General features: G+C 37.0%; 4 protein-coding genes across 10 annotated transcripts; all 4 read left to right on the top strand.

The window, feature by feature from the left end:
* The first annotated feature begins 1,002 nt into the window (after positions 1-1,002).
* On the top strand, positions 1,003-13,339 carry dbr (debra). Of its 5 annotated transcripts, none has more exons than XM_014240319.3 (7): positions 1,003-1,317; positions 2,811-3,174; positions 8,928-9,059; positions 9,131-12,021; positions 12,089-12,472; positions 12,543-12,659; positions 12,726-13,339. In XM_014240319.3, exons 2-7 carry the CDS (start codon positions 3,031-3,033, stop codon positions 12,730-12,732), a joined length of 3,675 nt encoding a protein of 1,224 aa, XP_014095794.2. In that variant the 5' UTR covers positions 1,003-1,317; positions 2,811-3,030; the 3' UTR covers positions 12,733-13,339. The 5 variants fall into 5 exon arrangements, with proteins under 5 accessions (XP_014095794.2, XP_036225219.2, XP_036225220.2 ...); XM_036369326.2 differs by having other exon boundaries at positions 1,003-1,321; XM_036369327.2 differs by having other exon boundaries at positions 1,003-1,325.
* A 543-nt stretch (positions 13,340-13,882) lies between these two features.
* Positions 13,883-27,206, top strand: LOC106621445 (galectin-4). 3 transcript variants are annotated; one of them, XM_014240322.3, is made up of 3 exons: positions 13,883-14,602; positions 25,063-25,178; positions 25,252-27,206. In XM_014240322.3, exons 1-3 carry the CDS (start codon positions 14,543-14,545, stop codon positions 26,261-26,263), a joined length of 1,188 nt encoding a protein of 395 aa, XP_014095797.1. In that variant the 5' UTR covers positions 13,883-14,542; the 3' UTR covers positions 26,264-27,206. The 3 variants fall into 3 exon arrangements, with proteins under 3 accessions (XP_014095797.1, XP_069963368.1, XP_014095796.1); XM_070107267.1 differs by lacking the exon at positions 13,883-14,602 and adding an exon at positions 15,035-15,893; XM_014240321.3 differs by lacking the exon at positions 13,883-14,602 and adding an exon at positions 18,143-19,833.
* A 1,328-nt stretch (positions 27,207-28,534) lies between these two features.
* LOC106621442 (galectin-4) lies at positions 28,535-30,562 on the top strand. The gene is made up of 3 exons (XM_014240318.3): positions 28,535-28,678; positions 28,736-28,854; positions 28,919-30,562. The coding sequence occupies exons 1-3, from the start codon at positions 28,637-28,639 to the stop codon at positions 29,970-29,972; spliced, it is 1,215 nt and encodes a 404-aa protein (XP_014095793.2). The 5' UTR covers positions 28,535-28,636; the 3' UTR covers positions 29,973-30,562.
* A 21,862-nt stretch (positions 30,563-52,424) lies between these two features.
* Positions 52,425-56,144, top strand: odd (odd skipped). Its single transcript, XM_036369337.2, has 2 exons — positions 52,425-53,678; positions 54,013-56,144. The coding sequence occupies exons 1-2, from the start codon at positions 53,609-53,611 to the stop codon at positions 55,221-55,223; spliced, it is 1,281 nt and encodes a 426-aa protein (XP_036225230.1). The 5' UTR covers positions 52,425-53,608; the 3' UTR covers positions 55,224-56,144.
* The last annotated feature ends 4,804 nt before the right edge of the window (positions 56,145-60,948 follow it).

Below are 60,948 nucleotides of genomic sequence, written 5' to 3'. Positions count from 1 at the left end.
CATGCCTTTTTAGTATTTTTCAATTGTCTCAATAAATGGTTGTTAACAAGTTAATTAAATAGCGTAATTTTGAGCAAAAATATTCATAGTTGAAGTAAATATATAAACAATAACAAGCAATTTTGTTAAGATAATAATTTATAAATTTTAACTTACTTCATAATCGTTACACTCTACCCTTTTATAATTTTCATCAAATAGAGTGCGATTAACACAATTTTTTAAAACTTATTTGCTTTAATTTTTCCGTTTATTAAAAGTTTATGATATTTTTACTGCAAAATCGCTGTACTTTATAGATTAGTGCGTTATACTATCATTATGCTTACACTGCTTAACTTCAACTAAATTTTATTGCCGATTTTGAAACTATCTTACTGATTGAGTTGCACTCTTATTTTTTACAAACGACGAAAAGCGTGAGATTAATAAGATGCGTATAAGAAATGTCAGAGTATATCTATATGAATATCTACATATATACATACAAAAAAAAATTATTTTTTTAATAACAAATTGTGAAACATAACTCAAAAATATTTATCCAGTTGCAGCAAATAAAAAATTACTTATATATTTGCACTTAGTGAACCTCTTAATATTATTTTTTCTAATCTAAAGGTTTAAAAAATATTCAAACCTTTATGTACTTATTCAGCCGTAATTGTATTCAATAAATCTTGTTTAAATATAAAGGATCTCATAATATCAAAATTATTCCATTGTTTCGCTCAATTCGACACACTGTGCGGCGTCAGCCTGCTGAATTATGCGCCAGTGTGCGTGCGGCGAGTTGCCCGCCTGCAAGTGTAGTGGTAACAATAGTCGCGCCTCGCTTGCATACACAACTGCTTCGTACATACAGATGTGCCGTTGTGTGTGCACGCCGTGTGATTGTATGCGGGCATGTAAAAATCGTGAGTGCCGCTGTGTGCGTGTAAAATGCTGAAATCGAAACGAGCGTGTGTGTTGCGCTCGTTGCTTTCGAGTTCAGTTCTCGTTTGTACTTGGTCGCGCGCGCGAGTGTGTGTTTTAGTCAGAGGAAAACTTTTACAGGAAAATCAAATCGTGAAGTGCAAATATTTTTCTTGTAAATATGAATTGTGCGCAGTCAGCGTACTAATACCGTTACGCAGATTAGCAGGCACAGCATAAATCAAAACACAGGAATACGAATCGAACTGTCGCATGCCAAAACAAAGTGAAAGTTAAAGAGACAACAATAAAACCACTAGTGGCGCTAAATCAAGAAGCCCACTGCCGCTGGTGCTGGTGCCGTTGTTTGGCTCGCTGCATTGTTCGGCAGCGCATACAAGTGTATGTATGTATGTACATGTGTTCGTGTGTTTGTGGTTATGGTGCGTTTAATGGCAACAGCTGCCGCTAGATGGCGCTCGCGGCTGCTGTGTGCTTTAATAGGCGCGAGCGAAGTCGCTGACGTCGGTTGGTCGCCGCAACGGTGTGCGTGTTAATCGGAATGCGTTTTTCGTTATTTTCTACACTCGCGTGTTTTGATAAAATATAATAGCTCTTCTAGTGCCGATTTTCTGCGTGTTGTGTAGCGAAATATCAGCAGAACAAGTGTTTGTTGCTATTGCTTTTCTCTACGGCGCTATGTGTGCTCCGTAGCGCTTGGCGCATAGTATTTGCAATTGAGTTACTTCTAGACTCAGCTGTGCTTAGCGCTCCCGTCGCACCGCAATGATTCCACAAATGCATGCATAGGAGATGTACGCGACGGCGCTGACGTCTGTAAGACAGCGCATATCCAACGGGACAATCTCACAGCTCGCCGCCTTCGTTAATTCTAATAAAAAACAAAGCTCGCGTCCATTTCAATTAAATAGGCATAAATCAGAAAACAAAAATACATTGTGAAAAAATTGTGAGCATAACAACAACAAGAGTGCCTTAAGCAACAACGGCACATCAAGTGTAATGCCAACAACAAACAAACGCATAGCAAAATGTAGTACAAAACAAGGCAAAGCGAGGAGAAGCGCGTTCGCCTTCTACCGAAACGAAGTTGACGTCGCCGACAGCGCTGCTTCTGCTTCGCTCGTGCTATGCTTTTGTTGTCTCTTTTTGTTGCTGTAAATTATTTTTTACTACAACCTCGCAAAAGCTATGCTGCAATATCTGTTGCCTCTGCCTTTTCGTTGGTAGCGTCAGCTTTGTTGTTGCTATTTTTTTTTTTGTATATTTTATTTGTGAGTTTCGCGTTGTTGTTTTTTGTTAGCCGAGAAGTGTTGGTCGGTGTAAGCGCAAACTGGTGCGTGTGTGTATGTATTCTGTAATTGGCGGCTGATTAGAAAAAGAAAATAAAAAATGTGCGGTATTTGAAATTCAGTGGTGACACAGTGGCTCTTAACATGCAAATGTTTTTAATTTAAGAAAAACTTGCATTAAATTATATTTCTATTATTTGTTAAGCGCAAAATTCGCCAATCATATTAAGAATTGATACTTACTTAGTCTGTATGCAAGCATATGTATGACCATAAATCAAATTATAGACTCAAAACCTTAGGAAAAGGTCAAAATTTAAAACCGCTTGTGTTTTTTTTTTATCAAAAGTAACAGGAACCAATAAATGATTTGATAAATTTTGTTCTTTTATAAAAATAATTTGACCCACCATTTGCCCAAACAACAATGTTTACTCTGGCAAAAGTAATAACAAAAAAAAACTTCAGTGAAGTCTGTCAAAGGCATGAAATTATTTGATTTATTTTTTGGTTTACCGAAAAATTCAAAAGTCTAATAATTCTAAAAAAAAATTAATAATTTTATATTTTATATGTATGTAGAAAAATGTGTAAGTTTTACTGCAAAAAGATTGCATAAAAGCTTGAAGGCTACAGGACGCAGAAAATTAGCAGTTAAAAAATAGCAAGCGTTTAGTCAATAAAAAGTGGAACTAAAAATTTTAGCGAACTAAAAAGTGTCAGTTAAAAATTTCAAAATAAAGGATTTTACAAATCAAGTGTTTAAAATAAAAATCATTAAGTTTAAAACAGAACCAAGGCAATGGAGAACCCATCGTCCACATTCGAGTATTTATGTCGTGTCTGTGCCGCCAACACGAAAGGCAAAAACTCTGTGGCCGAATGTGTTTATATACTGAAGACGCCAGCATTAAAGGATAAAATTGAGAGATTCTTGTATTTGACGGTAAGATTGGCATTTTTTTACATATCATACATACATATCTACTTGCAAACATATTGACATATAAATAAATACTTAAACAAATAAATATAAGAATAATTCTTTATAAATTGTGTTATGTAAACATGGATCGCGGAAAGTGTGGAAAAAAACGTAAATGATGCACTCGTGTTTCTGTGTTGGGTTTCTATACATACATATGTATGTATGTGTGCGCAGAGAGGAAGAAATGTTTGTGTGTGTATTGATGAGTGCTCTTCTGTTGCACTTTTTTGTTGGGAGTTGTGTGTAGTGGAATTTTGAGAATGTATGCATGTTTAATTTTTCCTTCCAATTAGAACGATCTCAGTTATGATAGTATTGGTCGATGTGAGGTCAGGATAATGGATCAATAATTGTGAAAAATAGCAAAACTACTGAACACCAATAAAATATTAAAACCAGAAAAATGTTAAAATCGGCTGCACCAAAACTCAAATAAATACTCTACACAAGTGCATTTCTTATAGCAACTACATACATGTGCATAAATTAGGGTGTGTTGAAAAACCAAATGTTTTTTTTTCGCTTGGTACTCTTAAAAATTGTTTTGCAGATACCTCTAAGAGAGCCTCTCCAAGTATGAGCTCTAAATTGCAATGTGAAGTTCCCCCACCTTACAGTTATCTATTTTTTTTTCTTATTATCGGATAGAATGATTCATATCTCGCTTTCAACTACTTGAAAAAATATCTCACACAAAAAATGTTGGAGAAAATTAAATGCTCTACAGAATATTCTCCTACGATTTTTTCGTAAACCTAACTATTTAAAAGATATAAACGGTTGAAGTTTGATTATTTTAAAGCAAAATTTTTTCTTATACTTTTTGTAAATCAACGAAAGAAAAATCATTTTAACTCATCGTTTCCGAATACCAAACCGAAAAAAACATTTTTTTTTTGACTCACCTTAATGTATGTATATGTACTATAACTAAATATGGAAAGGGAAAACGTTTTTCTAGTTCATTCTAGCCACGTTGTTTGATGTAATCCACCTCCAAAACGAATAAAGTTCAGGAAAAAATCTCTTATATGAAGTACTTTATCTTGATTTTGGTCGGTCAGTAAGACAGCTTTAGCATATAGTGGTTCAATTCAAACAATATATTTAGAAATTGTAGCCTTGCCTTGGAAAATAATCAGTGCTAAATTTCGTGAAAATATATTGTCAACTAAGAAAGTTTGCCATACAATGACTTGAATTTGATTGACCAGTTTGTATGGCAGCTATATCCTATAGTGGCCCGATATAGGTGGTTCCGAAAATTAACAGCTTCTTTTGAAAAATTTCAGATTGATATCTTAAAAACTGAAGGATAAGTTCACGTTCAGACAGACGGTCGTACGGTCGTGGCTAAATCGACTGAGCTAAAAAGTTTGGAGAATACGGCTTGAGTTCTAATAGAAAAGAGAAAGTCTAGGCTTACCATCTTATTTTACAGCCTGAACTTATTATTTAAACAAAATTTACTGTTGATGGCATGTTATAGCTGTCTTTTTTTGGCAACTCTTTAACAATAATGCATGAGCTGTCAACATCTTCCCCCCGCACTCAAAACTTGTTGATTTCTACCGAATACACCTAACGCGTAAATACGTGATTAATCGTATTAAAATTAGGTGGGAGATAGCGCATAGTATAATTTCATAGTCGGTCCTTAAAAACTACTCCATAACGCAGTGTAACGGTATACCAAGGTATGAAAAATTGGGTACGAAAGTGATCAGGGTCAGCACTTGAGCTTGTTTCAAAGATATTTGGCTGGCTACAATTCGCATTCAAATAAAATCAAATTGGCCATGATTTAGTAAGGACACAAAGAACACAATCAAAGTGTTTCAGTGAGCAGAAAGCGCGGCAATTAATGCCAATTTTTTTTGCATTTGTGTTAGTGAAATTTATGGTGTGAAATAAATTAAAGGAACGAGTAGATAACAAAAAGAGAATTTTACAGCAAGTAGACTCATGTGATTAACGCAGAAAAGCGACGCGAAAAGCATTACCCAAGAAAATGCTGATAAAAATAAAATCAACAACAATAACAAAAATATTACAATCAGCTGAAATAACTTGTGTGATATACACATTCTTAGATTCTCATTTATTTACACACACACACACACACACTCAGACGCCTGCAGAGGCTATGCAGCTACTGTAGTGTGTGTAAATCTCGTTTGACGGCACCTACACACACGCACTTAAAACTTGTAACGAAAAATTCAAAAGTAAATAAAAATCAATTCGTGCTACTGGCACGAGTCGCCAAATTGTGTGGGTTCCAAGCTTAAAATGAAAGCAGGGGAGAAAAGCAATAAAGCTAAAAAAAAAGTACAGCACTTAAAATGTTGGAGCCAGAACTTCGCAACACTTCTTTATTTTTTTTTTTATTAAAAAAAAATATTTACGGTTAGCTTACTGTCACTAAAAATTCTTATAAGTTTCGAAAACAGACTGCAGCACGCATACATCAAAACATAGTTAGTCATTCACACAAACATACAAACACATGTGTGACAATCGAATAGAGAAGCAAAAAGCGTGAATTCAGTGGAAAAGGCAATAAAACTACACGCACACACACGCATACGTTAATGTTATTTATATACTTACATACGTATGTGTATATGTAAGTATGTAAATATACTGGTGTATTGTTATTGTTGGAAAAATTCCATGCCTGAAGCTGGTTAACGTTGTGTATACTCGTTCTGAGGCCATAGAACAAAGTATTTGTATTTAATTTACTGCAAAGCTTTCAAAAGGTAAAGTTGTGCCTGTGGTAGTGCATGCCTTGGCATACATACACACATACAAATGCACCGTGTCGCTCGCGTTGTCCGTGTGTGGAAACGATCATAAGCCAAGTTGAGTTATAGGGATATTCAAATACATACATATGTAAAATATAAAACTTTTCTTTGGATTTGAACAGGTGATTTTTCCAATTTTTAAAGCTAACGTAGGCTTCCTTCGTAGGTACTTGTATTGGTGTTTTTTTTTTGCTCATTTCATGCTTTGCTTTCGTGCTCAAATACTGAGTTTGCCTATCTTTCGGCGCAATATTTCCAATCCATAAATGCAATTCCTGTTCGAAATGTTTTATAAAGAAAATCTAAAAATGTTAAGAGGTACACCTAGTGTGACAACCTAAAAAACGACGATGTTTTGGAGCTAATATCCATATATAATTAAACATATTTTAAAAATACACAGTAAAATTTTTGAAGACATTTTTTTATATTTTTCGAGTTACACGCAATCTCCGACGGCGCCAAAAGAATAATGAAACCTAAAAAAATAATTTTGTCTAGAAGATATTCTGCGTACAAAAACTTCCCTTCGAAAAAAAAAAAAAATTTACAAAATGGTGACGTTTAAAAGTTAATTATTAACCAAAATTTTAGTGCTCTTAAAATTCAACTTTTGATCAGCTGAAAAAACTGGTAGCTCATTGTATAGAAAATTATACAGATCATGCAGACACAATTTAATAGTGATCGGATCATTTGTCGCTAAGTTCACTGAGTAATTACGCAAGAAAATTCGAAAAATAATGTTTAGAAAAAATGCCTTTAAAGAACTGTAACTTAAAAACTATTTGAGTTCTCTATCAAACGCTAGGTGAGCTCCTTAAGGATTTTTAAAAAGTTTGCAGTATTGCAGAATTTTTTTTAAATAGGTTGCCAACTCTTCGATAATATTAAAATAAACGAACTATTTCGATACTCGTATCAAATTGAAATTATTTGCTGAATTGGGTTGCCACCCGTTTTAAAGTTTTTGAGAGAGACTATTATCATAATGAAGAATTTCGCTGTAGTAAAATTCGTCTATAAAACTCTACTTATTGTTATTTTACTTAATTGCTCTAAAAAAAACAAGTTCAGCAGAACCATTAGACGGTAAGTTTAGAAACCGAAGTAGCAGTTTGGGTTCAAGCTTTACCGAACTGATTTTATTCAATTGGAGACCGAACATTATAAGTGAAATTTAAATTACGAACGAAACTATGGGTCTAACCACTTAAGGGTATATATAAACTAACTTCTCAGTATATACATACTTCAGGCTTCGTTATGCCAACACATGTTATTATATGCTCCGTTTTGATCTGTATTTCTGGTTTTAGGCGTTAAAGTACAAGTGTTTGTTGCGGAAATTGCATAGAAACCACAAAAGCGAAATAATAGATTAAATGAAGGGTAAAAATACGTAAGAAAATGGTTACAATTGTTCTGCGATGGACTAGTCCTGTGAAGTGCCCCATTATGCATATGCTTGTGTTCTTAAGTGTATATATAATTACCTGATAGCATAGCATATGTACATATGTATGTATCTCTATGTGGTTCTCCTCATATGAATTTGTCCGTATACTATTGATCAATACATTCTCAATGAAAACAGGTTAGCAGCGTTCAAATGTTGCACAGTATATTTATTGTTGTTCGCTCCTTATATGCTTCTAAGTAGCTAGAGGCGCTGAAAATTGGCATTCTCTAACAAAGTTGCGCTTTTGCAATGTCAATGTCAACTTTTTTTTTATTTTTATTTTACAAAATTCACGCGTTCAGTTCGAGTCTGTAATTTTCAAATTTACGACCGGCTGTTATGTGAGAGCGTGATGAGTGAACACTTCGTACAGCGCACTAATACATATTTACATACTTGTAAGAGAGCTATATACATATATACTTGTACATATGCACACACATAGTTCTTACATAAGAAATACGTAGCAGAATCTCAAATAAAAAGAAGAAAAACTTTAAATTAGGCTGCACCGAACCTATGATGCCCTTCACAAATAAGAAAGTTTTTCATACAAGTACTAGATTTTTTGATCAGTATGGCAGTTATGGTGTGTATGGCAGCTATATGCTATAGTAGTCTGATATCGGCGGTTCCGACAAATGAGCAGCTGCTTGGCGGCAAACAAACGTGAACGAAATTTCAGAGCGATAACTTCAAAACTGCTAGTTCGCGTATATACAGACAGATAGAAGGACATGGCTAAATGGAACTAGCACGTCATATTGTTCATTTGTATATACATTTTATAGATCTCCGGCGCTTGCGTCTTGGTGTTACAAATTTCGTATAAGGTATAAAAAGAAGAAAAGCAGTAAGCTGTTAGAGTAAGCAAAGTTCGGGTGGAACTCAAAATTTAGTATTGCGCTTTTTTAAAAATATCTCTATTATCGACCGGTTAAAGGAAAATAATTCAAAAATCGACTTAAGGAGTCAGCGAAGCTCTAGATTTTATTTATCTAATTTTACTTTATTTAATTTATGTCATTCTCGATATTCAAAGTATAAAGGTGGGCATAAATAGGAGACAGAAAGTTTATATTCAGTCTGATTGGCTATAAAGAGATAAGAGATCAATTTCAAATATTTTTTGGAGAGATTTCTGAACTCGTGTATATTACGTTAATTATCATGGAATCATAGAAGTAACATGGGAGGTGGGAGCGATTATTTCTCGATGTTTGCATTTTTGCATTTAATTTTGAGGTGCTGAAAGATAATGGCTGTTTGAGATGGCGATAAATATAAATGAAGTTGCTTATGACATGAAGATATTGACTAAACCTGTAATTTTATTTAACCTTGGATTATACAGACATTCCCGAGCGAGCTTTGATTTAAAAAAACTTTTTCATTAATAAAGTCCAAAAGCTAATCATCTATATTTTAATTTCCAGATTTCAGAAGAGGATATACTACCAAAGGTGTTATGCAAGGCTTGTTTCCGCCAAGTGGAAGCCACTGCATCGCTGTCAAAAATCGCCAAACACACACAAAAGGTTTTCCGTGATTTCATCTTCAATACAAAGGTGTGTTGCTACCAAATAATAATTTAAAATACATCACACTCACACTAATTACGGGCATTTTATACTTTTAGTCGTGTTTGCAAGCTGAAAGCAGTGAAAGCAGCAACCCCACTACTAAAACTCCCCCAACCAAGTCGCCAAAAGAATGTGCGTCTATCACTCAAGTACCGGAGAAGCCGAAACCAAAGGAGCGAGAGAAGCCGGTTGTACAGAGTGCTGAATCCACGCCACCAGCATCACTGCCAGCATCGTCGACATGTGCCCACAAAGACGAGGTCGTACTAAATGTCTCTGTTAACGATCCGTTGACCCGCGAGACCCAGCACAAGATGATAACAGCATCGCGTCGTCAGAATTCGCTGGATACGCGCTTCACACCGAAATCTATTGCACAACGTGGCTTTGCCAGTACGCCGAAGCATACAGAAGTTGCAGCTTCCACCAAGAAGCCAACAACATCGGGTGTCATAAATTTCTTTCCCAATAGACAACAGCAGGTAACGACAGTTACAAGCGGTGGTTACGTAATTGGTTGTGTACCTGAAACCGTGCCAACAAACAAAACTACAGCCGATCCGCCTAAGCAGAACGCTAATACATTACAACAGAAGCGTAAAAATCTTAAAAATGCATTAAACAACATCAAAGCCGTTAATGCTGGCCAAGTTTCCTTACTCAAGGTCTCACAAAAGCTTGGTCAAAATGCTCAGGGTAACCAACCACAATCGAAAGCTGTCGAGCCGCCAACTTTGTTGGTTGAAGATGATGTACAGGCAGAGCCGCTTCCAGAGAAGATGATAATTGCCGCAACAAAACAACAAAAACATCAAGTACAAGTTTCTCCTCAGTCCACTCCACATAACGAGCCAACAACCGAGCAACAAATGCAATCGGAACCGACGGATTTGTCACAGTCGGCCAGACCCAGTATTCCCGATGACATCTTGCTCGGTAAAGTAATCAAAGATGGAGATCTGCTCAAACTCATATTGAAAGCACTGAAATGGCCGGTGAATAAACACACAATGGAGGCGCAATTGGAACGTTTACGTAACTCACGTTTTGCCACCATAATGGCTGATCCGAATCTGCTGCAAGACGCCGATCTTACACAAATAATGGGACCCTATTTGGGTCCGGTTTTGCAGGCGGCACAAATGTTGCAACAGCAACAGCAACAAGTAGCAGCAGCAGCTGCGGCGGCTGCAGCAGTCACCAAAGAAACGGAGTTGCAAGTGGCTGGCATAACAACAGCGTTGCCGTACAAACTGCCGGCAGAGACTTCAGTGCAGTTGGTGCCAGCTAGCCCAGAAGAAGATGCGGAAGTAACAGACGTCACACCGAAGGCGAGCGCTTCGAATCAATCATTGAAGCGAGACGCAGAGAATGATAACATAAAATTAGCACCTCCCAAAAAGGTGCGAAAAGTGTCGGCACGTGGACGCAGCGCGTCGATATTTAACAACGATGAATACGCTGCTTTGAATTCTACACTCACTTCGCAATATCTAAATTCCAAGTCGACACCCGACATTCACGTCGATCTCGATCCAGCGGCATTATTTACACATTTGAGCATGCTAAGCGGTCTCAGTGCCACCAGCTCGAATGACGCCTTGCTGGCACTGCTACAACGGCAACGCGCCGCTCTCAGCCGCATGCAACAGCCCCAGTCACAACCACAGCCCAGACGTCAGCGTAGCAACTCGATTATCACAGTGCCCGCTAGCGGAAGTGATTTTGTTTTCGATACAGATGATATTATATTGATGGAACCAGATGATTGCACTGAAAGCACAACAACAAACTCGCAAAATAATGGCGATGCAAACGCGGGTAGTTCCTCGAGTCTATCACAAAACGAGTCCATCACCTTCCCAGTACCACAACAGGTATCCAAACCAATGATAACACGTCCAATCATTAAGCGTCGCAAAACCGTTATACAAGCTTCACCAGCGCGTTTGAATCTTGCCATAAATACTAAGGAAGTAACACCTGTCACCTCAACACCAGCTGAGAGCGTAGCCTGCACTGCCACAACAACAAAATTGGTGGCGGCCTCTTCCAATATATTACAATCCACAACAGCGCCGCCAAGGAAACCCTCCAAAACACAATCCCTCGACAGCCTCAACACAATTGCCACCCAATACCCATCCAACATCATCTCAATTGGTACACAAGTACCATCAAACACAACGAATGTGAGCGAAGCCGCGCCAACCGCAATTGTAACTAAAGCAACGGAGACTATGTTGACAGTTACGGCAGCTGCGGCTACCAGTGTGTCCTCGCTAGTGGGCAACAATACGACTACCAACACTGTTACAACGAATGCTAGCGCAGCCGGCAGGACGACTACGCGTAACAGTAACGCAGTTAAAAGACAAAGCTCGAGCAAATCTGCGCTTGGCCAACAGTTACTCGAAGCGATCGGACTGCAGAAAGTCGCAACGGAGAATAAAGATGTTGCTGTTGTGTCAGCAACCACACCAGCGCCGCGTGGTTCAATACAGCAAATACGCAGCGCCTTGAAAAAATCTTTGCAGAAAGCACAGGAGCAACAGCAGCAGCGCAGCAAAAAAGCTCCGTCCTCGGTCATCATTGACGATAATTCTGAAGAGACGGTAAATGTTGTGAAGGAAGTAGTGGTTCAACCACGCGCAAAATCAGCGTCCAACACAGCAGCCGGTCCGCTAGATGTGGAGGAGGAGATTAATAAAATCACATTGGTGTTGCAGAGCAAAGCGAAAGAAGATAAGAAAATCGAAGAGACAGACAAACGATTGACCGCGGCGGCGCCAAGCAGAATTCCTGGTATAAGACGAAAACTACTGCCGCCCACACGCAATCGCAAGTCGACAGTTACACTTGTGGCCGATGAAATAGTTGATCTCATCGACGATGAAGAAAATCAGGATGCTGCTGAGGGGAAAAGTGTCGCCAAAAAGGATTTACAGTGAGTAAAATTAAGAGAAACAAATATATATGTAGTTAATAAAATATATTTTTCTTTGCCTTTACAGCTGCTCCAATGCGGAACAGGAAGAAACTGATGTCTACCTAACAGCCACAAGCTTAGCCTCGTTACAGGGCGTTCACAAAGCTGACATTAAAGATGCAAAGAGTACTTCACCAACGCGTAGACGTGGAAGAAGATTAAAAGACGAAATTGAGTTAGAGGACGATGAAGATGATGACGATGACGATAAGCCGTTGAAGCCCAAAACGGAAAAGAATGCCGGCGACAGGCATGAAGGTGAAACGCGAAACAGTACGCCGGCACCACGTCAACGCAGTCGACCACCACCGGCTAATGGGCGCAAAGCGCCGAGTGAGCGTGACTTCGAAAAGGAAAGCGACGATACGGCGAGCGTCAAGAATGACAACGAAAGCACCACCAGCACAATGTAAGTTAAATTTAAGAATAACTTTTGCCACTCTAAATTACTTACGAATAAATAACTATTATATATTTAGTGTCAGCACACGACCTTCACGCATCAGCAAAACGATGTCTAAATACTACAAGGGTCCAGATAAATCGCCCGGAACAACGCGACGATCTGCAGTTTCGACGCGCAGCAGTAGAGCGAGGTGAGAAACTAGAATTTTACTTAATTTTTTTTTTACATTTTTAAATCTTTTTCTTAAATTTTTCAGAAACTAAGTCATCCCACAACTCGTTTTTTGTGTGCAACACAAATGGAAGAACAGGTTCTCTTATCAGCAGCAGTGAATTATTCTTATATTAAGCTGAATTTCACGCTAAGCGCTGAATAATCATAATCTCTTTATGTTACGTTATGTTTTGCGTATATTATTCTTGTGTTTAAAAACTTGTATATTATTTTAATATTTTCTTTTCTTGTGTGTGTACATAATATATACTTTATATATACATATATATATATATTTTATAGTTAATAAAAGTAAATAAATTCGTAGTGAAATATTCAAAATATGTTCACATTTAAAATTTACTGAATTAAAAATCCAGAGTGTGACCTAGCATTTATTTGGCAGTACTTTTAGTTAATTTTTTATTAAAAAATATTTAGCACATAACTTAGTTTTGAAATAAATATATATTTTAGTTTGTTTCGTTTAATTATTATAAAATTATTTAAACTTTTACACAATTATTACTGAATTAATTACACCTAAAATATATTTAAATTACACACATATACATACATATGTATATATGTATTATATTATTTCGTTTACTTGTAAAAATAATGAAGTTTACGCTACAAATACAATGAATTGCTGAATTTTTAAATTGTTTCATTAAAAATCGAAATTACTTCTAAAAATTAAAAAAAAAACAACAAGAAAATTTTTTTTTTTTAATTAAAAAAAAAATTAATTAATAGTATAAAATTTTAAACGTATTTATGAAAGTAAGCAGTATGTGCTCCTGTGTATGTACTCGTATATGACTGTAAGTATTTACCTCTACACAAAAGTTGGTATATACTAGCTTATCAGCGCACATTTATCGGTATTTCCCAACCACGCATGTCACGCAACAACCAAACAACAATTTTACCATGAATTATATAAAAAAACACCAAAAACACTGCGTGAGCAAGTGAAATTAGCCAAAAATATTCAATCACGCCCAAAAAAATAATAAATGAACACAAAAACATTTTTCTTAAATGACGCTTCCGCCATACATCTAAGTATGTGCATAAATACAATTGAATACAACATATGTATGTATGCCTGTCTGTATGTAGTAGGTTTATTGCAAATTAATATGTAAGAAATTGTTCATGAATTTTTCAAGCAAAAGAGACCATCCAAATAGTCTGCAAGAATGAATCGTCGCGAAAAGACGTCCAAAGTAAATCGGTCGCAACATATTCCAATATGTATACAAGTATATTAAAATATTTGTAACAGCATTAGTGCATGTGTAAGGGCTAAGCTTTTTAGCACCTTTGGCTTATAAATTAAATCTTAACTGCAGGCAGTAAACCGCTATATAAACATTAAAGCAAAAAAAAAATATATAATAAATATTTTTCGCCACATTCGCCTTTGCAGTTGCGAATTTATTAGCGCATGCAAACGAAGAAAAAAAACAAAAATGACTGCTATATTACTTACCTTTTCCACAACTCCGTAACATAAGTGCCGTAAATTTAAAAGTTCGCATCGGTGCAACGATCAACCACAAAATTGTAACAACAAAGTGCGATAGTGTGGGTTACGATCACCTCGCGTTCGCACATAGCAAATAATTATATACATACATATATTTGAATTAGTCATTAGTGTTATTTTGATATCGGTTTGTTTTTGCAGAGATAACCAAAGTGACGTTTTCGCTATTAAAAAAAAATAAAAATAAATAAATCGTGTTAGCGGAGAAAGGAAAAAACTAAAAAAAGAGTACAAGTTTATGCGAGAGTTTGATAAAAGCCATTTGTGCTAACAACAATAATAAATCACGAACGAAGCTGAAAATGCCCTGCTATAAGAAATGTAAATCGAGCAGTGGCTCAGATGCCGATGATGAGAACATGGTGAGTACGAAGTGGGTAAAAATTATATGCAATATTCAGCTAAAAATGAAATTAGATAGACTATTTTATATGTACATATGTACATATGTTTTATCAGTAACGTAAATTTGTGTGAAAAAATATTTGTTGCATATTAAAATATTTGTCATCAAATATTAGTTTCTTACGATTCTTAAGGCTAAAAGCGAACAATTTGTATGGACTGCATCATAAATAAATAATATTTCATAATCTAGTACTAGTTGTTATTTTATGTCCTAAAATTATTATCAAGAAAGTGTCTTTTATTACATAGCCATTTCTAAAAATTGATAAGTACATACTACATTTGTATGTATGCATGTACGTCCGAATATTTAAAATATGATAGTGCAATAGCACAGATAACATATTATCGATAATAAACCATAGCACGTTGGGAGGAGACGTCTTTGAATTGACCAAAGCAGGGTAAACAAATTCGACTAATATTAATTTTAGTCAGTCGCACAAGTTCAAGCTGAACATAACGCAAAACCACACATACATATACACATACACGCGTATAGCAGTGCAAACACCTCATCACCCCCATTGGCGCTCATACGTGTAACTTAGAGATTGACAACAGAGGGTCCAACTTTTGCTCAACGTAAAGCAAAAACAAAACAGAATCTGATAAACAACGTGTAAGCAAAAATAAAGATGTTGAGCAGAGGTGAGCTAAGCGAAAATTAATGAACGGGCTGCTCGGCATGAGAGCGAGGAGACTGAGGATTGAGTAGGAACAGTGAGCAAGAGCTAAAAAACAAAAACGACAGTTTAAAGCACAACTTCCATTATGGCCGCACTGGCATTTTGTGTGTGCAGTGCACTAGAGCAGTTCTGTGAATTCGCGGATGCATTTGTGCGTTACGGTTTAAGTGCAAGTAGAAGTTTCCAGTATCTGCGTGCCAAGCGTAATCAAGTTGAATTTCGACGAAATTGTCGCGCTATCTGGCTGCAAGAGTTAGCCAACAGACACGCATTATCAGTGCGAGTTGTGTACGAGATATTACGTCGTGTGCGTATACCGTTGACTAGTGCCAATTACGTAGATCATACAATCGAATTAGTTAAAAAAGAAATGCATCGACGGGGCATCGATTTTGCCGCTATCGAGGCATCTGCCGAAGCTTATGAGGCCATTGATACTTTTGCGGTGCAACGCCGGTCCTTAGCAGGGCAAGATTCGATGGATGGCGGACACCGGGACTATGAGATGGTGGATAATTTTGATGACATTGAAGTGCTCAGTGGTGATGAAATAGATGTATGTACATTATATTTATGAATTTCTTAGTATAATCAAATGCAGCCAGGTTAAAAAAAAACAGTTATCTCATCAGCAAGCTTGTTTACGTACTTTGAATTACGTAGTTGTACCCGAATTACTCATTTTTAGGTGATTTTCAAATACCCCTCCCCTCTAGCATTAATAAACTTTCAGTTTTTTGACACCCATATGATTTTTACATTTTTTGTTTTTGTTTGTTCTACGTTTTTCTCTAGTGGTGTGACAAACGTCATATTATCGATTTCTCTTTTGTTGTTTTTCTTCGTAATGGTGTTGCCATATAAAACAAACAAATTTAAATTCAGAGAGAGCGAGTCGTAAATTTTTATTTTGAATTAATAATTGAAACTGCAATAAAATCAACGAGTTAAAGGAAAATAAGTATTATATTAGAATTTCTTACCTGTGTACAATACTGTAAACATTTTGCCATATTTTTTATAAAATATATATTTTCAATATTTTTTTTTTGTGTTTTATGCAATGCATATACTAATGCACTTAACATACTTTTAGGAGAGTATTGCAAGAAACCAACAATAGAGAATAACTGTAGTTCCTTTTGTTAACGGATTCGTGTATACAGAGAACATACCAGCATGAGAAGCCGTTAGCCGTTCAATCGAGCATCATACAGAATTCGATTTGCGCCTTCTCAGTATTTTATATTCGCAGGTGTATACTGTCAATTAGTTATTTTTCAACGGCAATAGAAAACACAGTTCTGATAACACTGGTATACTTCCGTTTATACTGTATATAAGTATGTATTTTTATAAATCCTTCGAAAAAAGGAAAGATAGACACAAACCCTGACCTTTGACACTTGTTGATTAAGTGCCACCCATTTACCATAACACTCTAGTTTTGTTGTTGCTTTCACTTCAAGTGATTGCAAAAGGAAAGAAGACGCAGCAGGCTGATAAGCAGAAGACGCCAACAGGGTCACAACATGACTTTGTGAGTAGACCGCGCAAAACAAAGTGAAGTCTGAAAAGCTTTGTTATCAGCAAGTACAACAACAGTTTACACATGAATTCTACACAGTCATGCCAGCAAACACACCTGCAAACACACCTCGAATGTACAGTGAGCGCTGTAAAGCAATAGCTCGCTGAGAGCGTCCAGAATAAATTAGACCACACATATACATACATATGTATGTAGTTATCTCAGATATATTTAAAAACATTTTGTTTAATACATACAAGCAGAGAATGTTAATGAACATTCTCTGATACAAGTGTGTGCGCTCAATAGCTCTATAAGGCATGAGAAAATTAGAAATTAGAATCAAAACAATAGCGAGTACATGCACTCATTAGCATATGCAATAGTTTTAAAGCTACATCGGGTATTCGAAAACAAATTAGTTATAATATAATATAAAATACAAATATAAAATATAATATAATACAATATAAAAAACAATTTAGTAAGTAATGGTTAACAGAAAAATCGTAATTTAAAAAATTTTTGGTGATTGAAAAAAATTAACTTTTACAAGTAAGTTCTTCGTGAAATATTCAATTTTGTTGGAAAGTCTACAAAAATAGTCAACAAAATTTTCATCATCGCCATGTATGATATTCATATAGCTGGCTAGCGTTTTCAATTGTTACTTCTTTTGGTACTTCTTTGTATTCATTACTCGAGAAAAGTTAACCTGAGCAGAAAACGCTAATGTGATCAACAACTTGAAGTTTTTCGATAATTAATAGCCTTAAAAACTTTTGCATGACTGATGTACTACTATGGATACACGCTTCTTTGTCTTAAACACACTTGGTAGTCTGACACTAGAAATGAAAAATCTCTGCATTTCGACTGTAGAAGAAGTCCTAAACAGCTGTTTTGGTTCCAATGTTCAAATGGCTTACACAAATCTTGATGATGCTTAAAGTAGGGTATCATGATATCTGTATGACTCGTATTTCAAATGTCTCACTGCACTGGTAGGGGTTGTTCCACTTACCTAGCACTCCACTTGCGCGTGTGTGTATGTATGTGTAATTGCAAATAACAACGTCGCTTGCTCGAAGTAAGAGATCTGAATAAGTGAAGCTTTTCATGCTGCCTAACAGCTTTTAGTCTCATTGCTACGGTGCTACACCTTTGTGCTTATTATTGGCGCTGCACATATACATACATACATACAAACATACAAACATTCAATTGAACAGCCGCTCCACATGGGAGCTTCTCAATGTTCAACCAAACGATTATCTTCAGTCAAGTCGCGTATTTGTACGGCAAAACATGTCGTAAAAGCATGGAAAGCATGAAATCAACAACAATAACAACAATAAAACTGGCGAAAAACACAACAAGAACTTTGTCGACAATTAGACGAATTTTATAGTAGCAAACCATTAAAAAATATTTACGCGTATTAGTGAATTTTAGAAAACTCACAATAGAATTTTGTAATGCGAAACGATTTGCGAATAAAAGCGCATTTGTAAAACAAAAATAAACGCTGAGGCGTCGCATGCCAACCAACAAAATGGCAATCGATTTTTTTCGATGCTGACAATTTCGTAGCCAAACTTGTTAGAACTCGGTGGAAGGTGAACGCGAAACTCAACGCAACTCATAGAAAATGCGGCTCGAGCACGCGGCGAGGCTGTGATTCAATGAAAAAAGGCTTTTAAGTCGTAGCTAAATTTTTCAAACTTTTGCAGCACGTAGTTAGAAATTTTCGTATTAAATCTTTACATATATTATATATACATATGCATGTTTGTATGTGTACAGTGTTTTAAATTGAAACCACGCCTTCTCACTAAATATTACAAAGTAAATCAAATATTGCCAAAGAGAGTGAAATGAAATCAATAAAAAAACGCAAATTTATTTATAGCGTTTGCGCGAAACAGCTGTAGAACAGTAACAACAACAATATTGTTGCTTCAATTTGTTGATTTTAACAAGTGGAAGATAAACAAAACCGAGTGAATGACTAACGCAAACGTTCGATAACTTTATTAACGCGCTATAAAGTATATACGCAGCACAGCGTTTGCAGCAACAACAACAACTGATAAAATAAGCAAAACGAAAAACAAAAAAAAAAAACAAACATTAATGCCAAGATCAAGCAAGGCAGCCAGTCCAATAGGTTAGAATAACATTGCAAAGCAGAAAGTGAAGAAATTTATTGTTGTACGTGAGAGTCGCTTGAAAGCCGGCAAATCACGATGTTGTGATTCATGCAACGCCAAGCGCTTGTGAATTTTCAGAATATTTGGCAAGTTGTGATTGTCGAGCGCATTGAAATCGCTTTAGCTTGAAAAGAAAAGTTGTTAAATGATATTTAGAGCAACGTAGCAAAACCTTGAAGGGAAAGTACCACATGACCCCAAAGTGATGACACACTAAGAACAACAAAGCATATACATACATATGTACATTGCGTGATATTTAGTAGCAAAGTTTATTTAACATTTATTGACGCATGATACAAAATAAAAAAAAAATATAAAAATAAAATCAGCACTCCATAAACACAAACAGTGTTACCAAAAGCGCATAAATAAATATATCGGGTTGGTATCGTCTTCAAACTGCTCACACAAGCCACTTGGTTGCGTTTGAAAATCAAAATAATATAAAAATTACGGTTATACTCACACTCCCAACTGAATGTCAGCACACGTGCATAAATATCAATATTTAGAAAGTCCTTCACCTCGATGATTTTATGCAGCTGTTCTGCTTTTAAGTTCCTAAGCCTAAGTAAATTAGTGTTTTAGCTTCCACAACTAACCAAAAATAATCGTTTACACACAAAAGCAAAAACAAAAAAACAAAAAAAAAAATTATAATTTTAGTAAACTGTAAAATGTGCTTTCGCGGCATCTTCGATTGCCTTTTCGGCTGTTGTAAGTCGAACGACACACATGGTTTAAATGAGGTAAGCCGCAAATATGAGTATACGCTATACTTTATTAGTGTCAGCAACAACAAGTGCTGCTGCAAACTCTGTTGTTCAACCACATGCTTATTATCTATAATGTTTTGATTGCATGCTGATGAGTAGAGAGAAAGTATTATAATTGCAGACACTTATTTTTGTCTCAACAGCCGGCAAAAGAGTTGCACGTAATTAAAACTTTTCAACTAACTGCATTTATAGTAATAATTAGGTTCCATGTCACAGATTTTTATAATAGTAACCGACATATAGGTTAGGTTGATTGTGTTAGTCCGCAAAAAAGTCAGGTATGCGAAAGGAGAACAACAGCATCGAGGCAAGCTGACTTACCCTAATTGCGGTTGATTTAAGCTGCTGCTGTAATCAAAAGTCAGGTATAGCTATATAAACATTAGCAGAGCTCAAAGGCTGCGATTACAGTTATTGCAATGCAATTAACAAATCAATTTTGTTGCTGAGTTCGCTAGTAACTAAACGATTTTAGGTTCAGTACTCCACTCTTATAGAAATATGCTCATCTAGTGAAATAGCCTTTAATTTCATGGTAAAATATTATTATTTTATAAAAAATAGCTTTGTATAGATTTCAGAATACATCGTTGGTGCTCTTTAATTATTGCAAGATCTATTAGTTATATATAATTTTTAACTCTACAGTATATGTTACACTGCCTCATGAACACCGGCCATTCTCTCTTATTGTTTTCTGACAAAATTGCTGCAGTTCAGTATACGCCCTGGCAGCCCAATGTACAACTTATCTGTGTACATAGTGCGCCATGTAGCGCTAGATTTCATTCAGCAGCATTTTCATACTTTGTTTTATTATCCTACCTTGCAAAGCGTTCTTATTAATATTCTTCACACTGTTCACAGCACATAAATAAAAGAGTACGTGTGCGCTGTCAGTCGAGCTGCGTTATGCCGAAATGACGGCATTAGCGGTTAATAATAAAATGAATGCAAAATATAATACTGAAATTAAATAAATATACACATACATATGAATTAAATGATATTTCTCGCAATGACATTGCGCTGGGTTAATAAGAGTTGTAGGTATATATGTAAATGTTGTTGGTTTTGAAGCAATTGTGTTTGAATGCTAATTTGCAAAAGCAAACATGTACATACAAAAGTGTGTGAATTTGATATGCAATTCTTAAGTTATTTTATTGTATATTGACTGTTATATATTATATATTTATATACTAAGTTGACTCATTCCTGTTTAATTGCTTTTACCTCTATTTCCATGACTCGGTATTGACCCCATTTAGTTTAATTCCGCCATACAATTAAGAAAATTTAATTATTTATGATTTTTTTTTTTTTGCTTCGCTCGAAGACGAAAATATCATTTAAAATATTGTAGTAAAAAGCGAAAATTAAAAATTTCATTAATTAATTATGACTTTAAACAAACGAAATATTTATTTAAAATACTGTCGAAGTGTAGAATTCTCGCATAATTGCACGAAAACTTATATTCAAGTTCTATTAAACGTCGGCTAGTATGCAAACTATGCATATTAGCGTGTGTACTATAAATATATTTTGACGCTATAAGATTTCATAACAGGGTGTTATGCGCCGTAAGGCTGTAGCTCAGGCAACATTTGTCGATATTTTTACCTCTTACACTTTCTGAGTTAGCGGTTATTCAGCGACGATTCAGAGTTCAAAGTTTGTTGGCATGTTAGATGCAAAACTTGCAGCTGTTGAACAGCATTTACTCCGGAATTGGCAATGCTTAGCATGGAGAGCTTAAGATTTTATTAAATACAAGTGTTTCTCAATCAATAATATTGTGATAAATTGACAATGTGACAGTAAATTGCCAATATATCTCAAAACTCTCCGCGGTGTCACTTATATTCTGTTATGAAAAATACTCTTCCATATTCAACATAACCTATCTTTTTTTTAATTTTTTTTTCTCAAAGCCACTCCATTATTTTGACCAAATTCGCAGTCAGTTCATACAAATATTGTCGAAACACCATTTTATTTAAGCACCTTGTATAGAAAAGTAATGTACACAAATTAACGATTTAAATACATATGTACATATGTATAAATAATATTTTCGTATAAGTCTTGTTAATATTATAATTTGATTGACAAATTGAACAATTTGTATGCTAATCACACGAACATGCATATACATATGTACATCCATATCTGTATTTCTATATATACATATGTACAAGTATATAACGTGATAATGAGCCTTTGTATCAAGACGCAGTATTTTTGTAATCACATTTTGACCGCACCCAAAAGCTTTATTGTGTTTTTATACCCTAAAGAGGGTATATTAAGTTTGCCATGAAGTTTGTAACACCCAGAAGGAAACGTCGGAGACCCTATAAAATATAATATTATATTATATACGTCTGTATATATGCGAACTAGTCTCTCAGTTTTTGAGATATCGGTCTTAAACTTAGCATATAACCTTTTCTCACCAAGAAACTGCTTATTTGTATGAATGGCCGATATCGGACGACTATAGCATATAGCTGTCATACAAACTGAACAATCGGAATCAAGTTCTTGTATGGAAAACTTTTTTATTTGACGAGATATCTTCATGAAATTTAGAACGAATTATTATCTAAAGCAATAATCGAATCACCGAAGAAATTGTTCAGATCGAAACACTATAGCATATAGCTGTCATACAAATCGAAATCTAGTTCTTCGAAAGCATTTTTTGTATTTGTGAAGGGTATTATAGCTTCGGTGCAACCGAGGTTAACATTTTTTCTTGTTCCACCAGAATTTTGATGACGATAAAATTTTCTTTAATTAAATAATGTTATTTTGATAATAATCCTGTATGTGTTTACATTTATGTGTATTGCTATACATTCAAAAGAACACATTTCTAATCAATATTTGAGGCACTAAATAATTCCACAATTATATATAATAATCATTTGTCATTTTCCACAACGTTTCAATCTATATGTATTCATATATAAATACATACATTCATACATGTATACACCTTTTTGTATTTTGTTTTTGCACCGGCTGTCTATTAACAAAAGTTCAATTAGTTAACATTAGCGTGTTAGTAAAATTTCCCAAAACACATATTTATACATGGAATGCCCGCAGACGCTTCATTAAATTACAGTTGTTGTTATTATGAATATATTTAGATGTTTACATACATACATACACCCAAATAAAGGTATGCCATTGTGTGGTGTTAGTATTTATTATAAAAAGTTGCAAAACATTGACACAAAGAGTACAAAAACAATTGAATGTACATAGTACATACATATTTACACAGATTCGTACACATTTATGTATATATAACACAAAGTAATTGACACACCAAATTGGGTGTCTACAGGGTCAGACCGAAATTTTTGTACGCTGATGAATTGTTTTTGACTTCGTTCATTATTCACGTACTGTCGGCGAGTGCCGAAATCTGTCACTTGAGTTTTTTAATAAATCGAATATATTTCATTTACTTATTATGAAAACAAGAAAAAATATTAACTTCGGCTGCACCGAAGCTATAACACCCTTCACATGTGCATTGTTGTTTAGCATAAAAAGATGTAGAAAGATCTTTATTCTGTTTTGGATCTTTCAGTTTGTATGGCAACTACATGCTATAGTTGTGCGATGTGTACAATTTCTTCAGAAATTATAGCGATGCCTTGGATAATAATGTCTGCGAAATTTCTTAAAGTTAACGCGTCAAATGCAGAAGACTTGATTCCGATTGTTCAGTTTATATGACAGCTATATGCTATAGTTGTCTGATATCGTCGATTCCGACAAATGAGCAGCTTATTGGTGAGAAAGAGATGTGTACAAAATTTCAGACTAATATCTAAAAAACTAGTGAGGGCTAGTTCACGTCTCCAACGTTTTCTTTTGGCTGTTACAAACATCGGGGCCAACTTAATAGGGTATAACACAAAATTTATATTTTATACAAACATACCTAAAAAGTGAAAAAAGTTGGAATTATTGATCGGTTTCCATGTTAAAGTATCTACCCTTTTTGATATATATAATGGCGTTTTCCATTTCGTTTAGAATGAAAGTAGGTTTTGAGAAATTTCATGTGGCTTCAAAACCTTTTAGGAAGTAATATGAAAAATGTATTAATATCTGGTCGGAATATATAGAAGCATAAATAACTATCAGTTACAAAAGTGTACCGACTGCCCGAACTGAAGTTTCTTCCAAAGTAAAAGCAGTGTAACTTTTTGAGGAATTTTATTTCTCTTCACTTCTCTTTAATCGTTGCTTAGGTTGTATCAGCCTGTTGTTCTTAGTATAGAAAATATTGATTAGACATTAAGAGTAACTTTTCTGAGCGTTAAATATGACAAAGATCTACTCGGTTGACAAAATATTACTCTTTTCATTTCTATCTCTAATCATAACTTCCAAATCAACCCGAGATTCTAAGCGAAAGTTAAGTTTAACAGTCGAATTAAATTGATAAGTATACCAGCGTAATTAATTTAGGGAAGTTTTGTAATTTGAGAAGTGGGAAGAAAAAAATGTCAGCATCACTAGCATGAATAGACACGTTCACGAATGCAAATTGCTAACAAATTTACCATAATATGAAACGGTTTTAGTGGGAAATGAGCCTAGCGTTCTTTTTTATATAGGCTGTTCTTTCTACAACTACCAAAACAGTCGGGTTGCTTCTCTTCAAAATTCTCGATTTCTTATTAGTTAAAGAAGATCTAGCAGATCTAGCTGGGCATGTTCTGTAGCTGAGCAATCTCAACCTGAACTTCATTAATCTGGAATACCTCTGTACAGCGATAGATTGGCTGTTTTGTTAGCTATTGCGCCTGTAGCCTAGAGTTGAAATCAGCGCTTGTAAAAACAAAAATGATATCAACTAAATTATAAAAAAAATATTCAGCTTGAGCATTCTGTAGCCAGAATTTCTCGAATTCCCCATGTAGAATACAAAAATCAATACAAATTTATTGGCGAATGTCAAAAAAAAAGAAAATAAAATAATTTCTTTTAACTTAGAAAACTAAACAATTGATTGTTTTACTTCTGTTAGTCGTTATGTTTCGTCTGATTCTAAATTATCGAAATGCATGTTGACAATTGATTTTAAACTTAAAAACATATTAATTATACTTAATTAAAGTCTTCGACGCGGATTCACATATTTATTATTTTATTCAATTGCAGAGCTCCTTTTACGACTATGTGGAACCATTGCCCGTATACCAGAACGAAAAGATCGGCACCCTCAAGGAGGGCATCAGCTTCACAGTGACCGGTAGCATTTTGCTTAATTGCGAGCGGTAAGTACTTACCACAAGCGCTAACAGCAATCAGTCAACCTACATTCATACCCACATATGTATGTCATTACAGATTTTCCATAAATTTCGTTATTGAGAACTCAACACGTGACGTCGCGCTGCACATCAATCCACGGCTGCCGCAAAACTACATCGTGCGCAACACGAAAGCGAAAGGCGTATGGGGCAAGGAAGAGGTCTCATCAGCACTGCCATTCTCACTGCATCGCGGCAGCAAATTCGCCATACAGATCTTCATAACCGATAGCGATTATCTGATCTCAGTGAATGGCATACATTTCGCCAAGTATGCGCATCGCTTGCCCTACACATCGGTGTCGACGATAGAGGTGAAAGGCGATGTGGAGAATGTGAGCATGGAGCGCGGTGAGGTGGAGTGCTATCCGGAGCATATACCCGGCTTTAACCCCAAAGAAATACGCACAGCGCTGGACATTTTCGATGAACAGCCCAATGGCGATAAGACGGCGCTTATGCCGTACGACGAGGTGGACAGTTCGAATTTGGATTGGGCACCGCTGGGCATAAAGAGTTCGATTGCCTTAATGAAAAACATTGCTTGTGGCATACCACTGCCTTACTATGGTCTGCTGCCGGCTGACTCGCTCAAAGTGGGACGCTGTCTGCAGATAGTGGGGCGCGTGAAATTGCTGCCGCAGTCGTTCTACATCAACCTACAGAAGGGCCAAAACTATTGGCCACATCCGATTATCGCATTTCACTTTAACCCGCGCTTCTCGAAACAGAGCGGCACCATAGGCAAGGCGATTGTGTGTCGAAATGCTTGGTACAATGGCGCTTGGGCGGATGAGGAACGCTCCGAATTGGACACGGACTTTCGGCCGGGCAAAACTTTTCGTTTGGCTATCGTGTGCGCGGAGAATGCATTCGAGGTGTACTTGAATGAGAAGCTCATAACCGACTTCACATACCGCATCAAACCGGATGTGGTGGATACGGTATATATACAGGGTGATATTAAATTGCGCAGTGTTGTGCTGCTCACTAACTTGTCGCCAAAGGGCACGAGACGCATTTACACAAATCCGCTATTCAGATATTAATAATAAACAGTGCTGTGTATGGTTGAGAAAAAAGGGTATTAAAGTGAAAGTGACTGTGTTTAATAAGGTTGCGTACGCATACAATTTAAAATGAGAACTCTGAATTGCTTTTAAGCAACGCAGTGCGGTTTGCGGTAACTCATAGGCCCTGAGCACCTAAATGGGAAAGGTGTAGAGCATGTGTCGTCGGAGCAGAACCGAAGAAGCCATATTTGATATGGATGTGCGAATAGATTTTTTAATGTTTAAGTTTTGTTTTTTTTTTTAGCTTTTTGCAATTGTATATTTGTATAATCTCTCTGTAAAGTTCTTTTTACTATTGTTTAGTAGTTTAGTTAACAGACAAATCCGAAACACCTACACTAAATCAAAGATTAGTATATAGTATATTGTATAAAATAATGAAACTTTGCTAAGACACAAATTGTTGCAAGTTTTTTCGTGTTTGATATTACTGTTATTTGAATCTTGAATAAAAGACATTAACAATATTTTTTTTTAAATATTCCCAAATCTAACTCATGTCAAAATTAATTTTCTGAGACAATAATTAACTTAGTCAATGTATTAGGCGAATGGCCAGTCAATGAAGGCGTCGTTTAGTATAGAGCCCTTACATATGTATGTATGTATGTATGTATATACTCAAATTCAATAATGTATTTTTGAAATTTTCGTGCTTCAAACATAAAGTTACCTTAATGGACTTGTGATGTTTTACTCTAACTGAAATCTAAAATAAGAAAAAAGAATAAATTTTAAAAATTACAAACCGATTGAAAACCTTATATGCTCTACATATACCTATATATATATATATATCTGTTGTATTTCTAATTGTTAGTCCTCAATATTTATGCTATTTACCAATTTATATACACTATGTACTAATAAATGAACTGCATTTGCTTGAGATGCGCTGAAATATGGAAAATTGTAAAAATTTACGTATTATTTTCTTTGTAAAAATTAATGCTTTAAATGAGGAAAATAAAAAAAATACTCTAACGAATATTTAAAAGGAATAATATCGTTTTTAATCATTTATGCATTATATATTTTCATATCATATATGAATGTATATGCTTAAGACGCACAGTGTTCCATTAACTTTTCACATTACATAAATAATCACACATTTTATAACACACTGTTGAAACAAATTATGAAAATAACGGAAACGATAACAGAGTGTACAAACTGAATCAAAAATGTAATGGTTTGTGTCTCTGCTAAATGAAAACATAAATACCTTAGAGTTGTCACTATTTAATCACACTCGTGCTAGCAGCGCAAAAGCAATGAAACGTGATTTCCCTCTAGGAAAATTGGTTTCCTACGAAAACAGTTATGAATTCGTTGGGATTACCTATTTTAAGACCTCAGATAGATATTTATACAAGACAAATATTTAATATACATAGATGAACTTAAAGTTCTCAATTTTTTCAAAGGCAGGAAAGTGAACATCTAAGAGATACATAAAAATGCGACAAACAGCGCTAAGTAGGTGGGAGTTTGCGTTTTCTTTAGGTTTTCATTGTGGCAACGCCGATATTCCCGCGAATTGTGGTTGTTTCGTGTCCGAATTACTAACAGGCGACGTTCTCTCTATAATCATACAAACGAAGGATGTGTGGTTGTACAGAGCTTCTTCACGGATGGTTACAGACGCAATAGGAAGATTGCGGGCAGAGTCTACTGGACTCGTTGACAGCTTTAGACTTCAGTATCGATTTTTAAAACAGACATGGCTGCCAAGAAAGTGGATCCACTGCTTCTATATGCACCACTTTCAAGAAAACAGCTATAGCTATCGAAATGTATTCGATATTCAAGTGGGTGCCAGACCATTGCGTGATCCCAAGTTCCTTAAAGTCTGAGGTGAATCGATCTAAGGATATTCTTTCGTTAAGTAGAATACGTAGGTTTACTGCTGGGGTTTTCTGAAAGATGACAAGAAGAAAATCTCTCATTACTTCTTTTTTTACCGTTCTCCTTTTGCAAGACAATGCAAATATTATTTGGCGGTATTAGTCAACTTAATAGAATTGTAACGGATACAGCTGGTCTCGTCAATGGTCGTTGTTCTCTCGCTGGAGTGTTCGTACGAGGATTTGGAAAACTGTTCTTGTCATTCACGCCTAAGGTATTGAATATTAAATTTGGTTTCAAGTTCACCTGTTTGGTGTTCAAACAAATTACAATATTAGGCATATTCAAAACTAATCTTTAAATGTCAATATTTTTTGACATTAATTCATATTAATAATAAAAATCGATTTTCAATGCCTTTCGTGAAACTTAACATTTTGCAATGGCACTGGAAGTTCTATCGACTCTCTCATCGCTCGCCTGTCAGTTGTTGTTACAATGGGAAATACTTATACTTTTACGAAACGATCGACTCTTGAAGTAAAATATTTTTATTTACACATATAAAATAACTGAACATCTTTTTAATCTTAGTAGAACGAATTCGATTATGTTGTAGACGACTTAGAGCCGGTGTATCGAACGCATGAGCTTGGAATACTCAAAGAGGGTATTTGCTTTAGAGTTACTGGTAAAATACTGTTAACTTGTGAACGGTAGGTGTCGAAGCAGTTCCATTTCTTTGTGAGAAAAGCGTTATAATTTCTTTAACGATTGCAGTTTCTTCATCAATTTTCTAGTGGATAATGCCGCCGGTGACGTGGCGTTGCACCTTAATGCGCGTCTACCGCAGAATTATATCGTGCGTAACAGTCGGATCAACAAGCGTTGGCAAGTTGAGCAGAACACCTCAGCAATACCATTCACACTGCGACGTGGCACCAGATTCCTCATGCAATTTCTCATCACCGAAACCGCCTTTCTCATATCGGTGAACGGTTTCCATTTCTCCTCATACCTACATTGCATACCATATCACTTGATTAGCTCTGTGGTGGTGATAGGTGAGGTCACAGATGTCTCAGTGACGCAAACAGAGGTCGCCACGTATCCCGATCGCATCGATACAATACGACCTGTGGAAGTAACAGTCAAAAGTGGCCTCGGCTCGCTGCCTTCGACTAGATCTGGTTATGCTCAGCTGACCAGAAGAGATATAGGTTGGCGATTCACCATGGTATTGAAAGACTTGCGTTGGCAGGCTGAAATTACGGCACCCTATGTGGGTAGCTTACCGAAGAATATTATGAAGCCGGGTCATTTTCTCAAAATCGAGGGACGTGTCAAGTTATTACCAATGTCATTTTATATAAACTTACAAAATGGCGTTTATTTTTGGCCACATCCAATCATCGCTTTCCATTTCGCTTCGTGCTTTATTAAAAAACAAGAAAACATATCTAAAGCGCAAATTGTACGCTGCGCTTGGTACGATGGTGCATGGTCAACAGAAGAACGCTCGGATATAGATACAGAATTCCTACCGGGTAAAATATTTCGTTTGGCTATTGTGTGCATGGAAAACGTTTACGAGGTGTATTTAAATGGCAAGTTTCTGCTCGAATTCAGGTATCACATGCGACCAGAAGTGGTGGATACGGTGTACATATGTGGTGATGTTAAGCTGAGCTGGGTGTCACTACATAATAATGTTGAAGATGATGGCACCACTCTACAATACTTCACCACACAAATTTTAAAACAACGCTCTACATTCACCACTCAGCCGCGAAGGGATACTTACCGACCCACATTTGAACCATCGACTATTTAACAGTTATACTCACGTAAGCTGGTGGTGTACGAACTTAATGGCGGTATATAGAAATATATGGCAAATGTTGTGAAAACAGTTCTTTAGACTTTAATGTCAGTATAAAATTCCGCATTAAAATTTGAAATCTAACGCCGAGCGGTAATCTATTATTTTTAAGTTTGGAAAAGCAATATGATATCTCACTCACATGGTATTAGAAGTCTTCTTGTAGAGAAATTGTTTTATAATTACGATCTAACTACTCCAGGATAGCTGAGGAGTTTTCTAAAGTTAACGACTTCACAGCTATCGTCGTTAGGGGAAGCTAATATAGATCATGGCACTCATGTTCACAAAAACAAAAGTTCCTAACGTTTTAGAGTATGACAAAATATAAACATTATCAACAATCGGTTGACTAAGTGTACCTCTATTCCATACTAGCTGTATTTACCAACCCTAACCCAATTCGAAAACTAATTTCCTCTTGCATATATATTGCATGTATACTGAAAATTCCAGGCTCTGTATTAATAATTCGGGAAGTTCTAGAACTGTTCAATTAAAACTTATGCAAAGCTAATTCATGAACTTACTACCGTTTCTTATTATAGTGGACTTAGAGCTCGTAAGTGAACTTTAAACCAAATCTAGACTACAAGTTTAACAAAACAAAAAAATCGATGGAATTTATCGGATGGAAATCGATAAAATTGTTTTGGCTGCATCGCAGACCGAACTTATAGACTCCATGAAGAAAGTTCCAGTGAAAGGTCTGAAACGACACGCTATCAAGTAAAATTTAAAATGCTTGGTTAAACAGTAAAAATAAGCTCATCGCTTTATTACTGTACGGCAAGTTTGAAGTATTATTTCCATAATTATTTAATTTAATTGTTAAAAATTGAATTTGGCTAAATGTCACTATAACTAGATTGGTTTCCATGAGTTAATTTTCCCCTTTCTTCCTAAGATAATTACTCGAAATCACTGCAAAACTAAACTTAAGCGTGCTGCAATACTCTCAGGTGAAAATGCCATTTTATTGCGCTGAGCTTGTTACATAATGCGAAAGTGTCTTCTCAAATAATGCCGATAACGAAATTGCTACTACTTGTACAAACATTGGGTAATCAATTTAATTTGTGACGTCAATAAATAGACTTGAAAATCAATTCCACATCACAATTCGTAGCGTCTGCAGTTCTCAATGAAAACTTGTCGAATCATCGAAATTGGAAAATTCACACTCGGCACAGCGGGGATATTAGCGCTGAGTGTCGCCTTAATCATTGCGCTTGCCACCAGATGCACTTGACAGCCACTGCATGTAGACGCCCCCTCACTTCGCGCAAACGAGATAAGCTAAGAGCCGAGCGTAGTTAAAGTGATAAGGAAATTATTGGGACCACTTGTTCATTTCAATGGCATTACATGTGTTCATATGTACTTCTGACTAGATAAGCATGAGTGGTGAAGCGGTACATTTTCACACACACACACACACACATACACACTAGTGCGTGCATGTTTATTGACATATCGCTCAAATCATATTCAATACTGCTGTTCCGCTGCTCACTCCGCGGAGCTGCTGGAGCAACTTGCCACATCCACAACAGCAGCAGTGGGGCTGCCTTGAGGCATGTCTGTCTAATGTACTTTGCTACAAATGCACAGGCTAATGTATACTCGTATGTGTGCGTTTCCCAAGTGACTGTGGCATCACTACTGAAACTCCAGTTGTTGCTCTTTGGGGAATAATTGTGGTAAATATCCTAATGGATATCGCTCCACAATCATTTTTGTATGTGTGCGAGTGTACTCATATGTGTGTATGTGTGTGTGGGTGTCATTCCGCTCCGCTTATCGCAAACATTTGCATAAACATTTAACGCATCGTTAAAGTGATCCGCTATTAAATCGAAAGGGGCGTACCGCAAAATGGCTGGAGTGAGTGGTAGATACTGCTTTCGAAAGTCAATTTCCCATGCTCAGAGCCAATAAATGTAAGTGTCTGCTTTTAATAACTGCTTGGGTCTTCTTCAATATTTTTGAGCTCATATCCAGAGAAGAAACTGGAGAAGATGAAACTAAAAACAATTTTTCTAATATGCTAGAAGTGGTAAAAAAGAGCAATTAATGGCCATAAAGGAATCAGTCAAAAATGTAACCATTCAAAATTTTTCAGCAGATGATATGAGCAGACTTTTGGAAAAGGGCCTCAGTATACATTATATAATATGAAAAAGCGATGTCTTCCAGGTTGCTTTGCAGTTCTTCTTTCAGATTTGGATTTTGGAAGTGGCGTCAAAAGTACTGTCATTGAATCTGTAGCTGTAGCTGCTAACTGACAACTTTTTCTGCAAGGTTTTAGTATTGTAAGAACAGTACGAGTAGAACATTGTATCAAAGATCTTTGTGCGTACCCAATTTTGTAGCTAAAATCTATATAACTTTGCTATTAAATAGATCATTCGTAAAGATCAAACAACTGCCGCTGTGTTCCTTTCGATTGCCTAGTTGTGACTATCTAAAGAACAAATAACATCGCTCGTCGACAATGTGAGAAACTTGATCAGATTATAAACAGAAGTCAATTGAGCTTTAATATGTAATATATTTGAAATAAATTTATACTTTCGGAGCATAAAGTTCACAAAATTGTTTAAGGCTTTTAAGATCATCATTTGAAGCTTTAAGCTTTTATCAGCTACGAAGCTCTTGAGATCATCATTTGAAGCTTAAAACTTATATCGGTTTCAAAGCTTTTGAGACCTACATTTGGAGCTTAATGTTTTCATCAGTTTCAAAGCTTTAGTTATGCCCAATCGAAGCTTAAAGCTAACACATCGGTTTCAAAGCTTTTGAGACCTACATTTGGAGCTTAATGTTTTCATCAGTTTCAAAGCTCTAGTTATGCCCAATCGAAGCTTAAGGCTAACATATCGGTTTCAAAGCTTTTGAGACCTACATTTGGAGCTTAGTGTTTTCATCAGTTTCAAAGCTCTAGATATGCCCAATTGAAGCTTAAAGCTAACATCAGATTCGAAGCTCTCGCGATCATCAATTGAACTATAAAGCTTTCCACGGTTTCAAAGCTCATGAAAGTATTAATCATCCATCTCAGTATTAACTTCTCTCTGCGTGTTTGCAATAACCTAGTCACCCCTTTAAGGCAAAACTGAAAATCACCATGTCTAAACGCCCAAAAAGCATGCTGGCACGATATTATATTATATATATTTCGGAGTGTAAACAATTATTCGTATCTCAATTTTATGACAAGTATTTCTAACGGCATAAATGCAGCGCAGCGATATCAACAGATTTTGTTTGCTTAGAAGTCGTGCTGGGCTATCGAACTTGCTGCTGTGCTCCACCACTGTCCACCATGCAGATATATGTACATACATACATACAAATATAGATACGTGATATGTTATTATTCACTTTAACTAGTTGTTGATTTTACTCCAGTTATTTGTCCACCAGCGTTGTCGCTTAATTAATGTTGTGTTTGCGCAGAGACGCACATCGATGTCAACGCCTCATTCATTGATTCATTGCCGATGTGATGGTATAATTTACGCCACTTTAACGATCCTCCCCTGAATGGCGGCGACATAGACGCCGACAGATTATGTTTACATTCAACTTGTTTCACATCCCCCGCACCACCTGCACTGCGCCTCCGCATCAAATGTGTTTGAGCAGCTTCTTTGTTTGTCGCATGCACGCTCTGGCCGCACTGACTTGCCTCCGATCCGGCAGCAGTGCCACAGCAGCATGCCCGGTCCGTTGGTGGCAGGATTAATGCGGCAATCGCTCGTAAATTTGCACACGTGTGTGCGAACTGTGCCATAAACAATGTACCATCATTCTAGGCACCCATGCCGGGCGCCCTATTTGTCTAGCATTTGTAGCAACAAATGTGCTAATTGCATGTGCGTGCGTGTGTGTGTCCGTGTCTATGATAGCGCTGGCTATCAAAACAGCTGCGACATACTAGCCAGCAAGGAATTCAATTAACGCCAACAATGAAGCAGACAAAGCAGGGTCCGCAAACGAATACTAAAACTAATGGAGTCGCGGGTGGAAGGGCAAGTATGTGCAACGCAATGGACACGAAGGGCAACGGAACGCGTGGTGCGTGCGCCATGGAATCAAAGTAAACTGCCGTTTATAGTCTGTTTGTTTGACATTCGCTATTTAATTGTATATACGCGAGCGCATTAGTTAAGCTGCAGTCGTTGGCTAGTGGCATGATGTCACCATCGCTTCTCTCATCATCCTCGCCTGAAATGTATGGTTGAGGGTGTTGCGCATATGGCGCTGTTCGATTCGAGAACCGGCAGCTCCAAGCGTTGTGTCACCACTCCAACGCCCAGAAAAGTGGCACTTGGCGCAGTCCCCTCGGAAGTCAACCATCGAAAAGCTTATGCACGTGCATGGCCACTTCAGTGGCATAGCGTATGCGATATTTACCGTATTCAAGTGAAGGATTTTGTGCTCACATTGAAGAGTTACTTTAGTCACCTAAGTGTTTTGCCGCTTTGGCATGCTCTTCGTCGTACAGAGGCAGTCTAGATTATCAGCGCTTATCTTGCAAGCAATGCAGTTCACTTGGAAGTACCCCGATTCAATATGTTTACACAGTAGTTAAGCAAAATGCAAAAATTTATACATTTCTTATAAGTGTTCCTATATAAATACATATAAATATATACGTGTACTTGTGTATGTAGATCCTAACAGTTATTTTGAACGCTTATCAACAATGAGCAGTTAGCTTAAAAGGTCTTACTGTACACTTATAAAAGCACTGTGCAATATTAGATTAACACGACCTCTAAGTCCAAAAGGAAACTACTTAAGGTTGGTGAGTTGGCAGATTTTGAAAGTGTGCAAGGTCTGGGCGAACACATCATGAAAATTTTAGTGACAATATCAAAGAAAAACGCAGAATTTTACGCAAAGTTACTTGGAGCCGAAAGTAGATATAATTTTGGTTACATAATAAAACAAATTTTAAAAGATTTTACAAGGCTTTTGTAGAGGTCTACTCCGTCATGATAGTCCGCCAATTACATCAACAGCGAATAACTTTCCATTGTATTCGAAAAATTGATCTTAATTTCTCGTTGAAATTCTTAATCTTGCTTCATGCTAGAGCAACTATTGCAGGGTGTCGTTGTTTGGTTTCTACGGTTTTTAGGTAATTATTCTATATTTTTGTTTTAGAAACGTTGACGGTCGAGTAGAGTGAGATAATTATACCTCGGGTTTAAAATCTGGCCGTGTAAAGTAAAAGCTATAGTGTACGAGTATGAAGCTCATATTTGTAATTTGTTATGAGGAGCATTTCTTAAAAGACTTAACAACTGGTTTGTGTTCTATAATTTGAGAGACGAGCACTTGAAGTTATAGAAGAAAAGAGATCTACTGTGATCTACTGCTATTGACAATTGCACGAGTAGCCAATATGTAGAGTGCCATATACGCACTAAATCTTCAGTTGTTGGATGCTACAGCCTCTTGACGTAGATATTGCGTAGTAGAATTCGGGAAAAGCAGTTAGAATGTTCATAATGTGACTTTTACTGACTTTGACTTTTCACGTGTTAAATTGTGTCCGAGGATCACTTTTTGTTTCCGAAACTGTTTTTGTGACGCGAGTGCACCCAAAACGATTGTTGCTGCCTTTGAGTCGGTGCTGTACAGTCGGGCGCGTGTACAGTTAATAGAAGCTGCCACTGCCGTTTCATGGCTTTACAAACAGGCATGTTTGTGTGCTGAAGTGTGAATTGCCAGGACGCGCGTCAAAAGTAAGCTAGCTCTATTGTTTTGGGCAGTTTGCAAGAAGTCGCGCCATTTCTTTTTAATGACTTCGAGTGTAACTTTCATAGTTGTTTGTATTAAAATTTTCTCATATTTCCATTATTTCATTACAGTTTATTTTTCTCATTCTATTTTTTTTGTTTAAAAAGTATCCCTGACTTTTCTGCATTCACGCACTTTTCGATTTCGGCATAAAATAATCGAAAACTGTTCGGCGTGTCCTTGTTCTGAGTGTGTATTTGTGTACGAGCATATGCTTGGTCCGATAGAATGTGCTTTATAGTCGTAAGCGCGCTCTCAATGCATTTCGCGGAAGCCAATTGTGCGCACATTTGAATGCAGTTTGGTAGCGCTACGTTCTCGCTTTACTCCTGTCACGGCAGCTACAGCCATTTACGATCATTTACCGGCATTTACGAAATTTAGCGCGCAAAGCAGAAGTTGCCGAAAACCGTTTTTTGCATTGTTATGCATAATTGTCCGTAATGCCTTGTATAATGCAATTGTCAGAGTCATAGAGCGCGCATACCTACTGCACTAATGTCCTCGCAATTGTGTTGCGCGCCTTTGCATGGTGTCAGTGTCACGCCGTAAATTGGAAGCCTTCGATTTGTTTTGCTTTTTATTTCGCTGACACAAAGTCAGTATGTCATTTCACGCATTCGAGTGCGCTGCCGCTGACCTGCACGCCGCGCTGATGTGCCAATGAGCTGATCAGCAACAGGCTGTCGCGACCGTTCGCTTTGGCCTACAATCAGCGTGCAATTATTGGACCTACTGTATTTTCAAATTTCCATCATTAATAACGCAGGCGGCGGTGCAAGCAGCGGCCAGCGCGTCCTTTACGCTGCCAGTACGCGGCCCTTACAAGTATTTACCTAGTTTGTAGGAATTGGAAGTGTGACTGATGCGTAGCATTGAGGCGCGCTGATGCGTCTTGGCCAAACATGTTTATGTGCAACGTAAGCGGCAGTGGCTGTTGTTGTTGGTGTTTTTGCTGGACCTGCTGCTGATTCGTTAATGCGGCCATTAGCGCACGATGGCAGCAAACGCGTGAATGTCTTGTTGTCCCCACATTATTGTTCTGGCTGTACTGCGCCGGAACGCATTCGCAATCGGAATTTTCGGAATGCACCGCAGGTAATGCCGCTCGACGTTCTCGATGGCGGCTGAAGTGCGCGCAGCGTGTTCGCGCGGAATGTGCGGGCATTAGCAAACGCAGTGGGTGTCGCAATGAGAATAAAGATGCTTCATAATTATGCCTGCTGGCCTGGTAATGGCTTTGCTTGTCCGATCGCTTGGACGACTTACTGGCATTTCATTTGGCAATGGGGCGCGCGCTGCGTACGTTCGCCGAATTTGTGGGCTCGCTGCAGTGCTCCAGAATGTCTGTGTAAGTGTGTATGTGTGCGCTGCCTGGTTTTGGTCGACGATTCGCGTACGGTGTGCTTGGGCGCCCAGCTGCGTTTGTCAACGCAGATGCTAATCACGGCATTAGTCTCCAGCGGGCGTGTAGTGCTAAATCTTGTTTTGCCAACAAATGACATTACCAACACAAGTGCGAATGCTCGCAAATGCACACCTATGCGTTGTTGGTGTATGTGTGCAGAGATCGCACAATTTTTCGCATTGGTGCACCCTACTTGGTAGGAGTGTGTTTATGTGTGTGGACGCTGTAGACTCCCTTCGTGCTGAGATTATGTTCTTGGCCACTTTTAACTATAATTGCACAGTTAGTTACGCTCGAATGAGGGAACCTTCAATAACGGTTAGTATTTGGTGGAATTAGAATCAAACAGAATTTCCACCTTTAACGCTGTTATGCAGCGTGACAACTTAATTGGCAATTATATTTGCAGCAACCTTGAAAATGTCGTTAATGCAAGAAGTCTTTAATTGAGATATTTGCCAATTATCGAAAATTAGGCAAATTAAGTATATATTGAAATAAACCAATGGTACTTAAGAATTGAAACAATTAAATTCCTCCACGATATACACTACAGTGTAGTGTTGCTGCTTGCTTTAATAGAGGCGATAACGCAAGCTAGGTGGTTGCAAATGGGAATTATGGTTGTGAAACTGTAACAGCCAATCACATAAAATTTTGGCTTCCTCGATTCCATTTCGGCAATTTTAATGTCTCTTTCGATTGACAAGAAGGTTTTGCTATGTATTTGGTGGGTTTGGCAGGGAATCATCTACTATACTAACTGCTCCCCAACGGCCAAACTCTTCGTACGGACCTGTGCTGTTAACAATTAGACTGTCTGAAGGAAGCAATTACCCAGAAGCGGCTAGCTTTGGCGAACATGAGATGAATTGTGTTCCATTAGGACCACGCCAGGCCACACACACTAATGGTGACTCGCCAGAAGCTGACACAAACTGATCTGATCCTGTCTATGGCGATTGATTTTGCTGATGAAAAATTCGCCTCAAGAGAAGCTAGTGAAAAAATAGCCAGTTTTTTTTACCGATAGGATCGAATGTTTTTATGAGAGTGACATTATGAAATTATCTTCAAAATAACAACAAGTTATTGAAAAAAGCGATGCCTATTTGCCCCAAATTAGATCATTTTAGCTATACTAAAGAAATCATTCATTCTAATGCAGAATAGATGGATTTATATTTACTAGATCTATTATATACGTTCTACATGGCATTTTTTTTCCGTAAGTAAAACCTTAAACTACGAAACAGAAATACAAATTTATGTTGTCATTTTTCTTATTAAAATTGACTGCAGAAAATGAACAGACTTTCAACAATTTTGGAAAGTTGTTTCAAAACGATAGCATTTTTAGGTCGAGGAAAAAGTATTTCAATAAAAATATGGAGGACCTAAACAAAAGCCACATAAAATTTGTGCCTGAGGTTATAAATTGAACTAGAAAGTTATGTATTTGCTTTGAACTAGTATGAGACTGGTATTATTTAGACCGAAATCCGACAATATTGACGTGGTGCTGCAGAGAGTGAGTAGTGTTGTAGGTTATTGGCGATTATCGGAGGACATTTTTTACAAAAACAAGTAAGGAAGGGCTAAGTTCGGATGTAACCGAACATTTTATACTCTCGCAAAGTCAAATGGTATACTCGTTTGAGATTTCTTTGTGGATTGATTGGGTCCACATATTTAGTACTTAGGGGCTTGAACAGTTTTGGTTCGATTTAGAAAATTTTTGGTCACAAGGTGGCATACTTTAAACGTATTATTCACGCAAAGTTTTACGCCGATATAATCATTGTTGCTTGATTTGCATAGTGGAAAGTGAAAGAATCAAGTGGTATTTAAAATTGTGTCATATGGAAAATAGGCGTGGTTGTAATCCGATTTCGCCCATTTTCGCACTATGACATAGAAACATGAAAAGAACGCTATGCACCGAATTTGGTTGAAATCGGTTAAGCAGATCTCAAGATATGGGTTTTCACCTAAAAGTGGGCTGTGCCACGCCCACTGTCTAATTTTGAACGCGGTTCCTATAAAGTCATCTTATACCATCTCAGAGATAAAATTTAATGTCTCTGGCGTGTTTAGTGCTTGATTTATCGCGCTTTTAGTAGTTTTTAACAGTACCGTTATATGGGGAGTGGGCGGAGTTGCCACCCGATTTCAACTATTTTCACACCGTCAATAGAAGTGCTAAAAACATTTGCTTCCAGTGAATTTTGTTATTATAGCATTAGCGGTTTAGGAGATATACACATTAAACCTATTAGAGGCGGGACCACGCCCACTTTTTAAAAAAAAATTTTAACTGCAGATGCCCCTCCCTAATGTGATCCTGTGTACCAAATAACAGTCTTGTATCTTATTGCGGAGCTTAGTTATGGCAAGTTATTTGTTTTTGATTAATGGCGTTTTGTGGGCGTGGCAGTGGTCCGATTACGCCCATCTGCAATACCAACCGTCTCACGGTACCATGAAACATGTCTACCAAGTTTCATAAAGATATCTCAATTTTTACTCAAGTTAGAGCTTGCACGGACGGACGGACAGACGGACAGACGGACGGACAGACGGACGGACGGACAGACAGTCACCCGGATTTCAACTCGTCTCTTCATCCTGATCATTTATATATATATAACCCTATATCTAACTCGATTAATTTTAGGTGATACAAACAACCGTTAGGTGAACAAAACTATTATACTCTGTAGCAACAGGTTGCGAGAGTATAAAAAGAAAATAATAATATTAATTAAGAAAGAAGTGTGCATTAAGCCGAGTGTTAGCCAATCCAAAAATAATTTCGAATAGTTGCTTAGGATGGCTTACTAAAACTTCACTACTCCTAATAACACCACATTCATTTCTATATTGAAGTGTAATTACACCGACAGAAATCTCTGGGAAATAGTATTGCACTCTTTGGAAATCAAGCTGCCTGACACCGTTGACTCTTTTACTTCAAGACAACTACAAAATACCTATGCGTACACTCAATTTTTCATGGAAAACGCATTTTTTCCGTTTATTTGCTGTCATCACATGGCAATTAAATAAATGCAGAATGTAAATATAATATTTAAAACCAAATAATCGGCATGTAAGACACATAAAATACTCTTCACTTTATTACATGCACTTTTTTAGTTCGAAGAAACGGACTCGGCTAAAGTCTTCATGCAATAAAAAAATGCGCTCGAATTGCAGCGTCAAATCGAATTGGAGCATTGTGCAACACTGGAACTGAGCGCCAGTACCTACGTGTTAGGTCGGTACCACAATGTCTGCGCGTCTGTCAACACATGTGCTGCGCTCGGCAATTATGTGGCGCAAGCGTTCACGGCTCTAAATGAAAGTATGTATGTGTGTAGACTTGTGCAACGTTATGCGCCGATAAGTCTCTGCTGCTGACACCGAAGCAGCCGACTTGGCTGCCAGAGACTCCATCACCATCAATTGCTGCTGGCTGTTGTTGCTGCAATTAGTGCGCGCCTCAAATATAAACAAATGATAGCGACACACACACACACACTCACGCATGCAACGAACACTCAAGTAGCCAATTCAAAGAAACCAGAAGTAATAAATGTAACAAAGTGCAGCAAAGGATTTCGGCTCGGCTTACAATGCGCGTTACAACACCACAATATCGGCAACAGAACACCGCCACTTTACTGCACTTCACTTGAATGCGCATCACTTCATGGACACTTGGCGGCCGTGATGCGTTCATAGCAAAACATTTACGTAATTTATGGCAGCGCCTCCCAGTAAACATAACCTACACAAGATTTAGCATGAAATTGGAGAGCGGCCCATACGAGCTACAAGAGCTCCGCTTTCGTGGACATTCCTGCTCGCACGTCTGTGTGTGTGCGTAGGTGTGTGTGGTGTTTGGGCGCTGAGCAAGGAGCTGTTGTGCAAGGATATGCGCATATGTTTGCCTTGCTACAACGGCACTCCAATTTCCGTAAGTATGCACTTGACACTTGGACGCTTGCGCAACTGGCGTTGAATGATGTTAAGCGCAGTTTTTTTTTTTCAACGTTTAAAAAATAAATTCACTTTCATTTGAATTTTTGCTTGCGCTGCAGCTTTATAGGTTTGTTGTTTTATGTTACAGTTGTGTCCTGCAGCCTGCGGGAAGCCAGCGCGCTCATTAGGAACCTATTCGAAAATTGTGGGCCGCATGTGTTTGTGGTGATAAATCAGAAATGTTATGGGAGTTATGTCATGCACACTCATACACGCATAAGTGCGTATTCATGTTATAGCACACATTTTCACACTTTTCTGACAGCAAAGTGTCTGCCGTTGAAATACGAAGACACAATGGCGAGCGCAGTCCGATACATAGCTACAAGCATTTGAGCATATGCACTTATTTAGTTGGCTAAATACATATATACGAATATTTACATGAATATGTATGTATGTATATGAGCGACATGGCCTAAGCGCGCGTACGCGTTGGCAATTTCTCTGAATTATGGGCATAATTAATGACGCGTTGACTCACATGGTGAGGAGTTGATTAGGCACAGCGAAGACAGCTTGAGGGCAAAGCGGGTCCAAAGGTGCCACGGCAAAGACAGGGTGCTAAGGCGAACGCTGCCACTACATGCGGCATGTTCAGCGGCATGTGAAACTATAAACGCACACTTACACGGGCTGCTTCACACGTATGTATGTATGTATGGTTAATTAATAGTTTATTAATTAAAGTCACACAATTCACTGCGCTGCCACATTAAACATGCACACACACAACAAATGCATGTATAAAGCATATCTCATATCTAGTTGAGAATCAATTAGTGGTGCGATTTAATGGATTATTATCAAATTCAAAGGTGCTAGCGGTCGGCAATGCTGACAACAACACCTCCAACACCTGAAACACCTCGGCAACCTCCAACACCTACACACAATTAGTTATGCGCAGCCAAAACGCCGGGGGGCAATGTGTTAATCGGCCCGAGGCGCGCTCACCATGAAGAGCGTGAATAGCAAAAGTCGCAGCCGAAACGCTTTTCAAAAACACATTTTTTTAACAACTAATTGAAAATGTATGAACACACAAAAACTAATAGAAACTGTAAGCGCGCTAGAGAAACAAAGCCACTCAACGGCGGCTTGAACGTTGAAAGCGGCAACAAAAGGCGTTCGAATCGCAAAAAGCGTAAATCGCTTAAATAAATGAATTGTAGCCACATGCGTTGTAAGTGCGCGTTTAAGTTTGTGTGTGTGGGTGTGCGACTGCATTGATTTTGTATTTATTTCAAGCACTTTGCGCTCGACTATGTTTTGATTGACCGCAGCGGCAATGCATAGCTGCCACAAAGTACACGTATGTTTGTATATATATAGATATATATATATATGTGTGTGTGTGTGTTGTTGTGTGTAAAACTATCAACTAGTCGAGCACCATCAATTTGCCCTCATTTAACGCATTAAACACATTTGCCACCCAAGCGTGCGCAATCTCGACACGCTCACGGCTGTACTGCAGCTCAATGGAGTTCGTCATTTATCAATTGTGATCTATGAATGAAGGTGCGATGCCGCCAAAGCGCTAAAATTCACTTCACGACCATTTGTACTTACATATGTAATCGTTTTGTTGCGTTTTGTTTGCCCGGTTGCCGTTTGCGTTGATGTTTTAAGATCACAACAAAAGCGCAACTAATGTTTGGAGGGACTCCCGCGTGTAGAAAGGAATCGCCAGACATATTTCATGCTTAACAATGGAAAATATTGAAAACTAAATTGATTTCTACCGATGCTCTGTCGATTAACGTACGAATTGATGAAGTAAGTGGGCAATGATAAATGCATAAATATTAATTACGCTTAAGTCGAATAAGGACACACGGATCTGCGTGTCGCTACATTTGTATGTATGCGTGTTTATTAATCGTGATTGATTTTGAAAGTAAAAATATTCAAAGGCAGTTGAAGTTCAGTTCAGTTCAATTCTGACGTTAGGAACCTGCTTTATAGAGTTCAACACTACATATATATAAATCTATATATATTTTTTTTTAATTGAAAGATACGCAAAACTAAGTAAAGTCCTTCGGTAATGTTTAAGCTGACGAAATCGCTGGAACATTAAATTCTAATAACGTAGCTAATGGCGCCATTGTCTATTCGAAAATGTTGATTTTCAAATAGCTATGAGATCTTTCTTGCAGAAATAAGTAAGATTGAACCAATAGTCGTAATATTTAAGGTGCACCGTCTCTTTCCTTATGTTCGACTTCAGAAACTGTTTAAACTCTATAAAATGGGGAAACTGTTTAAACTATAAAATGGGGAAGTAAGGGCAGTTTAGTAGAAAGGCAATTTAAAGGTCACTTAAGTCAAACTGAGCGAATAGTCACCCCTTTCCTTTAAAAATTCATCTAATATGCCTCAAACTTCAATTGGTTGCGAGTATAAAACAAAACAGTTTGTGAGACCATAATAATATTCGCAAAGGTCTATACAGCAAGGCGGTTGAGAGTTACAATACCAAGAAGGACATATGCAATAGGGTGGAGCTAAAAATTTTTTTTTTTTTGCTTAGCCTGAGGATAAAATTTGTAGATTATAAAAAATAAAATTTTTTTAACATCTAGAGGCGGTTCACTCACTTTTAAAGTAAATTTTGAGTTAAAATTTTTATTTCGTAAAAAATTTTCGATAAGTGTTCTAGAAGCTGTAGAGAGTTCTCTTTCTAGCCAATTAAAAGTTATCAATTAAAAAAAAAAATTTGTGGTCATTATTGAAATTTTAAAGAAAAGTCTTAAACGGCAACAAGCGTTAAAATAAATTTTGAGTCAAAAGCCGTCAAATTCGGTAATTTTTACATAAATGTGAAGAGTTTAGACAAAAAAAAATTTTTTTTGTCCAAAAAAAATTTTAACTCGAAATTTACTTTAAAAGTGAGATCTAGATGTAAAAAAAAAATTTTATTTCAAAAATTTTCTTTTTAAAAATCACAAATTTTACCTGAGGCTAAACAAAAAAAAAAAATTTCGCTCCACCCTAATATGCAAGGAATGCTTAGTAACAGTAATTCTTTGAAGCAAATCAGTCCTAAGCTGCCTTGCAACTGAAGAGTTTTTACAACTGGAATATGTTTCCCAACTCTTTATTTCTCTAGCTGGATGTGGGGGAAGGGCTCTGTAAAATATAAGTAAACAGTTAATATAATAAAAAATTAACTGTAAAAGCTTTAAAAACTTGCAGTTATGTTACATCTTCCGAAAGTTGATAGTCTCGAATAAGAAGTTTACGATTTACTGCAAAGAAAATGAAAAATCTTTCGACTCTGAGAAAATGCATATTTTGCTTGAGTAGCTAAGCGCAGTTCAAATTGAAAATTCGAACAGAATACTGTGTGAATCAAATGGATATTACCTTCTTGCATTAATTTATAGAAACAGTAATCGTTTTTCCGCAATGGACTATTCCTTTTCCTCTTTTTTGAACGCGGCTTAAACATTGCCGAGACCAAATGGACGTTCTTTCTTTTGTCAGGCATTTAAAAAAGATTTACGCTAACTGCTAAGATATTATAGATGAGGTGTGTTCAAAGGAATAGGTGAATTTTGATTTTTTGATATTTTGTTTTTGTTATAATCGGACACATAATAGCATTATGCAATTTCTCCACGTGCTAACTATTTATCTGTAGCTCATTGTTTATGTAATAATTTAAATAATCTTTATATTGTTATTGTCTATATTTAAATTTTACAATCGCTAATAAAATTCGCTGTTTGATATTATAACCAATAATAATAATTATTTTTCATTTTATCTTAAGTAAGAACACGACGCCATTTTCCCCAGCAGTTACTTTTATGCATTAATAATTAAGCATTTTACTTTTATGGCCACTTCAGAGTAATAATAATTATCACTTTTCACGAAGAAATCTATTTTTAAGATTTCTATGCATTATTGCTACCATAAAGTGTATTTGAAAGTCAAGCGATTAAATGGCGAATGAATTATATAATGCCAAAAAGTGCACATCTCGCCATTGCGGCCTTATTTGCACTAGATAAATTTATAGGCGACCTTCCGCCACACTCATCACACGACCCGCCTCGTTTTTGCGTCATTTCGTGATAGCGTTTTTTAACGGTATCTTTGCAGTAAATATCGGTAACTTATCAATTGGCAAATCAAATTTTATGTCTACCAGTAAACAAGCGACATTTGCCTTTTGGCGGTTGTATTTCACCTCACTTTTATATATTTGTCTTTGACGTATTTGTTGTAGGCGGCGAAGATCAAAGCGGAACGGCAATTTATCAAAGTCAAAGCCGCTGTTTGCGAACTCATATTTTTATTGTTGTTTACACATGAGCATTACAAACGCACGAGCGCTTATGTGACATTTATACCTATGTATGTATGTGCACACCTGTATGTACTCATATATAAGTTGTATATGTGCATGCAAAACTGCTTGTGCTATTTCTATATAGTAGTGTGTCTCTGTGTGTGTGTGTGTACTTATTTGCTATATTTGTAAATAAATAATTATAAATATTTACTGCACAAATGCACGGAAACAATAAACTGGCGGCAATTACAAAAAGTCATATACCAATACATTTACATATGTAAGAAGTATATAAGAGTGAGCGTATGCGTTGCTTTTATACATCATAGTATTTTTCCTGTGCATTTACCAAAAGCTTTCCTACATGCTATATACATATATATATAAATATGTACTTACCCATTTGCCGATGATAAGCTGGCAATGTCACCGAGTAGTATATACAAATGTGTGTGTGTGTGTGTGGCTGAAAGTGTAGAAAAGTGTAGTATACCCACCTCTTTCGCTGATAAAGACTTTGCCCTTACCGACACACACATACGCACACCAACGCTGGCGCATATTCGCCGTATGCACGCATCCAAACAGCGGCAATGTTTTACACTAGGGGCGTGGTTTGGCTTCCATAATTAGTATTAAGCGTGAATTGCGGACAGGCAAAAGGATTACTCTAATTACGTTTACAAACTGAGATGCTCTTTGTATTTACAATTTCGCAAGCGTCCAAAATTTATTTCAACATCCATCCAAAAATTAAGTAAAAGCTAGATTCGCATATATTTCGCCATTTTACTAATTATTACGCTTTACGATGGGCATGCAATGCTTTGCAGCCAGACGGTATTTGAGATCGCACAACTATACGCCTAATCTCAAATTCAAGGACTTTCAACGACACAGCTTCTCTTCGCTTGCTTTCGCTGACGCGTTGGCTTATGCGCGTATTTGTTGTTTTAAGGAATTCAATAAAAGGCGTGTATGCCATGTTGGTACCTGATGAACCCTTTAATTGCGAGAGACAAACGTTGACACCCATTGTAACGGCCCACTTTACCAACATTCGACTTCGCTTTCATTTCGCGACGAAATCGCTTTGCTCTTCATTGCTATGTCCGTTGAATTTTTGCCGCTAATCCTTTTACGCGTTGATTACATTTCCGGAAGGCGACTTTGTAGTTAAGCGGGTGCTGTTGCGGCTTTTGTTAGGCTAGTGTCATAGTGCCAGGACTAAAGTTTATGTTTTAAAACTAGGCGTTATCGTTTTAGGGATCCTCTATTGTTTCATCCGTATGACAATGGCGTATTCTAATCAATAGCTGTAGAACATACGCGTCCTTGCCGATTTGAGCGTCCTTGAACAACCTTGACTCATTTGACTATTTGCTACTTTAGAGCGATATCCCGATGGCGTATGTCAAAAAATGTTAAACAATGCGCAAATCGGCTTAAACGAAAAAGTGGGAGAATAGTTTGCTTGTTCTCAAGTCAAAGAATTGTATTGCGGAAATTAGTAGGAAAGCCAGAGCGTTTTAGTTTCAACAAAAATAATCCAGGTTGCAATTGTTATGAAAATATATTTTATTCATAACGGTGTTGTTGGGCTGGCGTACAAATTTCTCAAATATATTATGAAGGAAAACCAGTACTTACCGGCGCGACGTTTCCTGCCAAGACACATATTTACAAATATTTATTCATATGTATATTGAGTAGGTATATATACTTATGTGTATGTACAAGTATATATATGTATAGGCTATATGTGAAATATAGAAGAACTTTCGGTTGATGATCTTAGCAAAATTATAAAAATATATTTAGCTGTGCTGAAACACTTATTGAACAGAAGAAACTTATAAATATTAATTTTTTTTTAAACTAGTTAACCTGTCTGCCAAAGCAGTGATTGAAACTAAATGAATTTCTATATATTTGAGTACCTTTCTAACTTTTTGTAATATATATAATTTTCAGTTATTTTAAGTTATATTTTGCTATTCAAGATGGAACTGTGTTCAGCAAAGCAGAGTTCATTGAAATCGGTCCGACCGAAAACTTTTTCCCTATATCGCGTAAATTTGGATGAATGGAAAGATTTTATTTTATGCTAAAATTCTACAAATCTCAGTGCAGGACACAAGTGATGTTTTGGAGTTTTGAGACTAAACAATAGCTGCCTGTCTACTTGTGAGAAGTTGAATTAAAAACCCCTTTACCGAAACTTTGTAGTCTTTACATCCTTATAATGCTTACTCATTGACTCATTTACATCGCAAGAGAAATAATTGTTGAGCTCAAAGCAGGTGAAAACTTGATGCTCTAGTGTTCATGATCATTCAATATGAATGATTTTGTATTTAGGAACTTGAAGAATAATAAGCATCTTATATTTATATGCGATCGAAGAAATGGGCGTCAAATATTCCTGGTCTTAATAATTCTACAATCGATTTTAAAATCTTTTTCTCAACTTTGCAACGAGGCGCTGAATAGAAGTTGAAAGTGTACTCGGTAAATTTTTCTCACGGGAAATGTGGTATTACTGGACGGTTGTATTCGAGTTGACATGTATCATAAACTATATTTATCTTTTTATATAGTAATCAGCATTACTTTCAAGGAGCAACACAAGTTTATTAAAGTTTCAATAAATGCAATTCAATTATATTCTATTTTACTATACTTGCTGCTCTTTGAGCATTGTTTCTCTCCTTCAGCGTTCTTTAAGTCTCTTATTAGTTGTAAAATGTTACTTAGAAAAACGTATTTAATATTTTATATGTTTTAACGAGTCGCTTGATAGACGGGTATACTTTCTATTGTTTATTGTAGTCGATTGCATTCACTGATTTTATGCTACCACTATTATTTGCCAAGAAAGCGTTTACTGTGCTTATTTATGAAAAAAAGTAATATTGCGTGAATTTTTCATAATTTTCTCAAATATTTTGGAATTTATTTAAAGATTTTTTTCTTGGCTACAAGCAATTTATTCTGCTCGTGTACAAGGAAAACTTATGATTACTTCAATGCAGCATTTCAAATGATGATTTCGTTCGCCTATAAAATCTTTCGTGCGCTAGTCTAATATGTGTGTCATACATACAAATTTAAATGCGAGTACATTTCTGCTTTTAAATTATGGATAACTGTTAAAGTAGTAGTAAAGATCAAATGCATGTTTCTACTTTTTACCACATAATTTAAGTTTATTTCTATCTTTGCCATTATTTGGATTTATAAGATCGTGCTCGTGAACACATGAATTAGATACCTTATCACCCTAGATGCTTTGAATAGTAGTCTTCAGTTTACAGTCATTTTAAATTTCATCGATTTGAAATTTTGTTTCTTATATGCGCTTAAGGGAAGAGTTCGGTTAAAAACGAATTTAAAGTTGTTGTAGTTCTATTTTGAAGCTCAAAGCCATTTTCGACTTTGAAATATTTTCCGAAGCGCGGCGTCCCTTCACATACGGTCAATATTTTTATTGCTCGCTTAATTTGTTGTTTTAGTGTCTATTGTCACATGTGTGGCTAAGCGTAGAAAAATATGGAAATTTGAAAAGTTAATGCCGCTTGCATGTGCCTCAGCCAGCAAACGTCTAACATTCTGCATTACTGTTTAGAAATTCCTTGCATATGCTTGAGCACATATGTATGCGTGTGTACATATAGTGGGTTTTGTTTAGTGTGTGCGTCCATGCGACGGCAGGTATGTATGTAAATATGCAATTATGCAAACACTGGCGTGCTGTCCTCAAATGAAAGTTGCCGCACGGCGTCAATACCTGCATATGAGTCTTGAACAATATGATATTTGTAAATAACATTAAGTTAATCCGCGGCTGCCGTTTCGGAATTTCCGAAGTGTGCACAGATGCGCATAAACATGACTCGCTCGCCTAAGAATAACTGCAAATATAAGACCTTTCAAAGTCAAAAGTCTTCGGCTACTCTTGCGAGAGTTATGGCTAATAATTGAAAATAAATATATAATATGTAGACATAAATATTACCGAAAGGATTATTTAAAGTGACTAACTGATGTAAGCAAATGTGGGAAAAGCGCGCAAGATTTAAGAAATGCGTGTAGAACTGGAAATATATTATTTAAGCAAGCGCACTAGTCTTGAAACATGAAGCATAGCGAAGCTAAAAATTTAACTTACAGACTACATTTAGTCAATCATACAAGTCGTGAATATAAGTGGTTTCTAACGTTTTTGATAGAAAAACTTTTCATTTAATTTTTTTTTATGATTTCATCGAACGCTTAGAATGTAACTGAAGGCTAGAGCATAAATAAAATATATGTATATCAAGCTGTCTTTACCGAATTTTTTACATTTTAAAATAGTTATACTATATTCTAGTAATATTAATATTGAAACTGAGCTCTAAGCAGTTACCATAATTGCCACGTTATGTCTTTTTTGAAAAAGTTAAGTAAAATTATTACACACTGCAACGCAGTACCGCATCCGCTAGGCTATATTTAAGGCTTTATTTAAGCATTCGAAATAATGAATCGTTCGAATCACTAAAGTTGGTATGGCGACACACTTTGTTTATAGGAAGCTTGATGTTCGTACATACATATATACATATGTATGTGCAAGATATAAGCATCTCTGTCATGTATATAAAGTGTGGATGGAGACATAAATTAGTTAGGCTTATGCAGCCAAATTGTTAACGGGAACATAGACACGCTTGAATTTCGTCGTTGTTACTTTCTTTTGGAATTACTCGGGTTCTGAGGGAGATTCGATGCGTTTATTTCCTACAAAAGCCTCTTCTATATACCAAATCAACATATAGATAGTGTCTAGTTACCGTTTTGGTAAATATTAGGTTTCAATTTAATTTAAGTATTTTCTGTAGACGCCGAGCTGTGGTTAAAATTTCACGCATACCAGTAAAATATCAAACTTCACCAATATTTGTTGTAGGCAATGCTTCGATAGATCGTAGCTTAAAGTAGCGAAGTGATACATTTTGCATTATTTGCCGGCTTAAGCATATACAATCCAATAATATAGTATAATGGTATATATGTAGATAAATGTGCTTGTATATGCTTTCATATAACTTTATGAAATTGTAGTGACATATTGACTACAAAAAATCATGCAATCATGCAAATGAATCCGGCAATTTGGAGATAATGGAGAAATTATCTTTCGCTTTTAAACTTTTCCATTACGAAATAATCAAATCATTAACTCAACTCCACACACACACACATACGCTCAAAAGGCCGCTGGCCATGTGCTTTCATTTCTGAGCCAGCCAAAAGTACGCAGGCAATAACAAAAAACACATGCACTTCACCTACATACATACATATGTGCATAGATGCTGTGGCAATGGCGTTAGGGCGGATTTTTGTTTTTGCTAAGCGCGCTTTGCAACTTTACAAAGGTCAAAAGTCAATTAGCGGGCAAAAATTTTCATAGTTTTATGCATTATATTTGCATATGTATGTATGTATGTGTGTATGATATATGCGCATCAAAAGTCAGCATTGTACTCGTACATGGCATATTGAATTTCGTTTGGCAGCTACGAAAAATCGCCTGCAGCCGGAAAAAGCAAATTAAGGTTATATGTGGCATCACGCACACATAAACACATATGTTTCGACAATTTCTGTGCACACACGCGCATACACTTGTATGCTTTGCAATATGGAATTACATTTAAAGTTTAAAACAATTTTCCTGTTTTGCGCAATTTACTCGACAATAATTCGCTGTTCGAACATGCAGATGGCAATGGAGTCAGTTTGCTGGCATGATGCAGGCATATGTACATAAATTTTCACATACTTGTACTTCTTTGCGCCGTGTACCGCTAGTAAAGTTTGTGCTGAAGCTATCGCAGCTGCTTTTGAAAACTAAGTTGCGCAGTTTTTTGGAAAAACTTTCAAATTTTATGAAATGTAAATTTTTTATTTTTTAATTAATAAACTATTTTCTGTTCAGTTTAAAAAATATGTAAATTTACAACAAAATGTGAAAAAAATAGATTTATATGAACAAATAAACAGTTGAATGAAACTAAGACTGAATTGAGGCGTTTCCGTACCCCAAAAAAATACATAAAAACATAAAAGACATACAGTTACAAGAAGGTTAACTCCTTTAAATTGCTTTTGTTTTCTTTTTAATTTCGGCGCAAGTCTATTAAGGCGAAAAAAAATTCCTTCGGAAAAAGTTTTTTTTTTCGTGTACTTTGGTAAGTCAAACGCAATAATTGCTTTATTATTATTATTATTAATTATATAATTAACTAGTTTTATGCAAATCATTAATTAATATTCAATTTTAAATTTTAATATATTTATTTATTTTTTTTTTTGTTATTATTTAAACTAAAAGCTACTTAAATATAAAAAAATCTTTTATTTAAATTACTTTAATTTATTCTCTGGTGTATTTTCTATATTCCGAAAAAGTCGATTTTAATCTAAGTTTACATATATTATTGAAACGCTTTCAAATTATTTCTTGATTGCGTTTTTTGAAGGGAGTTTACGTGCCATGTGGCACGTCATTCAAATAAGCAAAAAATTAAATTAACTACAAAATATCGAGAAAGCAAGAGAACGCGCGTGTATATAGGAAAGCATATGCCTGGAAGTAAAACAGCTTTGTACATACATTTACATATGTATGGTATGTATATGCGCGCAAAAAGCGCTTAAAATCGTATTTATTGGTGATAAGAGTAAAAAACATCAACACAGCCACATTAAATAGAATGCAGAAAAAAGTGCCGCCGAGCCAGTGGGACCAATAGTCGCGCTGATGTACTGCCTGCTTATCAACACATATACACACACAGCAGTATACAACTACACATGGTCACACACCCACTTCGGCCCACCTTTGCTCCAACCAGCCAGAAACGCAGTTGGTTCGGTGACGCGCTGGTGGCAGGAACGAAGCGTCAGAAGCCGAACGTCAGCAAACAGTTTCCGCTCGCTAGCTGCTGTGGTGGCACAGAGCACAGAAAACAACAACAAATAAATATGCGTACAATGCGTGTATGTGGTAGCAGCGGCAGCGACAGCAGCAGCTGAAGCAGAGGCAGCCGAAACAGGCTACAGGATAGTGGGTAAGGCAACAACAACACCGGCAATAGAGCCCAACAGGCATTACTGCAACAGCCAATCCCAGGCCGCGCACTAATGGTGGGCGTATACCAAACAGCCATTTCCAAATAATTCACCACACAAACGTACAAAACGAGCTGCGAACAAACAAAAGCAATATAATACGCATACACGCACACATCTATGCATAACGACAGTGACAGCGTGTTAGTTGTTGTTGTGCATTACTTTCTGGTGGCGGTTTGGCCGAACACATATGCATACTGCCACCGCTTGCCGCTTGCCTGTGCAACACATCGACGGCTTCAAAAACCAGTTGCCACAGCGGCAGCAGCTACAGTCACATTCGAGCTACTCACAACAACGGAGCAGTTGCCACAGAAACCAAAGAAACACGATACAAGTAAGCGAGCCATCAAGCGGAAGTTACAGAATCAGAAGCCAACCAGCACCAGCGTATTCACAAACTATCTACGCTCAGCGTGTCACACTCACACACACACACACACAAAAAAACTAGCTTAGTGTTAGTGCGATAAGGTGAAGAGCACGCTCACATATACACAAGCCGAACGCACACAGACGCAGCCAGCGCAATACCAGCAACACTTTTGTGCCTGCGCCAGTCGAGTGAAAGACACTTTGGAAATTGAGTTGCTCGCGAGAAAGCAAACCAGAAATCAGTTTGAGTCGAGACGTTGTCCGAGTAACATTGACAGCCAGTGCGGACGCCGAGTGTTATAACAACACAACAAGAGTCGTCACCAATTCGTTAAAGCAAAGACGTAAATTTGAGATTTTAAAAACTAAGTTCAGTGAGCTAAAAAGATTTAAGCGTAGCAAATCAAGAACTTAGCCAAACAAGTGAATATCCAACCAAATATGTCCTCCAGATCGGCTTCGCCACTGAGCAACGTGACGGTGGACGACGAGATCAGCATAAAAGAGCACGGTAAGTTTCCGTATAGCGACGGCTAAGTGTGAAAGTACCGAATTTCTCAGACCTTAATGGCTGATATGAAACCGTTTTGCCGACGGCGGAATGCCTCAGTGACCATGCATTCCAAAACACAACGAAGAACACTATGCACACTGAAATAATAACAAAAAAATAATGCCTTTCTGTAAAAAAAAGTTATATAAAGCTTGTTGTTTTGTGTACTTGTGTTTGGCAAGTTGAATTTAGAGCAAAAAATTCTTAGACCAGTCACTTTTCTGCCAGAGAATCTTACTTGATTTCCATATTCGCCATAACTTATCCGGTATTTTCACTATTTCCCAAATAGATTTTGCCCCAGAGTACCTGGTCATCAAAGAGGAACGCGAGAGCAGCATTTCGCCCATATTGACACCGCCGCACACGCCGACGGAAGAACACACACGCGCACGCACCCAACAGCCAACACACATGAGCAGCATAACGCTCTATGAAATGGAGCAGCAGCAATTGCAGACACAGCAGCTGCAGTTGCAGCAACAGCACCCACAGATGACACTGTTGCAGACGTCGCCACAACCACAACGCCGCCCCTATCCCAATGCAATGCTAGAAGCACAACAATTGCAACAACAACAAGCAGCACAGCAGCAGCAACAACAGCAGCATCGTTTGTGGTTGCACATGCAACAGCAGCAGCATCAGCAACAAGCCGCTGCCGCTTATGCTTACGGTCATGCTGCGCAATTTTTGCCCGGTTCAACGGTTGCCGCCGACGCAGTGCAACAACATCAGGCGTTACTCATGAATCAGTGGTTGCGCAGTGCCGCGCTCTATCACCAGCACCCGCATGCACCGCACCCACACCCAATACCAGCTGGCGCTGCTGCGCCCCATATGCGCCCCTACCCCACGCTCCATCCACTACATCCCGCTGCACGCCTTGGACTGCCCGCAGCCATGAAGTTGGCTGGCGCTACAACCGGTGCCGGCAGTCGCCCAAAAAAGCAATTCATTTGCAAGTACTGCAATCGCCATTTCACCAAGTCGTACAATCTGCTCATTCACGAACGCACACACACCGATGAGCGGCCGTATTCGTGCGACATTTGCGGCAAGGCATTCCGCCGACAAGATCACTTGCGCGATCACCGCTACATACACTCCAAGGAGAAGCCGTTCAAGTGCAGCGATTGCGGCAAGGGCTTCTGCCAGTCGCGCACGCTTGCCGTACACAAGGTGACACATTTGGAGGAGGCGCCACACAAATGCCCCATCTGTCAGCGTAGCTTCAATCAGCGCGCCAACTTGCGTAGTCATTTGCACAGCCATACTGAGGCGCAATTGGCCGCGATCAAGCAGTGCAGCAGCAATGCCAAATGCAGTGATTTGAACATGTTAACGGATGAAGTTCCAACAACAACGCTGAACAGCGCGCCAACCAGCACAACGACAACACCCATACTTGATCTCTCCGCGTCGGGTGTGCAAAGGATCAACTGCTGTCAGCGACCGAAACGTGCGCTTGGTTTCAGTATTGATGAAATCATGAGCAGGTAGACGGTCGCAGTCGCAGCAATTGCAAATAGACATTGGTGCAAGTTAGCAGAGCGCAGCAGCAGCGACTGTGAAAAGTTCGCGCTGGAGGCTGCAAATTCCCAAACGATCGCTGTGGCGGTGGAAGGCAGTTGGCTTGTCATGTATATATATGGCGGCGCGATACATTCCGGCATGTACGAGCACAGCCCACGGCTAGACGTGCGGTGGTTGCGACAAAGGGCCGCATGGCGGCTGCGCTTCTGGATCCCCGATCCGTTTCAGGTTGTCGGCCATTCAAAGTTCACAACAAAAGTTCCCAGTTATGACCCGTAAAGAGGCTGTTATGTCTCATGGTTGGAGACACTAACATACACAAACACACACACAAAACTTAATTCAAGTCATCATTACCATTAGTTAAATGCATAGTGAATCACACACACACATATACACTCACTTGAAGAAATGTTTAGGTTTAGGCACATAGATTTCTTAAAATAAAAATAAAAATACAACAACATAAAACAAATATGCCAAAGCAAAAGTATTTATGGAAGGCCGTTTCGCGCGCGTTTCGCTTAATTTATGATCGTCTTCGACACAACCGATCGTCGACGACGAAAGAGATAAACACACCAAGCACCTTTGCAAATGCACATGAATACACACAACTGTATGTATGTATGTACGTAGGCCAGTTATAGTAGGTACAAGTTATTTTTATTTAAATTGTATAAATGTTTGTATGTAATTTGTTATATGATAAATTAGCGAATTTTTTGTTTCTCCAGTTTTTGCTGTACCTAATAGTTGTAGGTTGTAATTTAGAAAAAATCGCCGCTTTCACGGCTTCATAGACTGCTTTATTTATACTTAAATGTATGTATGTACGTATTGAAAATATTCAAATTAAATAATATAATGTTTTTGGAAAACTTAAAAGTACGCATTTTTATTGAATAGCGTTAACACTGAACGCTCTCTCGGTTGATGGCACGAAGTAGCCGGTGGAGTTAGGCGTGCTGCTGTTTTGGGTGCGCCAATGGCTTGAATAATTTATATTTGTGGCACTAAGCAACAAAGCGACTGAGCTCGAAGACGCAGTGATCTCATTGTCAGTGTGCTTCGTCTATTTGGGCATATATCACACGCTTATTAGTATGTATGTATGTGTGTGCGTGTGCGCCCGTATGAGAGTTGGTCAGCGCGCGAGTTGGCGAGTTCGTTTGGTGTACATTATGAATAAATTGCATAAATTTAAGTATATAATCGTATTTAACAATAATAAATATATAAGTGACATGTTTATGACAACCAATTCAGTTGTGTTCTGAATTTTTATGTTTGTAGCTACATATTTGTGGAGGCTGTGGGTGTCGTTTATGAGACAGGTCTAATTTAAATAGCTATTGCCTTAAAGTTGCTAAATAAATTTGTAAGCAACTTCGAACAAGGGTAAACGTATTGAATTTAAGTGTGTTTTAGGCATATGGCACATTTTTTGATATAATATTTTAGTAAAAGAAATCGCAAAGCATGATTTGGCTGCAAGTTTGTATTAAAAATATTTGGATAATCTAGTGTAAAAACTTGAATACCCAACAGCCATATTTTATGAGCGCAATTTACTATAATTCTACCTAAACATTTTGGTATCAGAAAAATATAGTTCTGGGATCCGGAACTTGTTCTCGTTATATACTATTATATATTATAAAAATTGAAAACGTTTGATTCATCTAGCAGTCTACCAGAAACTCTATACCCGGGTTTAGAAATTAAAAAAATAAGAATGACTTGAATAAAATTCTGTTACTCTCTCACCTGTTATGGGTCGCGATTTTCGGTGAATTATAACATGGTAAAAATCGATAACTAAAAAAACCATACCGGATTTTGCCGAAGCAAATATGGGCAGCTAACTCTATACTAATAAATATTATGAAGAGGAAGGATTTGATTGTTTGTTTGTTTGAATTGAATAGGCTCCGAAATTACTTCACGGATTTTCAAAATTTCTTTACCGTAGCGAAGCTACACTCTCCGCGGTGAATATAGGGTATATTATATTATATCTTATTATATATAAAAAGTTAGGAATTCATACGAAAATACAAAAAATATGACCCAAGCTATGAAAAAATTAACTAAAAAATGCCTTACATTGCGTGCGTTGCGAATAAGATTGATTATAAAAAAATAGTGTACTACGACTTTATAGAAAATATAATTATCTACCAAAAATGTCGCGACAGCATATGTCTAACTGCTATAGTTACGTCACAGGAAGTGTTCTTTTGTTTAAAAAAATAAAAATAATTAAAACAACGCGTCTGTGAGAGTTCTTCATTTGTACTTGAGTGTTAATTCTTATCAAAATTAATTGCTTGATATTCAAGAATATTTCAATACCTATATTTAAGTTTTTAAATTATTCGATTCGGACATTCCATTCGAAAGCTATGACGAATTAAAAATGTAAGTATTAGAAAAAAGTCGTGTGATGAGCGGCGACCCGCTCGGCTAGGCTGCAACATAATATGCGATGTACAAATAGTCGTCATTGGGCTATGGGAGTGAAGTCAATGTCATGAGTGATTGTGTGCGGAATCGAATAATACTTGTAAATAATGAATAATATTAAAAGTTCGATGTACACACCTCATTGTCTATATGTGGTCCTTTTACCTCAAGTAGAATGGCAAATGGAGTAATATAATTAATTGCATAACAATTCAAATCTTAAACCATTAAAAAAAATAGCAAAATTTTTAGATATAATCTTTTTTGACTGTTGGAAATTGACTGTTTAAAAAGGTTTTTTACGTTTAACGAAACTGAAGATTTTAGAAGTGAAATAGTGCAATTTTCATTAAATTTCAACATACACGTATTAGAATGTATTCATATATACGTATTAATTTCAGTTGTTTGCGACGTTTATCAGTTATTATAAATATCTACATAATCAAAATATGTATCTAATCATGTAGCATGTCTAATCATTCAGGGTTTATGCTTATTAAGCATACATTATTTTAAATTGAATTATTCATGGAGAGTTGGCTGGCACTTGAGATTAAACTTCTACAGTAGCCACTTGCTTGTTTCAAATTAAATGCCAATCGCTTATAAAGTTTATGGCTGGAAATTAACTTGACTTGAAGCTAAATGCTTCAATATATCTGCCATGATTAGATTATTGGCGGTACCTTTCCTTATGCAACAGTGTGTGTGCGCGCACATATTTATACGTGTATCGTATACTGTACTTATTCATATATGTTTGTATGTGAATAGGTGTATACGTGGGTACCTGCACTTACATATTTATATGTATTGCTTGCGTTAATTATTTTCTCTCGAAACAGTCGTGATATTGCATATATTTTCACATTAGCAGCTGATTAATTTTAATTACTATTCATTACTAATGCATACAGAATACACATTTAGAGTTGCCTATGTGCAAATATGTACATACATGTATATGTATATATGTACCATATATATGTAAGTAGGTAGAATTGTTTGTGTAATTTTAAACGAATATTTAAATAATACAAAATATAATTATAACTGTTTGTAGCAATTCTCGGTTTTCTGCAAGTTCTTCGATTAGCCTGAGCAGGGATATGTCCTGATATGTAATGTCGCATTGACTTTTTTTTACGAAGACGGTGCCTTGTTTTTAGATAATATTAAAAATATGTGACGAAAAAATACTTAATACTTAATAAAAAAGTTAAAATTTGCTACAGAGCGAGACGATGCCCTAATTTTTTATAAGATTACTTATGCTTCAAACAGTCACCGACATCTTGCCCTACCGTACTTACCGCCCATATTAAACAAAACTTGTTAAAAGTTATGCCTGTAGTGATAACGTGGAAATCAGTTGTTCTCTTTTGTTTCCATTTCATCAATGTTGCCATCGCTCAATTTGTATACATAATTTTGCACACATTTAGTTTTTTAGTTATAATTTTTCATAATGTAAAAGCTCAAAACTAAAATCCAACTATTAAGAAATATCTACCTATTTATAAATATACATATGTATTCGACTGTGATTTTGAGTTATTTTAATAATATTACAAATATATTCAAGTTTATTTTTTAATTACTACAAAATATCGAGACTGGCAACACTGCGCTGCAAGAGAGCAATCAGCTCACTCGTTTCTATGGGATAAATACAATTCGCGAGGATATTCTACTGTACGGTTTGTAGAAGTGGATGGTAGAAGCGGTGGCAAGTATTCATTTACATTGCGCTCTCATAAAATGGGTCGTGTCAGCTGATTCGGTCTACGGTTTTGCGTCGGTGACTGTTTGAAGCATTAGAACTAATGTAAAAGTATATGCATAAAGCCAACCATAGAGAGTGGTAAAAATAACTGAGTTTCTAAATTTTCTTTAAAGATTTTATTTCACTAAGAAAGTACTCCAATGATTTCAAGGTGGTGGATAATTAAATGCGAATATATGGAGCTAAAATTGCTTTCAAAAACGAATAACTTATATAGGTATAACAAAGCTAGTGCCAAAGAAGATCAGAGCGCACGAGCGCTGAGAAAGGAAAGAAATCAATATATTGATATCTTTTAATATTTGAGTCGCGAAAAGAATTGCAAAACTCACTAAACATTTAGGCGAAAATTGATAATTTAGTGGCGAAATGGCATCGACTTCTTACCCTCACCAACAGATTTTAATTTGTATAGGCGTGAGTATAATTCTACATTTTTGAAATTTTTGGGGTGTAGAAGTAAATTTGAATTCCGCTTCTGCTATTTATGCGCCCACTCTGTAATTTATATATATTTATTTCATAAGTGAAGAATCTAGGTAAAACTGCTAGCCATCTTTGGAAAAATTTTAGGTCAGCGACGACTTTTCGTCCATTTTTCTGAGGGTTGCAAAGGAATATCGCATGCCATTAGCAATTTCGCAAACAGCGCACTCCGTCTTTTGTTAGTTTTTCTATATAAAATCTAAAACAGAACTTTTCGCTAAATTAATAGGATTTCCATTACTGCTGCGTCTGCCACACTGCTGGAGGTGGCAGCTGTAAGCCTGATATGCCGCCAAGTTTGTTGCTTGAATACTATCAAATTGAGTGTTGTTGTTGTTGTTTCAGTGGAGAAGTGTGGTCAGCCGCAGTGCGTGACATTTCTTGCCACAATTTTTCGATGTAAATGAAGCTGCCGCTAAGACACAATGAATTCATGTCGAAATGGTGCACAAAAAATGAACGAACGGTGCAAGTAACTGACGTGCTACACAATTTGTTGGCACAACAACAGGCTGATGTCTCTTTTGACAAAAGCGAGTGCATAGCTGAAGGCGCGTCTGCGCTGAAATCAAATATTTTTGCGATTGTTTACGATTTGAATGAGTTGTTGCACGCACCACACGCCCCACCGCGTTGCACCGGGCATGAAAATACGGCCCATTAACGGCAGACCAAAGAAGAATTAAAATAACCAATTTCCTTTATTTTTGCAAAATTTTGATGTGTTATTTTGCGCACAGATTGCCAACCATTTGCTTTGTTTTATTGGCGTGACACACAAGCCGATGGCCAAATAAAGGAATACACAGGACGCTGAGAGAGGACCTGCTGGCACAGCCATTACCTCAATTGAGGCCAAGTCAAATCACGTGCCACGCAGGTTGGCTTCATTTGGAAAATGTCTTCTTTTGGGGATTGATTGAGGCTGAGGGTGAGGTGGTCAACCGT

This window comes from Bactrocera oleae, chromosome 3 (assembly GCF_042242935.1).
Source record: "Bactrocera oleae isolate idBacOlea1 chromosome 3, idBacOlea1, whole genome shotgun sequence".
Classification (NCBI taxonomy): Eukaryota; Metazoa; Arthropoda; class Insecta; order Diptera; family Tephritidae; genus Bactrocera; species Bactrocera oleae.
Note: the sequence above shows the minus strand (reverse complement) of the source record. Positions and strands in the feature narration are given on the sequence as shown.

Coding starts and splice junctions, on each gene's coding strand:
- odd (XM_036369337.2), top strand. CDS start 53,609: ATGTCCTCCAGATCGGCTTCGCCACTGAGCAACGTGACGGTGGACGAC. Junction 53,679..54,012: donor GATCAGCATAAAAGAGCACG/GTAAGTTTCCGT, acceptor TTTCCCAAATAG/ATTTTGCCCCAGAGTACCTG.
- LOC106621445 (XM_070107267.1), top strand. CDS start 15,423: ATGGCCGCACTGGCATTTTGTGTGTGCAGTGCACTAGAGCAGTTCTGT. Junction 15,894..25,062: donor TCAGTGGTGATGAAATAGAT/GTATGTACATTA, acceptor ATTCAATTGCAG/AGCTCCTTTTACGACTATGT. Junction 25,179..25,251: donor ATTTTGCTTAATTGCGAGCG/GTAAGTACTTAC, acceptor ATGTCATTACAG/ATTTTCCATAAATTTCGTTA.
- LOC106621442 (XM_014240318.3), top strand. CDS start 28,637: ATGGGAAATACTTATACTTTTACGAAACGATCGACTCTTGAA. Junction 28,679..28,735: donor CGAAACGATCGACTCTTGAA/GTAAAATATTTT, acceptor TAATCTTAGTAG/AACGAATTCGATTATGTTGT. Junction 28,855..28,918: donor ATACTGTTAACTTGTGAACG/GTAGGTGTCGAA, acceptor TAACGATTGCAG/TTTCTTCATCAATTTTCTAG.
- dbr (XM_014240319.3), top strand. CDS start 3,031: ATGGAGAACCCATCGTCCACATTCGAGTATTTATGTCGTGTCTGTGCC. Junction 12,022..12,088: donor GTCGCCAAAAAGGATTTACA/GTGAGTAAAATT, acceptor TTGCCTTTACAG/CTGCTCCAATGCGGAACAGG. Junction 12,473..12,542: donor GAAAGCACCACCAGCACAAT/GTAAGTTAAATT, acceptor TTATATATTTAG/TGTCAGCACACGACCTTCAC.